Source organism: Heterocephalus glaber, unplaced genomic scaffold (genome assembly GCF_053883595.1).
Source record: "Heterocephalus glaber isolate CG9 unplaced genomic scaffold, H.glaber_assembly_v1.0 deba00001755, whole genome shotgun sequence".
In the NCBI taxonomy this organism is placed as follows: Eukaryota; Metazoa; Chordata; class Mammalia; order Rodentia; family Bathyergidae; genus Heterocephalus; species Heterocephalus glaber.
In genome coordinates this window covers 6,322,970-6,382,991 of record NW_028258453.1, presented here as the reverse complement: position 1 = coordinate 6,382,991, position 60,022 = coordinate 6,322,970, and the positions used below count along the sequence as shown (strand labels likewise).

Here is a 60,022-nt window from a genome sequence, read left to right as displayed (position 1 = left end):
CCTTTTTGGAATGAGAATGCTTGCCCTGTGCCACTATATGTTGGAAGTGTTTAACTTTTTGTTTTAACTTCTTTTTGACTTTACAAGGATCACAGCTAAAAGTTTAAGTCTCAAAAGAGACTTTGGAGATGGATTTTTCAGCAATATCAAAACTATTAGGACTTTGGCAACTCTTAGAGATGAACTAAAAGGATTTTGCATAAAAGGATACACATGAGTCTTTGGGGATCAGGGGAGAAATGTTGTGGTTTATACCTTGATGCTCCCCAAGAGCCTCAAAGGTGGAGCTTTTGGAAAGTGATTAGATTATGAAGGCTTACAGATGACTTACCATTAAGAAGTGGCATCTTGTCAGAAGACGCAGGCCACTTGGGCTGTGGCCTGGCAGGGTTTATCTGCTTCCCAGGCTCCTCCCTTCACTCTCTGCTTCCCCACAACCACTCTGTGGGCAGGTCTTCTCCGCCATGCCCCTTGGAGCCAGCCAACTATGGACTGAAACCTCTACAGACTTTGAGCCAAAATAAACCTCACCTCCTTTAAGTTGCGGATGTTGGATATTACGTCTCAGCAATGAGAAGGCAATTGAGACAAGGCCCCACCTCCTAACAATACATTCACTTATTGATTCATGAATAGATGAATCCACTGGTGAGTGTAGCACCCGCATGCTCCAATCACCTTCCCCACACACATGAGAATTTTGGAGGACATTTTAAATCTAAACCATAGCAATGAGTGCCCATAAAACTATTCTATTTACACATTCTGTGCAGTATTCAATAAATCACATGAGAAACTCAAGACTTTAGTATCACTGGAGCTTTGTGTTAGATCAGATGATTTTTCTCACTGTGGACAAGTGTAAGTGTTCTGAACATGTTTACAGTAGGCTGGGCTAAGTTATGATGGTGTGCAGGTTAGCTGCATGAAATCCATTTTCAATTTATGATTTTTTTCAATATACAATGGATTTATCAGGCTATAATCCCATCAAAAGTTAAGAAGCATCAGCAGTTCTTCATCCTTATGAATATTAGAAAACTTTATTTCGGTGTAAGGAGAAATCTTTCAAAATGACTACTTCAAGAGGTTTTTAAAAATTGAATTTTTGTGACATCTAGTGGTAACATAAATTGCCACAATTTAAAACATAATCAGAAAAAAGTTTGACTCAATATATTAATATGTGTATTCTTGGTTTCATTTGGTTTTTCTGAAGCTTCTGCTTTTGAAACAATCCTTACCTCTTGTTGTCTGTGTGCTCTAAAACAGAAAAGATTCACACCATGGACTTGGATTTAGAAAAAAGAAAAGAAAGTGAAGTTCTCCCAAGGACCCAGGATGTACCTGAAACATTAAAGAGCCTAAGAGCACAGAACACACGTCTAGTGAGATATTTTCAACCCCTGCCAAGTGTTTGTATCCACTGATTGATGTAGAAGAAATGATGCTGCTCAGCACTCCAAGACTTTATTTGGTTCCCATTCAACTTACTCTATGTGGCCACTCTCTACAACATCCCTGGATGTCATAACCCCAAAGAAAAAGGCAGGACTCGGGTGCCCAGATGGGCAGAGAGGCAAGTTTCCTTATTTGTTCTTGAGTGAGGGTAATTGAGCTAAGCATGAAAAAACTCCCCAGTAGGCAGAAGAGAACACTCCTTCCCCCAATGAAGTCACATCATAGAAGCGCGGATTATAGGTTCCCAGAGAGCGTTACCTCCCAGCAGACTGGAGAAGGTGCTGTGACTATTTCCAGTAGGAATCATTCCTTCTAAGGCAGGTCAGAAGCTCCTAAGCCTGCCACAGTGCTGGGCCCCTTCACCCTAGCAGCCCAAAGAGTCTCCTCTCGGGCCATCTTGTTCTGCCTTGATGCATACATTCTTTGAGCTCATATCTTGCCTCTGTTGGCTGCTTCAGCAAACTCTCTTTCTTCTTTTTCCCCAGTGAAATCACACAAATAATCTTGTACTGGGGCAACCAAACAATATTTTAAAGCTACTTTTAAACCCCATTTTTACAGTTGTCTTTAGAACGGGAAAAAGTAGAGTTTGAGTTTGGAGGAAAACAATACAAATCAGGGGCCATGGTTTGAAATTTGAAACAAGCAGAGAAATTTATTGATCTTAGGCTGGTTGATCCTACAAATCTTGATCAATGTTTAATGCAACCTAAAGGCAAAATAAAAAGTAAATATGGTTTAATATAATGAAAACTGTGAATGAGTAAAAGTTAACAAAAATAAGAGTTCAAGTAATTCCTATGTGACTATGTAAATAAGCTTTTTGAGTTTCAGGTGATGTTAAAGACTATACAAAGAGAATAAAAACATAAATTATGTTTGTCAGGTATTTATTATCCCATCCCTTCTTTCATGTGCTCTTCCCTTCTCATCCTTGTGAGGGTCCTTTTCCTATGGCCACCCCTTAGGTTTGGATTCTGGTGGCTTCTCTTGGAGCCCAGTGACCTTCACATCCTGCTTTCCTAGATGCCTGGCTCCTTCCCCTCACTCAGTAGCACAGATGCCCACAGCTACTGAATTTAAACCTCCTGCCTGGGCCTCCTTCCTGTCCTCCAGATCCACACCATACATCAAGTGGTCTTCTGCCACTTTGTCCTGAACATCTCAGGGTCATCTCTCCACAAGAGAAGCTCTGTGTCCAAAAAAGCTACTTCTTATTCTTATGTTCATCAACTCATCAAATGGTAACACTGTTGGCTCAGTTGCCCACAGAAGGAGTTTGGGCTTCATTTTTCACTCCATCTTTCTCTTTTCCACTAGCCAATCTCAAGCACTAAGGTTTCACCTCCACTGTCTAACCTTGCATCTGATGACTGCAGTGGCCCCTTTTCCACATCTGCGGCACTCTAATCCTATTCCATCTTATAAAAACACAGATCTAAGCCCTAAAGCCGTTCAGTAATCCTCACTGAGTTCAAGTGCAAACTCCCCAACACAACCTGCAAAACTCTGCATGGTCTGGCCTCCCCTCCTCTCCAGCTCTAATCTCACCATCCTCCGAGCTCCATGTAAGTCAGGCACAGTACTATCTTGCTTCAGCCCCTCAGTAGCAGCCTGCTCTCCTCCATCCTCTGGGCTCATCTCAGGCTAAGTCCTTGAACTTCACTTCCGCAGGAAGACTTGTCCAGATGAGTCCAGGTCTCCTTGTCCTTGTCCCTCAGAGCATTTTCTGGCTGGCCCATGGCCCCCCCCAGGAAGGTGTTTTGTTCATGATTACTTACTAGCTCCCTGTAGTATAATTTTCACAGACATTTAATAAAAATGTATCACAGAGTCCTTCCAGGCACTTCCTGAGAAGGTCTTGAAAATATCCTTCTTTGTCAGGTCCCCAGTGTCTCGTCTGTCTAGGTCACTGTAGATTTCTACCAAAGCTCCTAACTGGCCTCCTTATACCTACTTCCCCATTCTTTTCCCCACACTATGCACTGTAATTGAAAAGTATGGTCAATATATAAATTTCTAAAATGTATTACAGTAAAAGACACATAGCCATTAATCCTCTCAAAATATTCCCTCACTCTGAACATACACCTCACTGTTGTTGCCACTTTCTGAAGCAGTTTTGAAAGTCCTCTTTCATGAGTATCTTTACAAGATGTGATCAAAGTATAGTGAATGCAGCTACTGAATGCCACCCAAAGGAGCGATGGCTCACACAAATGTTAAGGCGTGTCCTCACCCACCTATTTTCTAGATCTGGCACTATGCAACCTGTGGGTCCTTCCCAAGGCAAAATGGCCTTGAAAGATAAACACTTTAAATCAGTTCAGGATACTGAGGCAATCACAACACAACTAAGGATACTCATGAAGGGAGACTTCCAGAACTGCTTCAGAAAGTGGCAAGAATGAGGGATAAGTGTTTTGAAGCAAGGGGGAGGATTCTGAGGGGAGAGTCACAGAAATGTGTCTTATGAAATAATGTTTTTAATGAAAACATTCACCATATTTTCTGACCACACTTTATATAGTCAGAAGGTCTCTCTAAAAGCAGTTTTGATCCCATTGACCTCCATTGCCTGGAAGATCAAACTTAAGTGTCTGAGCAGGAATTAAAAGTCCTGTTCCTGTGCTCTTCCTGCCTTATCCCTTATCCCTCATCCATCTTACCCTACTCTGAACTCTCTCCTATCTGAGTCTTCATGCTGCCTGAGGTCTCTGCCTGGTACATTTCCTCAGCCTCCCACCCCACCCCAAGGAACAAGTCACCAACTTCCTTCCAGAGCCTTCCCTGACCAAGGCTTCTCAACTGTGTTCCTGTCCCATCTTGTCAGTGCACAGGGATCAAAGGGAGCCAACTTGCCCTTCTGCCATGATGGTTCATACCTGCTCATCTGTCTTCATTGTTAACAACTCCTCCTCTCTTTCTCAAAACCATACTTGTTTGGACAATAAATTACTTCGTCATTTTACAATGAACACCTAAGGTTGGTCAGATTGTCTGATTCCGCTCTAGACAATAAACTTTACAAGGTCAAACAATCCATCTTATTCATAACCACAGCTGGTGCAGCACCCAGCACCCCAGAGACATGAAGTACTTGGTAAGCAAATGTACTTATATAACGTACAAGCATGCATTCTCACTGGGATATGTGTCATATGTGGTTTCTGGGTTTGCTACTGAGAATCAATATCGTACCCTTCCCTCTAAATGTATAGATTAATATTTCACAAAATTATTTTACATGTATATTTTGAAGACATTTTGATATTTTCAATCTAAGTCCAAAACACACAGATGCAGATGATATAGATGTAGATACAGGTACAGAGACAGAGGTGAAGATACAGATTTGCCAGTGACCCACAAGAGGGTCAGAGTGCACACTAATATTACAGTCAGCACCCAATGGAATTGGTTTTCTCCCTATGAAGCAAAAAGCCTATTTCCCAACCAACTTTGGCCTCATATGCACTAGGCTTTATCAAAGTAAAAAACAATAAAAAAATCTGTTTTTTTCAAAGTATTTTGATACTTACATCAGATAACATTGGTTCATCAACTTCTTCCACTCTGCTCAAGTTCGGCGCCCCATATCGATCACTAATTTCTGCTAGAGTTTTGCCTGACTCTTGTGCTCCTTCCTACAATCACAAAATTCCTTCTTACTTGTATGACTTCAAAATTAATATATTACTTTTCTTTCAATTTTGATATAATAATCTGAATTGAAACAGCAAAATTCAAAACGGTTAATTAATGGAATTAATCAATATTTGTAAAGGGAAAGAGATTTCTAGTAAGTGCTAAAGTTTATTTTAAAAATACATTCAGAAACTTAAAACGTATGATTTATAAATAATTCTGTGGCCAATATCTCAGCATATTCTAGCTTCTAAAAACATATATACACACTGAATCCAATTTTTACTCATTTTGAGATTTTGCCTATCACAATATATATTTGGACTATCGTTCTGACAATACCCTTATTAAAATTTTGGCACTGAAGCATAAAAATTAAGCTTTATAGTCTAGGATCTTCACTTATTTCCCATAATACAGAATATCTTTTTCTTCTCACCTCTGAATGTAAAGCATCTTCACCCTTGGCTATATTTTCCATATTCATTCTCTTCTCCTAGAGCATATAAAAGTTAAGAAAATACTTAACTATGCTTCAATTTGATTCCATGTGTAATTTTCAAGCATTTTATTTTTAAGTAATGCTATGGATAACAGCAAAAATGCTGTCATACTTTAAGGAGTGATCTGAATACACTTAACCCAAAACTGCAGATCATAGTTTAATACTCCATACTAATAGAAGGTAACTGTATTTTACTTATAATTAAATAATTTTTAAAAAGTGAAATGGGGTAAAAATTTTAAATTGAAGTAAAATTATTAGGGAATATGACAAGGGACAAAATAAAAGTTCTAATGCAATCTTAGAATAAGAGATTTTAAAGAGAAGGTGCAGTTAAGTGGACTTTTATATACACAAAGAAGTAAATATTTAAGGAATTAATTTTGTCACAGTTCGCATCCAATGCCACAGCTTTCTCTTAGCAGTGCTCTCAAGGATGCTCTGAATGCTGTCATAGCCCAGCAGGAAGGCTGAATGTGAAATGTTTTCTGAATGTGAAACGCTCTTGAACCCAGCCAACCCTTGCTGTAACATAGGTCATTTCAATCGAAGGTAGTAGGGCAGCCTAGCAGACCCTGAGCAGATTCAGTTGGCCATACATAGGGTCACCCTACTTATGAGGACATGCCTGGTACTATTTTCCAAAGTCAACTCCATTCTCCTGCACTCTCATGGCTCTTCAGGGATGTCTCTGTTCTTATGTGACCATGATTCCCAGCCCTAGAGATAGATATTTGACACAAACTAAGCCAAAATTCTTCCCTTAACTGAAACCAAAATAGAAATCCATTCCTCTAGGATGGTAGGAGCCACAACATGAAACTCAGACCCATTAAGGACTACATTATTCAGTTCTGTGCAGCACAGCAGACCATCACAAGAGAGAATCAAATAAACAACCAGAGAATAGCAGAGACTGGAGCCCTGGCAGCACTGGGTTCTCTTGTTCCCAGTCTGGAAGGTCCCAGTATAACCATGTCCTGTACAGTTTAAGAGTTAAATGCTTTCTTCAATTCAGGGCCCTTCCAACCCATTTCCTTTTGAGAATGATAGTTTAAATTGTGTGTCTGCAGCCACAAAGGCAGCCAGGGCAAAGGACATGAAGGCACTCATCTCTGAGTAATGGGTGAGGATGGAATACTTTTCTGGGAGAGATGAGAAATGACAGCCCAGAGAAGATATGACTTAAAGTTATTGTGATTCTGGTCACACAGGCGCTGATGCCTGAAAAGAATGAAACATCGTGGGTGTGACCCTCTGGAATCACAAAACTAGGACCAGCGACTTTCAAGCACTCAAATAGAGCTGACAAATCACCTCAGCAGAAAAAAAAAATTACATTTTCTTATTTGATCCTTGTCTTTCATTTTTGATCACTAACACAGCTAAATTTATCCTTTAGCATTCCATCTTTTTTACTCAGTTCATTTTTAAACTTAATTTAATTAACTAATAAGAACAATGAACATTCTATAAAACACATTCAATTATGGGCTCAATAAGGAGAGTAGGGTTCCTGGCCATGGCATAATGAGGTCCCAGGAGTGGCTTGGAGGCCCGCCTCCATCCGGCGCTCCTCTCTGCGGGTCAGCTAAGCAGCCTGAAGCTCCTCGGCTTCCTCCCCGTTCCTGGCCACGCCACCCTGAGGTCACAGGAGTGGCTTGGAGCCCCACCTCCATCCGGTGCTCCTCTCCTCGGGTCAGCCAAGCAATGTGCAGCTCCTCTGTGTACCGGTTCCTGCCCACTCCACGGTGAGGTCACAGTAGCGGCTTAGAGGACTGCGTCCACCTGGTGCTCCTCTGCATGGGTCAGCCAAGCAGCATGAAGCTCCTCAGCTTCGTCCCAGTTCCTGGCCACAGCATGCTGAGGTCACAGGAGTGGCTTGGATCCCTGCCGCCCTCCTGCACTCCTCTCTGGGGTCAGCCAAGCATCGGGAAGCTCCCTGGCTGCATCCCAGTTCCTGGCCAAGCCACACTTAGGTCAAAGGAGCAGCTTGGAGCCTGCCTCAATCTGGTGCTCCTCTCCACGGGTCAGCCAAGCAGCGTAAAGCTCCTTGGCTGCATCCGGGTTCCTGCCCATGCCACGGTGAGGTCACAGGAGAGGCTTAGAGCCCCACCTCCATCCAGCGCTCCTCTCTGTGGGTCAGCCAAGCAGCGTGAAGCTCCTTAGCTTCGTCCAGTTTCCTGGCCACACCAGGTGAGGTCCCAGGAGTGGCTTGGAGCCCCGCCTCCATCTTGTGCTCCTCTCCGCGGGTCAGCCAAGCAGCATGAAGGTCCTAGGCTGTGTCCCGGTTCCTGGCCATGCCAAGGTGAGATCACAGGAGTGTCTTGGAACCCTGCCTCCATCTGCTGCATCTCTCCTTGGGTCATCCAAGCAGTGTGAAGCTCCTCGGCTACATCTCAGTTCTTGGCGATGCCCCTGTGAGGTCACAGGAGCGGCTTGGAGCCCTGCCTCCATCTCATGCTCTTCTCTGCGGGTCAGCCAAGCAGTGTGCAGCTCCTCCTCTGTGTCCCGTTCCTGGCCACGGCACGATGAGGTCACAGTAGCAGCTTGAAGGCCCACGTCCTTCTGGCGCTCCTCTGCATGGGTCAGCCAAGCAGCGTGAAGGTCCTCGGCTGCATCCAGGTTCCTGGCCACACCATGGTGAGGTCACAGGAGCGACTTGGAGCCCCCCATTAATCCATCGGGTGCCCCTCTCCCCGGGTCAGCCAATCAGAATGAAGCTCCTAGGCTGCGTCCCAATACCAGGCCACTCATTGGTGAGGTCAAAGTAGCGGCTTGGATCCCCACCTCAACTAAGTAAGCCCTTCTCTCCGCGGGTCAGGCAAGCACCGTGAAGCTCCTTGGTTGCGTCCTATTTCCTGGACATGCAACATTGAGGTCACAGGAGCGGCTTGGAGTCCTGCCTCCATTCAGCGCTCCACTCTTCGGGTCAGCCATGCAATGTGAACTCCTTGTCTGTGACCCTATTCCTGGCCACGCCACGGTGAGGTCACAGGAGCAGCCTGGAGCCCCGCCTCCATTGGGCACTCTTCTCTGCGGGTCAACCAAGCAGCATGAAGCTCCTGGACTGCATCCCGGATCCTGGCCATGCCATGGTGAGGTGACAGGAGTGGTTTGGAGCCCCGCCTCAATCTGGCGCTCCTCTCTGAGGTCAGCCAAGCAGCAGGAAGCTCCCTGGCTGTGTCCGGGTTAGTGGCCAAGCCACTGTGAGGTCAAAGGAGCAGCTTGCAGGCCCGCCTCAATCCGGCGCTCCTCTCCGCAGGTCAGCCAAACAGTGTGAAGCTCCTCGACTGCATCCAGGTTCCTGGCCACGCCCTGGTGAGGTCACAGGAGAGGCTTAGACCCCCACCTCCATCTGGCACTCCTCTCTTCCGGTCAGCCAAGCGGCATGAAGTTCCTCAGCTGCGTCCTGGTTACTGGCCACACCATGATGTTGTCACAGGAGCGGCTTGGAGCCCCGCCTCCATCCCCCGCTCCTCTCCATGGTCAGCCAAGCAGCGTGAAGCTCCTTGGCTGCATCCCGGTGCCTGGCCACACCACGGTGAGGTCCCAGGAGCAGCTTGGAGACCTGCGTTAATCCATCCAGTGCTCCTCTCCACAGGTCAGCCAATCAGCATGAAGCTCCTCGGCTGTGTCCAGGTTCCTGGCCATGCCACACTGAGGTCACAGGAGCACCTTGGAGCCCCGCCTCCATCCTTTGCTCCTCTCCATGTGTCAGCCCAAGAGCATGAAGCACCTCGGCTGCATTTGGGTTCCTGGCCACACCACGGTGAGGTCACAGGAGCGGCTTGGAGCTCCACCTCCATCTGGCACTCCTTTCTGTGTGTCAGCCAAGGAGTGTGAAGCTCCTCACCTGCATCCTGGTTCCTGACCATGCCACGGTGAAGTCACAGGAGTGGCTTCGAGCCCCACTTCCATCTGGCGCTCCTCTCCATGGTTCAGCCAAGCAGCATGAAGCTCCTCGGCTTCATCCTGGTTCCTGGCCATGCCACGTATAGGTCACAGGAGGGACTTGGAGCCCCACCTCCATCTGGCGCTCTGCTTAGGTGTGTGGGTGCCTGCAAGGCCCAGTTCCACTCCCCCGCCACCCCACCTTCCCGCTCTTCTGATACCTGGTCCCACACTACAGAGGAACAGAATATTTTACTTCACATAGTTAAATGTGATAGACTAATAACTACCACAAATTGTCATTTTCTAAGCTGTGCTTGATGCTATGGTATTGCTGACTATGTCATTTGGGCTAACATGTTGCGATTGATCTAATCAGTTTTCCTACCTGGTATAAGGAAAATAAAATAGCCTCAGAGTCATTAGAGCCTCAAAACCTAAACACAAGCTATATCTGGAAGACACCTCTGAAAAGCAATCATTCCACAAGTGTTTTAAATACAAGCAAAAAACATACCTGCATTAAGCAATTTTGAAATATCAACCCAGGAATTAAAACAAGGACAGTACCAAAAACAAATTGAGAAGACATTTAAACAAGGCACAAATGGAGGCTTCCATGCCACAAAAAGGAAATTCTGGGGGAAATGAGGTGGAAAAGTTTGTTAATCAACCACCTGAACACCCTGAACTGATAGCACAGGAAGTAACAAAGCAGATGCATGAGGCTCTAGAAAAATTCAAAGCAGAAATAATCTCCCAGATAAATACTGAGACGATGAGTAGAGTGAAAGACATGATTAGAGGCTCTAGAGCAGAAACAGATAAGAAAATAGATGAGATCAGAATCATGCTGGAAACCATGAATGCCCAGCATAAGAAAGAAATGGAAACCATGATCACCCAACATAAGAAATGGAATCCATGAAACAGATTCAAACAGATATTGAGGAGATTAAACACTGCATTGAAAGCATGCAGAGAAGACTAAGAGAATCTGAAGACAGAATATCAGATATAGAAGACATGATCATGGTTAAGGACCATGAAAACAGAGATTTCTTAAAGATAGTAAGGGACCAAGAGAAATCAATCCAAGAGCTGCTAGATGATGCAAAGAATAACATAAAACTGATAGAAGTTCACGAAAAAAAAAAGGAGAAAGTACAATAGACATGAAAAAAACTGTTCACAGAATAGTAGAAAACTTCCCAGACAGAGGTGGACAATTGGACACACAGATAAGGGAGGCATATAGAACTCCATCCAGCCATGATCAAAAAACATCTACACCTAGACATATAACACTCAAGATCCCAGAAACCCAACAGTAGAACAAAATTCTACAGGCAGCTAGAGGAAAGAAACAAATCACTTACAAAGGAAAGTCCATCAGAATCATCACAGATTTCTCAACACAAACCCTCAAATCAAGGAGAGCCTGGAGTGAAGTATTTCAAGCCCTAAAAGAAAATTACTTCTAACCTAGACTGTTGTATCCAGCAAAATTATCTTTCAAAATTGATGGGGAAATTAGATACTTCCATGACAAAGAACACCTGAGAAATTTTATGAACACCAAACCAGCAATCCAAACAATTTTATGCAATATCCTAGAAAAAGACAATGAAGGTCACAACTCCATGAGGGCCAACAGAGAAGACACCACACAAGGTAAGGCTCTAAAGGGAAAGGGGGAAAAATAAGAAATAAAAGAGCCAACAATAAAACATCATGGCAAGAAAGAGTCAATATCTCTCAACTATAACTATCAATATTAATGGCCTCAATTCACCAATCAAAAGAAATAGACTGACAGAATGGATTCAGAAGCAAAACCCAGCAATATGCTGTATACAAGAAACACACCTAACTTCAAAGGAAATTCATAGACTGAAAGTAAAAGTATGGAAAACAGTTCTCCATGCGACAGGAGCCCAGAAAAAGCAGAGGTAGCAATCTTATTTGCAGACAAAGTAGATTTCAAACCAAAACTAATTAAGAGAGACAAAGATGGTCACTACATCCTTGTGAAGGGAACAATCCAAGAGGAAGAGATGACAATCCTAAATATTTATGCACCAAATATGAATGCCCTCAACTATACAAAACAAATATTAATGGACATGAAAAACCAAGTAAGCACTAACACAATTCTAGTGGGGGACCTCAACACCCCTCTGTCACAAATAGACAGATCATCTAGGAAAAAATTTAACAATGAAATTCTAGAACTGAACCAAGCTATTGAACAAATGGACTTAAGAGATGTTTATAGAGTGTTCCACCCCACAAAATCAGAATACACATTCTTTTCAGCTGCCCATGGATCATTCTCCAAAATAGATCACATGCTAGCTCACAGGGCAAATCTAAGTAAATGTAAAAGAATTGAAGTTATTCCCTGTATATTATCAGACTATAGTGCAATAAAATTGGAGATCAATAACATAAGAAACTGCAAAACACCCACAAACACATGGGCATTGAATAAAACCCTCCTGAACAACCAATGGGTCACGGAGGAAATTAAAGAAGAAATTAGACAGTTTATACAAGTAAATGATAATGCCAGTACAACTATAGGAATCTGTGGGACACAATGAAAGCAGTTCTACGTGGGAAATTCATAGCAGTGAATGCCCATATTAGGACAACAGAGAGAACTCAGTTAAATAACCTAATGCAGAACCTCAAGCTCCTAGAAAAAGAAGAGCATAACAAACCCAAAGCTCATACAAGAAAAGAAATTATAAAGATCTGAGCAGAAATCAATGCAATGGAGACTAAGAGAATGATACAAAAAATCAATGAATCAAAGAGCTGTTTTTTTGAAAGAATAAATAAAATCGATAAACCTTTAGCCAACCTTATCAAAAACAGGAAAGAAAAGGCTCAAATCCATGCAATTAAGAATGAAAAAGGTGAAGTCACAACAGATCCAACAGAAATCCAGAGGATCATCCATACCTACTTCGAGAACTTGTACTCTAATAAAATGGAAAACACAGAAGAAATGGACAGAGTCCTAGATACATACGAATTGCCAAAGTTAAATGAAGAAGATATAGAAATTCTAAACACCCCAATAATAATGAGTGAAATTGAAAATGTAATAAAAAATTTACCAACAAAGAAAAGCCCAGGTCCTGATGCTTCACTGCTGAATTCTACAAGACATTTAAAGAGGAACTAATGCCATTACTCTTTAAACTCATCAAGGAAATTGAAAGGGAAGCAAGGCATCCAAATTCATTCCTGGAAGCAAGTGTTACTTTGATTCCAAAACCAGGGAAAGACCCAACCCAAAAAGAGAACTACAGAACAATCTCCCTGATGAACATAGATGCAAAAATCCTCAACAAGATACTGGTAAACAGAATACAGAGGGTCATCAAGAAGATCATACACCCTGACCTAGTTGGATTTATCCCAGGGATGCAAGGATGTTTCAACATGCATAAATCAATAAATGTAATACACTATATTAACAGAGTCAAGGACAAAAACCACATGATCATCTCAATAGAGGCAGAAAAGGCATTTGACAAAATCCATCACCCATTCATGATAAAAACGCTACAGAAAATTGGAATAGAAGGGTTTTACCTCAACCTGATTAAGGCTATCTATGAAAAACCAACAGCCAATATCATACTAAATGGTCAAAAACTGAAAACTTTCACACTAAAATCAGGAACAAGACAAGGATGCCCACTATCACCACTCCTGTTCAATACTGTTTTGGAAACATTAGCCACAGCAATTAGACAAGAGAAAGAAATAAAAGGAATAAAGACAGGAAAGGAAGAAGTGAAACTGTCATTATTTGCTGATGATATGATACTTTACATAGAGGACCCAAAAAACTCGGTCAAAAGTCTTCTAGAACTAACTGACAGATTCTGTGGAGTAGCTGGATATAAGGTCAACACTCAAAAAACAATAGCCTTCTTATATGCAAATAGCAGTCCCATTGAGAGAGAAATTCAGGAAATAATTCCTTTTACAATAGCATCTAAAAAAATGAAATATCTAGGAATCAACCTAACAAAGGAAGCAAAAGACCTCTACGCTGAAAACTACAGCACCCTGAAAAAGGAGATTGAAGAGGATATCAAAAAAATGGAAAGATATGCCTTGTTCCTGGGTAGGAAGAATCAATATAGTGAAAATGGCCATACTTCCAAAACTACTATATAGATTCAATGCAATACCGATTGAAATTCCAACAATATACTTCACAGAACTAGAGAAAACAATCCAAAAATTCATTTGGAAGCGGAAGAAACCCAGAATAGCAAAAGCAATTCTAGGCAACAAAGACATAGCTGGGGGTATCACAATCCCCAACTTGAAACTGTACTACAAAGCTACTGTGATAAAATCAGCATGGTACTGGCAAAGAAACAGACCCGAAGATTAATGGAATAGATTAGAAGATGCAGAAACAACTCCAGAAATACTCAGCCACCTCATCTTTGACAAAGGGGCCAACCACCCTCATTGGGGAAAAGATAGCCTGTTCAATAAACGGTGTTGGAAAAACTGGATTTCAACCTGCCAAAGATTAAAACTAGACCCATACCTATCACTGTGCACTAAACTAAGATGGAAGTGGATTAAAGAGCTAAGTATCAAGACAGAAACAGTAAACTTGCTGGAAGATAAATTAGGTAGAACTCTCAATGACATTGGCATTGGAAAAGACTTTATGAACAAATCTTCAGTAGCATGGGAGCTAACACAAAGAATCAACAACTGGGATCTCGTCTTATTAAAAAGCTTCTGCACTGCAAGAGAAACTACCAACAGAGCTAAGAGACAACCTACAATATAGGAAGAAATTTTTAGCAGCTGTACCTCAGACAAAGGTCTACTATCTAGAATATATAAAGAATAGAAAAAATCAGACCCCTCAAATTCAAAGACCCAATTCAAAAATGGGCATCCAAAATGAACAGACATTTCTCAGCCAAAGAAGTAAAAATAGCAAATAAATATATGAAAAAATGTTCAACATCACTGGTCATTCAAGAGATGCAGATGAAAACAACACTGAGATTCCACCTCACCCCACAAAGAATGGCTGCTATCAAGAAATCAACCAATAACAAATGCTGGCAGGAGTGTGGAAAGAAAGGAACTCTTCTCCATTGTTGGTGGGAGTGTAGACTGGTACAACCACTGTGGAAATCAGTATGGAGATACCTCAAAGAACTAGGACTACAGGTCCCATTTGACCCAGCTATTCTCCTACTGGGAATCTTCCCCAAAGAATTAAAAGAATCGTACCACAGAGATATATGTGCACCTACGTTTATAGCAGCACAGTTTGTAATAGCTAAGGTTTGGAAACAGCCCAAGTGCCCATCAACTGGAAACTGGATAAAGAAGATGTGGTTTTTTTATAAAATGGAGTACTACTCAGCCATAAAGAATGAGAAACTAGAGTCATTTATAGCTAAATGGATGCATATTGAGGCCATACTCTTAAGTGAAATAAATAGGACACACATGTGTAAATATCGAATAGTATCTCTAGTATGAGAAACTGAAAGTGTAAATAAGGATGAAAATGATTAAAAGAAATAATTGATAATTTGAAATAAGAAAAGGTCCAAAGGGGTAGGGGTGGTAGGAGGGGAAGGGGAATGGGAAGAAGGGAAAGGAAAAATTATGAGAAAGAAAGAAAAAAAATGGAAACAAAGACTATGTAAATAGGGAATGGTGGTGGGGGAAAAATAACTAAGATACATCATGTTCGGGTACAAACACCCAATGATAAATGTAAATGTATTGTATACCTAAAATGTACCAATTAATACATAAATAAAAAATAATAATAAGGAGAGTAACAGGGCTGGGGATTTAGCTCACTCATTTTGCCACCTGCTGCACAAGCACAAGCACCCAAGTTCAGTCCCCAGTACCAAAAAAAAAAAGGAAAGTAACAGGTGAGTAAGAGATAGCAGCTATAAACTCAGTCACTTAGAAGTTTGGTATGTATTATACATACTTTTCAGCTACAAGGAAATATTGGTCAAATGGAAATGGGACACCACATGGATATAATTGGTGAATATGGGTTTTCTTGTAATGTTATTTTCATAGTTTATTTTAACAAAAGATGTGAAAATATGTTTTGAAAATACAAACTCTTATTAATTCATCTAACATGAAGAGAGGAGACATAGTGATATCTCAGAGATCAAAACATCCTCAGTATCACAAAGAACTTAACCTTGGGCATCAACTACCATAATGAGGAAAAGCTAGCTCTTGACTAAAATGTTGACAGTCACAATTAGAGAACTTTCCTGCTTACAAGGCAGTTTCACATGTGCGATTTGCACCCACACCAATCCAGTGAGATATAGCTCATAATATTACACCACTATTCTTATTTTTGAAACAGGTAATCTGAGACTGAAAAGGTTACAAAACTTCTGTAAGTCACACAGCTAATGTGTGACAGGTCTTTAGACTACGAATCAAGTGGCCTTTCTACTACGACAACCAGATGAAACAGTTTGAGAATTCTAAAAGGTGTTAAACAAACAAACATTTACACAACTTCAAATTACCTTCTCTAATTGTTCCTGCACTTTCCCAAGTTCTTCTATTCTCTGTCTCTCTCTTTCTTGCATTTCCAACTCCAGCTGTAATGCCAGCTGCTGCTGAATATTCAGAAATACATATGCCATATTACAGATAGATTAATCGGGAGGAATTAATTCTGTTGCTCCTAAATGCCCCAGGATCATTTTGTTTATATGCACCTAAATTTCAGAAACTTAAATAAATGGTCACTGCCACATTAACACTTAAGCTTCTACAAATATTTCTCAAAGTATAAAATAAAAAGGGAAGCATCCTTAATTGCTCATTATAGAAGGCACAGTCCGTACCAAATCAAATCAAGTCATTTTCTCTGTTTTCCTTGAAGCTACAAATGAAATTGCAGTGTTTTCAGATAAGCATAGATAGGTCTTCACACACCAATCCTTGGATGCAAAACAGTTGGTGAGAAAAACCTTGAAATGCCAATCTGAAACCATAGATAGATGACAATATATTTGGTCCCAACTCTACAAACCTGTCACACTAGAATAGGGTCAGCAATACATCCTGTGGGGCAAGTCTGATTCCTCTTTGCTTTTGTACAGCTCATGAGCAAAGAATGGTTTTCACATTTTTAAATGATTGAAGAAAATCAAAAGAATAATATTTCACGATGCATGAAATGGTATGAAATTCACATTTGAGCATCTGCCAATAAAGTTTTATTGGAACACAGCCATGTTCATTTACTTAAACATTGTGACTGGTTTTGCCCTGCAACAGCAGTGTGGCAGCTGGAACAGACTGTAGGTGGTGCTCTCACCTAAACCTTTCTCTGCTGACCTCTTTCTCTCTCCTATCTCTTTCTGCCAATTCACTTTCTTAATTGGCCATAAAATAGTCTGCAGAACAGTATTCCATATTCCACCCCTCAATACGATGCTTTCGGTGAAATGCACAAATTAATTGTACTGGTCAACAGGATAAGGCTAGAGAAATGTCCACTATGCCTGACTTTGATTTCTTGTACTGCCAAATTTTATTTAAGTAAAATAAAGTAGATGGGGCCAAGAGAGTTAAGTGTCTGCCCACTGGGATGTAATTGCTCTGGGAAAAGAGAGATGCTGAGAATTCTCTTTTTTTCTGATAGACAGGGGACAGATTCGAGCTGTAGGAGTTGTAAGAAGAGAGACAGATCTTCACTCAAGGTTGCAGCAGGAGATGTCTTGCCTGTCTAGGTGGCAGTTTGACACCCAGTTCTACATGCACCATCTTTCCTGGAGAATATGCCAAATAACTAACTGATAATAAAGACTAAGCACCAGCCAAGTTTTCAACAGCCCTATTCTTCTAGGCACCTTAGTACCTGGAAGTTTCCATCTGAGTCTCAAGGATAGGATATTAGGCAGAGAAACTATTTACTAGGTCTATATTTTTCTTTTTTCCATACCTCCAAATAGTAGGGTTCTTCCCCTCTTTTAAATATGTAGGCTTGAGTGGAGACTCTAAAGTGAATTATCCTTATGGTAGAACTATAAAAATGACCTCCATTTAAGTCAGAAATTCTCTTTAAATTCACTCTCTGAGCCATCCTCTCCTCCATCCTTCAGTTACAACCAAACAAAGTTAGTAAGTCTGTATTAATTAAGTAAATTAAGGACCTGTCTCTTATTCAGTATAAATGGCAGAACCTATCCCTGCAATCATTCCCTTACCACCATCTGCAGCTTCCCAGTCCTGCTGCCCCAGCCCTACTTTGGTCAAAGAGTCAGCCTCATCCACATTTTCTCTCACATACCTAGGTCTATGTAAGGAAAAAAACATATAGACACACAACCAAACCAGACATTGAGTGCTTGATCTCCAGTTGCTACCAAGTAAAAGTTGAGCATCCCTTATCCAAAATGCTTGGGACCAGAAGTATTTCAGATATGGGATTTAGGGGGAGGGGAAATATTTGCATGTACATGAAAAGGCATCCTGGAGATGGAACTCAAATCTAAACATGAAATTTGCCACCACAATAAGAGTAAAGTCTAGTGTGTTTCACATATTCTTTATACACAGCCAGAAGGCAATTTATACAATATTTTTAATAATTTTGTTTATGAAACAAAGTTTAATGATATGGAATTTTCTACTTCTTTTATGCTAACATCTAAAATATTTCAGATTGTGGAGAATTTTGGATTTAGGGTTTTTTCAAGTTATAGATGTTCAACCTAAAATGTTTTGGTCAACTTTCCCTTCCACTCCCCTAAACCACCACTGCAAATCTTCACCACTCTCCTCACTTCTCCTACCTCACCCCCTCACTGTTGCAGATATCAGGGTTCCTGATTCCTAAAGAAACTAGCAACAAGTTTGTGTCATGAAACCTACACATTTAGATCTTCTCCTCTATCACTCAGTTGCAATCAAACAAAGGCCCTGCTACCTCCACCTGCTTAACCTGTGTCTAGACTTCATTTCCTCTGTGTCTGTGAAAATCTGACTGTATGAACCATCTTCTCTATTTCCTAATGTCACCCCCTCCCCATCCAAAGGAGATAAGGTCAGGACCCATGTGTTGATTTCAGAGCCCCACCCTCCTAACTCTTAAAATGCTCCTCCTAAGCCATGAAAGCCATATTTTACAGAACATCTCAATAGTCTACCTCTTCTAAGAAACAGAAACATCTCCTTTTCCCCCCTCAGTCTTCCTTCTGCTCATTCACCATCTCTCCTGCTTTACCCACTGCCCCAACACCCACACCACTGCTCCTGCCAAGATTACCAGCAGCCTTGAATAAGCTCTTCTCAGTTCAGCAGCAGATAAGGTTGAGCACTCAGCCCCACTGAACACCCTCACCCCTGGGCTTCTGTCACAGGACACTGGTTTCCTCTTACCCCATCACAGCTGCTTGTGCAGCAAAGAAGCTGCCTGTGTACATAAAGATGAGGAGAGAACAAAGCTGCACCTAAGTGACCAGAGCTGGGGAGTTTTCAGCCTTTAGGCTGTGCCCACTGAGGCTGACACCACTAATTCCAGGGTTCCCTGAACCCTCCCTCCAATGCCTCACCTGCTGAAACAAGAGCTCCTCAGCTCTGAGCTTCTCCAGCAATTCCTGCTCCACCAGTGCCAATGTTCTTTCATGCTCCAACTGGGCCATTTCCTTCTGTCTCTAGCGTTGTTTAAAAACAATAGCACATGACCCGTCAGCAACCAAACCATCTATGAACACAACCTTAAAAATATCTTAATCACTAGCAATAGGAAAAGCAAATTATAGACTGTAATTTATGCAAATTAGTCTATCCATTTGGAAATTACACAATCATTTGAGGAAATGTGTATTTTATGTGAAGAAAAAGCACAAAATTAAAAATATACTTTCAGGCTGGGGATTTAGCTCAGTGGTTCTGCCACCTGCCTAGCAATCCCAAGGTCTTGAGTTCGATCCTTAGTACCATATACACATATTTTCAGTATGGCTAACAAGCATGTGAAAAGGAACACTATAAATGTGTGGAAAAAACTACACAGAGAGGAAAATTCCTAAACATCTAAATAGAAGTCTTCTTTGACTTCTTTTCATATTTCTACTTTTTATATTGTCTAAGATTTTGTACAACAAACATTTTTATAATAGAAAGAAAGGATATAGAACTTTAAAAAACAAGGCAAATGTGTTAAACTAATATTTTCTTCTGATTTCCTAAAAGGAAATCATACTTACCAGCTCTTCCATAGTCACATTTTCCTTATACTTGTAAATCCACAAAGCTAAATATTCTATTGGATCCACAGGGTGAACTCTTGCCACTTCTGCAAGACCCTGAATTAGACACGTCCCAAGGTGCTTTTGAAGATAGGCTGACTCCATCTCTAGCTCCTAAATAAAATCTTCTAAAAATAACCATTTTGTATTAGTTCAGGAAGTTTTTAAGTAAGGCACAATAAGTAAAGTCCATTGAGGCCAACAAAGCATCACCAGTCATGGCACAAGCAAGCTGGCCCAGGAAACTTCAGTTTCCAAAAGGGTTTCTTGAAAGTGATTACAACTAAAATAGTTTCAAAATCCAGAAGGACTCGTAGGTCCAGTTCAAGAGAGAAAGGGATTATTATTGACTGTAAGATGACTTAGTGCCAACCAGTGCTTATGTCATTTAACGCTCACAACACACTTGAACGACCAGGCGCCATGGTGCCTACTGTCCCAATGAGCAAATTCAGCCACAAAGCGCCTGAGTGAACAGAGCAGAACACATGGCTGGCAGATGAAGCAGATAGGGTTGGGATGCACCTCTTGATTGTAGAGCCCTGTTCTAATGATTCTACTAAGATGTTCCTCCTAAGCCATGTAAACCACGTTTACAAACCACGTCTACAGTCTACCTCTTTTTAAAAATCCATGCATTTCCAAGGTCAGAGAAAAAAAATTCAGCTTCTGCAGAACAACCTATGAGGCTGCTCAGGATCTGGCCCCCAGTTCCTTTTCAGATTCACCTGCAGCCATCTCTCCTGTCCCCAGTACACCCTGGCACTCCCATCCCACTGCACATCTCACCATTCTGCTGATCACACCTTGAACTTGGCCAACTCTGATTCTCACACATCATGATGATCCCACCCCCTCTCTCAAATTGGAAAGTACCCCTCACCTGCAACACACGGACCATTTCTCCTTCCCTGAGTGTCCCCAGGCACCTCAAGGCAGCATCTCCTCCAAGCATCTCACACGGCCCATGTCTCCCTGACTGATAATTGTGTGTGTGTGTGTGTGTGTGTGTGTGTGTGTGTTTGTCCATGCTTGTTCTCCCTCCAAGATACCAGCTCCCCTATGTCCTTGGGGAGTGTTGTAATCACTGGGCTAACACAGCTGTCTCTCCACGGTGGCATGGAATGAGTTTCTACACTTTCGCAGTTAACATCCTTGTCTTTTGCAGTTATAAAGATAAACAGCAATAATCTTAGACCAAACTTTTGGAAAAAAATGTAACAACTTTATCTCATGTTCTTTGAAAAATAAAAAAACAGATCACTTTCAAGTTACCCTTAATATTTTATGAAATCCAGACTCTTCTGAGTTTCTGATACAGTGTTTCAATTTGCAACAGATATACACTGGGTATCTATGTCAGGTACCACAACAGATAGGTACTGGGAACAAAAAATTCTTACTGACTGAATGCCCGTGCAACCCCCATTCATATCTTAAAATCCTAACTCCCACTGTGATGGCATTAGGTCACAGGGTCTTTGGGGGATAATTAGGTCATGAGGGTGGAGGCTTCATGAATGGGATTAGTGCCCTTATAGAAAGAGACAAAGAGCTTCCACCTGTTTTCCTCCACATGAGCTATGTGAAAACTAAAAAGTGAGGTCTTAACAGACACCACACATGCCAATACCTCGGCCTTCCCAGCTCCAGAACTGTGAGAAATAAATCCAGGTGAAGGCCATACAGTCTTTAGTAACTTGTTACAGCAACCTGAACTCAAATAAAAGCAGTCTCTGCCTTCATGGAGCTTCTGGTGAAAAGGGAAGACATATTAATCACATATTCCAATCAATAAATGTAAAATTGGGCCAGGGATTTAGTTCAGTGGTTCTGCCGCCTGCCTCACAAGCACAAGGACCCGAGTTTGATCCCTGGTACCAAAAAATAAATAAATAAATAAATGTAAAATTAAAATTGAAGTGTTATGAAGAGCAGACAACTACAGGATCTAACCAAGTCAGAGAATTCTTGTCCACAGAGTGAAGGAACAAAATTCACAAGGCAAAAAGAAGGAACTTTGGCAGCTACAGGGTACAGAATGCCAGGGTCTCGATGAGTCCTGGGACAAAATGCACCCAGAATTTTGCTTGGAATTTCAGAAAAACCAACATCCTGGGGTTCGTCCCTAGGCCCCCATGCTGCTCTTCACCATGTGATGGTGATGGGATAATAACCCGGTACAACCTCTTTGGAAGGGAGTTTGGCAAAACTGAGAGACTCCCATAACTATTTGCCCTTTGATCCACCAATCTGACTTCTTGAACCTTCTCTCAAAATTACATTTGCAACAATATGAAATGGCATATGTACATGGTAATTTGCACTGTTATTTACCACAGTCAAACTGCAGCAGCAGCTGGAGGTTCATGAAGAGAGAATTAATGAGATACACCACATAGACTGCAGACATAAAGAGAATGCAGACACTCTCTAAAGATGAGAGTGGCCCTTAGGACACAGAGTGCAGGCAGAAAAGCACAGTGCAGAACTCATCTATGCCACCTTCTGTATCAGTGTCAGCACTGGGGAAAGGAAAGTGTATGTGCAAGCACATAAAGATATCCTAAAGATTCCAACAGCTGAGGACAAACTGGCACAAATGAACTAACTTCCTCTCAAGTTGGCATTGGTCCCCTAACCACACAGAGAAAAAAAGCATTCTTGCCACTGGCTTTGGAAGCCTTTTCCTTGGGACATCTTTTAAAGACAGAACTGCTACAAGTACATCTCATTGTTATTTGCAGTGAGTAACATAAAAAAGGAAGCGATTCCTGCTGCTGCTCCAGAGGATGAAACTTGGGAAAGGAACAGTGGTTCCTCAGGGAAAACCTCTGGCCTCAGTCTCCAGCAAATTGATGTCTGTCTCGAATTTGGGGGTACTTGATGTCTGTCTCAGATTATCAGTGGGACCCAAGAGAGGGTACTCAGCCATCTCATTAACATCTGTCCACAAAACGTTGACAATATTCACCCCTCCTGTTGTGGTGGTGGTGGTGGTGGTGGTTGCTTTGAACTGGAGATTGAACTGAGGGCCTTCACACTGAGCTACATCCCCAGCTCTTCTTTTATTTTTTATTTTGAGACAAGGTCTCGCTAAACCTCTAAATCGCCCAGGCTATGCTCACACTTATGATCCTCCTGCCTCAGCCTCCTAGTACTGAGATTAGAGACAAGTACTGTTTTTTATATACACCAGTAGTCATCTTGGCTCCCCACAAGCAAAGCTCCTTCCAGTCCCAGCTGCCTTGCTGACCGAGCTGCCACAAGAGAACCCAGGGAGGGGTACCAGATGTAACAAATAAAAATACAGCATGTCAAGCTAAATTTATACTTCAGAGAAGCAATGAATAACTGTCTTCTATATTTGTACTAAAACGTAACCCCTTTATCTGAAATGCAAATTTATTAGGCATGCAATTTTTGAGGTACTAGCGATCAAGGGCTAGTACCAAGGGCGCTCCAACACTGTGTTACAACCCTAGCGGCAGCCCAGGTGGCCTCAAACTTGGCGATCTCCCACCCTCCGCCTCCTGAGTCGCTAGGGTTACAGGCGCCCAGGGGTTAGCTGTATTTTGTTTGGCTGCCTTGGACCTGGGGCGTTTAGGGATTTCCTATCCGGGTCCGCAGAACAGTCTACCCCGCCCCCTAACCCCTAAGGGTGCGAGGGGCCGAAGTCCTGGAGCTGAAGGAAGGCTCAGGGAAGAGGAGGAGGAGAGCCGGCCAAGGATGGGCCAGCCCACGGAGTTCCCAGGCGCGAACCAACCCTCCCTGGCCTCCCGGGTAGGAGCTACGCGACTCTCAAGGTCCAACCGTGAAAACCGCCTGTACCCGAGGGAACCCAGCGAAACGACTGGCACAGCTCTGAGAAAGCGACCGATTCCTTCAGTGTGCGCACCCGACGCATGCGCAACTCCCCACAGCGAGCTGCGTCCCGGTGCTAGGCAACGAGCGCGCGCTCGAGAGACGGGGTTGGAGCTCGGTGGTGGCAAGGGCGTTCGGAGGGTGAGCTCAGAGCCTGCCTTGGGAGGGGCGCGCGCGAGGGCCAGGGTGCGGCGGGTGATGTGTGGGATTCGCAGCACAGAAGCTGCGAGGGAGACGCGGAAACTAACAATGGAGCCTGGCGGGCCGGTCGGCTTGCCCTGGGAGAGGTGGAGGGATGGCTTCTTGCTGCTGACCTCTGCCTCATTCTTTTCAGAGCCAACTCTGGCGCCCCCACCCTCCTTCGCGGGGCCCTAGCGATTGCTTGGCCAACTCTTGTGTGCATTTTACCCCTGTAGTTGTTCCAGCTTACAAATACAGCATTGCCCAGCAGGAGAAGCCTCAATAAATGCTGGTGGAGTACTAAGCCCCAGAGAGGGCACCGCTGGATTCGCAGAAACACAAAGAAGTATGGACTGAGGATTAAAAAAAAAAAAAAAATTGTTTATTGAGGTCCTTGTATTCCACAGGGCCACATGGGCAGAGTCTCTGCTCAACCAAATCCCTACCCTCCACCGCTACCCTGAATTTAGTGCTTTAAACACTAGTAAACTACACTGTAGATCTTGAGGTCAGAAATCCAAAATGCATCTTACAAAGACAGGGCCAGTTCCTTCTAAAGACCACTTCCTTGCCCTTTTCTACTTTTAGAAGCGGCTGGTGGCTTTGAGTCACATACCAATTCTCCCTCTGATCTGACACCACTTTGCCTTCCCTGTCTGACCTTAATGTGTCCCTCTTATAAAGACCCTTGTGATTGCACTGTATCTGCTTGAATATTCCACATCTCATCTCAGCATCCTTAATTTAATCACATCTTCTCAGTCCCTTTTGCTATATAGGACAGTAACATATCCATAGGTCTCAGGTATTAGGATATGGACATCTTTGGGAGCTGTTATTCAGCCTTAGAACAAGGTCATTCTCTTACTCAGATTTCACTTATTCAAAATCAAGAAAGTTAATCTTGATCATAAACCACAATATGCATTTAATGTATCCAATTTTACCAACAATATACTCTATAAAATTCTTTTTTTCTAGCCCAGATGCAATCTAGGATTGTGTACTAAATGTATTTTTATGGCTGTGTCTCACTTACTTTTCTTGTTGCTGAGACAAAATACTCAACAGTCAAAGTTAAAGGAGGAAAGGTTTATTTTGGCTCACAGTTTGTAGAGGTTCAATTCATAGTCAGCTAGCTCCAAGGCAGAGTGGCATGGCAGAGGAGCATGTCAGAGGAGAAATAGTCCATGGCGTATCAGGCAGAAGGCAGTAAGCAGCAGCAGTAGCAATCAGCCCACCTTTCCCTTTTATCCCATCCAGGCCACAACACCTACACCCAGGGTGGACCTTCCTTACCCACACCCTTAATCCCAGCATCACACACCCTAAATCCAGCTGCCTCCCAAAAGCCCCACCTATGACCACATGAGGCTTTTGGCAGGGAGACATCTAGATACACAAGCCATAACAGGCTGCTTAGTCAAGAAGACTAAGAAAAAAATCATCTTTCTTCTTATTTTTTTTCATAAGTCAGTTGCAGACTTTCTCAGCTTGACTTTGTATGGTGTTTCAATTAGACCCAATTTTGCATTTGAACAGAAAGATATTATCTTCCATAAAGAGGAGATTCCATCAGGAGGCAAGTGATGTCACTTTGTTCCTTTATTGGTAATGTCTAGTTTGATCACTTGGCTAAGGTTGTGTTTGCCTGATCTTGCCACTGTCAAATTTTTGTATTTCCCTTTGTAACTAGGGATGTGAACTATATCTTTCCCTCTGTTTATCTACTTATTTGTTCCCATATGTATTCATGGATATGTATTGTGTTCTATAAGTTATAATCTGTGAAAGTTGTCATAATCAAAATGGGGCCACTCATGCCAAGTCCTAACAATCCATCCATCAATAAAGCTGTGAGATTATGATGGTGGGGATCTCCTTCATGTATACCTGGTAACAAGAACTTTCACAAGATTCTGGCAGAACCACAGCCTCACACAAAGGCCACCACAAGTGTTATGGTTTAGATCTAAAATGTTCCTCAAAAGTCTCATGTGTTTGGAAGAGGATTGGATCATGCTATACTAATCAGCAGATTCATCCATTGATGAGTTAAGTAGCTAAATGTGCTTTTAGGAGATGGGGCCTGGTTGGAGGTGGGTCCCTGGGGGTGTGGCCTGGAAGGTTCTATCCCCATACCTTGTTTTTCCCTTCTTGTTCTGCTTCCTGCCTGCCATGGGTTGAGCAACTTTTCCTCTACCATGTCCTGTTGTCATCCTGTTTCTGCCTTGAAGCCAGTGACCTACAGACTGAAACCATGAGCCAAAATAAACCTCTTTTTCTTTAGTCATGGGTATTGTGTATTTTGTCCCAGTGACAGGAGCATGACTAAGAAAACAACCTTCACAGTACAAACTTCTGTGAGGACATCTGCCCAACAACTCCCTATTTAAGCATGGGCTGATGCACCATCATGATAGCCAAAGAATGTTACTTCAAAGTATCTGACGTAATCTTCCTCTTGTTTCCCTTAATACCTTCCCATTGCCTCAGCCTACTTGAGTGCACACATAGTTTACTATGACATGCATTTTTCCATTGTGATGCTACTCTCAAATGAACTTAATTGCTGAAGAATTTTTGTTATTCAGATTGACAGTTCTTTTATAGTCATTCATTTTAATGGCCAAAGTAACCTACTTTCAGCTAGCTTTTAAGAAGGCTTCTATGTCCCTAACCATTTTATTTTTTAGAACTCTCCTACTTTCTGGCACAACAAAATAATCCAGGAGAATTAGACTTTTTCTGCCCCAGCTTTGGAATCAGTCATTTCTTTAAGGAACTCTGATTGCTTTTAGGTGATGAAGGCTTTTTAGTGTAAGTTTTGTAGGTTCAGAGTGCTACTACTGCTGAAGCATCAGGGCCTCTGAGGCCTTGCAGTGGTGATAGCCAGGAAATACATGCTTTTTTTTTCTATTGATGTCTACCTGTCTTTTCTTCCTTAAGTGAAAAAATAAAGGACAGAAGTCCAGAGAGGGAACAAACTGAAAAATGCCTCCAGAAAATATTAAGGCTACATCTGTACCTCTGTTAGTTACTAAAATTGCTTGGAGCTAAAGATATGTAAACTTCAGGAATTTGGAGTTGGTCGGGAATAGCCCACATGCTAAGCCATTTCATGGAAAAATCTTTCACCATAATAGTTAACATTTATTAAAATTTTACTGTGGGCCAGGCTAAGAGCCTTTCAGTTGTTTACAATTTCTACTAATCATCTAATTATTATGAGGCACATAATCTAGTTTTTCCTCATCTAATGAGTTTTTCTCACATGTTTAACCAAGTCTCAGAGAGACCAAGCAACTTGCTGAAGATCACACAGCTATAAGTGGCAGCCTCCGGTACTGGAACTTGGTCTGTTTGAACTTGGAATCTGTGTTCTGAGTACTCTGCATTCCTGTCACTCCTAAATTAACATCCTAATTTGGGCTACATTACCTCCCTCTCTTGAAATTTGATTAGTAGTTAATCTGGGGGTACCAACATATTCTAAGTAGCTTCTTGCTTAAGCACTAGAGTGAAATACTGTGTTAGCAGTGGCTAAAGGGCCCAACATTTTCCTCTCTCTCTTCCCCAGAGCATTTCCATGGATGCTAGTAAACTTTTATCTATGTCATAGACTATAGTTTCCAACCTCACAATAGCACAACTTGCTGGATGTTTAGGGCCACACCTGCTCAGTCATTTTCTGTCTACTCAAGATTAGAAATGTGTGGGGAAAGGTAAAAGCCTTAGCCACCCCTAACCACCTGTTCATCAAGCTCCTCTCACACCTGATGACCCCTGAAATCTATTGTCTGACCTAATCCAACTGGAGAGCTTTAGAAAAAAGTTCGCTTGAATATGGGCATTATTGGCAAGTATATATTCATTGGTTCTTTTGACAAGGGTAGTATTATGGTTTGGAGCTCAAATATCCCACAAAAGCCATGTGGTAAAAGGCTTGCTCACCAGCCTGTGGCAGTATTGGGAGATAGTGAGACCTTTAAGAGGTGATTTCTAGTGGAAGGACATTAAATCATTGGGGATGTATTCTTGAAGGGGACTGTGGGACCCTGGCCCCTTCCTATTTCTCTCTTTGCTTCTTAGCTACCATGTGATGAGCAACTTTGCTCCACATTTGCCACCATGCTGGAGGCTTCATCACAGGTCCAAAGCAATGAAACCAAGCATGGACTGAAACCTCTGAAGCCATGAACCAAAAACAAATCTTTCCACTTATAAGTTGATTTGTCACAGTGATAGAAAGCTTGCTAAGAAAGAAAATTGATACCAAGAAGTATGGTCATTGTTGTGATTATCCTTGATGATATGGTTCAGAAGCCTTTGGAAATGGTTTGGAGGAGGAATTTATAAATGCTTGGAGAAGGAGACTAGAAAAGCTTGGGATGATGTAAGCACAAATTGATGAACAATTCTGATAAGGGCTCAGAAGACCAAAATGCTGATAGGAATGCTAGGTGTAAATCCCAAGCTCATGAGATATTATGTGGGAATGAAACTTTATTGAAAATTGGATTAGAGGCCAGGCATGTTACATTCTAGGAAAGAACTGGTCATTTTGTCTATTCCCTGAGATTTTGTGTAAGTCAGAGTTTAAAGGTGATGAACTCGTTTATCTGTCAGAGGTAACTTCCAACCAGCAGAGCATTGAGGTAGTGGCCTGTATCCTGCTGGCTGATGTTAGCCAGATTTATACTAAGAATCAGGAGCAAAAAGAAAAGCAGAAATATTTGAAAAACTTGAAGCTTTACCATAAAAGGAGCCTGAATAAAGTTGTGCCCAAGGAGAACATGGTCACTAAAGAGTTTAATGCCACTTAAAAAAAAAAAAAAAGCCAAGTACTTTGCACAAAGAGAATAAGAAAGATGCTTTGAGGGCATCTCAGGACTCAGCAAGACTGCCCCCTTCTGTAGCAGGCTCAAACCCTGAGGTGATCTACTATTACAAGACTACCCAGGGAATTATTGTTCAGGTATTTGTTTCCCTGTGTTCATCCATTCAGACATTCAGAGGCCACTGACTTTAGTACCATCCACAGGATATGAGTTTTACAGACATGCAGATTGCAAGAGTTGTAGGATCATGAACATTTTCATTCAGATTTAAAAGGAATCCATGGGAAGCCAAAATGTGTGGCAGAATTGGAGACCCTGTAAGCAGCCCCTATAGGGCAATGTGTGAAGCTGAGAGTGAAGCTGAAGCTACAGTGGAGGCCCAAGAAAGTTAGAAATGCTAGAGATGTGGAATGCAGTGAGCAGAGCTAGCCCACAAGAGAGGCCATATAGGCCATGTTGACTGCAGCCAGCAAAACCATAGAGTTGCCCAAGCCCTTTGGAGTTCACATCAACCATTATGTGGCCCAGACTTTGGGAAAAGAGCTACAGGATTTAATGTTTCCCTGCTAGGTTTCAGTCTTGCTTTGGCCTGATCTCTCCTTATTATCTTATTTCGCCTTTTTAGAATGGGAATTGTTACCCTGTACCATTGTATTTTAGAAGTATGTAACATAGTGTCTTAGTCACTTTGCTGTTACTGAAACATGATACCCAAAACCCACATTTTAAAGGAGGGAAAGTTTATTTTGGTTCACATTTTCAGTCTGTGGTCAGCAGGCTCCAAGGCAGAAACAGGATGTCAGAGGGGCATGGGAAAGGAAAAGGTGCCCTTGGTACCCAGGAAGCAGAGAGAGAAAAAAGAGGAGCTAGGGGTAAGAATATATCCCTCAAGGTGAGGTTCCCCGCGATCCACCTCCAACCAGGCCCCACCTCCTCATAGCACATTCAATTATAAACTCATCGATGGATAAATCCACTGATGAGTTTAGTGTCCCATGATCCAGTCACCTTCCAAGCACATGAGACTTTTGAGGTATACTTTAGATTTAAACTTACTTGGTCTTTTGATTTTTGTAGGAGCTCACAGCTAAAGTTTACCCTGATTCCTAGAGAACACTTAGAACTTTGACTTTTGAGCAGTGCTAACACTGTTTGGGAGCTCTTGAACATGGAGGAAATGCATGTTACACTGTAAGATGGACATGAGCCTTTGGGAGCTGGGGTAGAATGTTATGGTTTGGGTCTTGAATATTTCCTGAAGGTCATATGCTAAACACTTAGTCCCCAGCCTGTGACAATATTGGGAGTTTGTTGAACCTTTAAAAAGTCAGGCTTAGTGAATGAAAGCTAAGTCATTGTGGGTGTCCCCTTGAAGTCATTGTTAGACCCTGGCACCTTCCTCTCTCTCTGCTTCCCAGACACCTGAGGTAAGCGTCTCTGCCCTCAATATGCTCCCCACCATGATTTCATACTTTACAGCAGGCCAAAGGAACAGGCCCAAGCAACCATGGACTGAAACCTCTGAAACCATGAGCCAAGTAAATGTTTCCTCCTTATCAGTTGATTATCTCTGGTATTGTCATAGTGACAGAATGCTAACTAAAGTAGATGGAATCCAGACACATTTGTATTTGTCCTGAAATAAATCAAAGTTAGTTACAATGCATCTATTTTAAAATTTAGATTACATGGAGGGGATGAAGGATTCACAGGTAATGGGGAAAAAAATAAGAACCAAGATATATCACGTACAGGTACAAACACCCAATGATAAATGTAAATGAATTGCATACCTAAAATGTACCAAAAAAGAACTAAAAAAATAAAAAATAAATAAATAAAATAAAATTTAGATTACATTTGTAAAATACTGTCTCTATTTTACTATTTCCTAGGTCCCCAAGATGGAAACTGATTATTTGAAAAAGTGCTTTGGAAATAGCCTGTCCCAGGCACTGGCAGAGGTGGCAAAGGTTCAGCCCAGTGACCCAATAGAGTACCTGGCTCACTGGCTTTATCATTACAGAAAAATTGCTACAGAAAAAGAAGAGGTATGTTTTTGTGGTGGGTCTTCTTGGCAAGGGCTCAGCTTTCTTGGAATAATTTGAAGTCCAAGGCAGAACACTGGAGCTGGCTTGTATCTCTAGAGTGTGGATAGTCTGAGGACTAAAAAGGGGACCAAGTAGGATAGGTTGTGGAGTTGGTGGGTTTGGAGCTCCCATTTGGCTAAATCTAGCTACAGGAGAAAGTTCAATAGGCTTAATTATCCCAGGTTTGTCCCCAGTGTGCGAGGGACTGTTTATAAGGCTTTTCGTATGCTGACTGGATTCCACTTTTGCTTCACTCCAGAATAGGCAAGAGAAGATCCAGTTGCAGGAGGAATATGACTGTAGCCTGAAGGAAAAGGAAATGATGGAAATGCTGAAACAGGAAGAGTATCAGATCCAACAGAAATGTGCACAGCGTCACCAGGTAAGAGGTAGGAGTAATTAGGGCCTAGTAATAGACCCAGGAAATCCACAGGGCAGTCTGGACAGAGCACATTGAGGCTTCTTTAGTCCCTTTTTCCCTCCATAGTTACACGTTTATATCAAAACCAATCTTATTGACAATGAAAAAAGGACACATTAGAAGGCAGATTCATTTTAGATTTCAGGAAATACCATTGATGATACTGGCTTAAAAATTCAGATTTTTTTTCAGTACTGGGGATTGAACTCAGAGACATACAACTTAGCTACATCCCCAGCAAACTTTTGTTTGTTTCGTTGGTTGGTTGGTTGGTTGGTTTTCTATTGTTTTTGAGACAAGGTCATGCTAAATTGCCCAGGCTGGCCTCTAACTTTCAATTCTCCTGCCTCAGCCTCCCAAGTAGCTAGGATTAAGGTGTGTATCACCACACCTGGACCAGATTTTTTTTTTATTTTTTTTTATTTTTTTTACCTGGAATAATTTTTTTATATAAGCTTCTTTGAGCCTTTTTCAAAAATTATTCAGTATTTTTCAGAAACCAAGTATGGTTGTTATTAGTACAACTTCAAATATATTTTATTTAGTATTTATTATTTTATTTATTTATGTATCAAGTGTCAGATGCCTCCTGTATGCTGTTGTAATAATGGACATAAATTATTAACTCAGAATAGTTAGAAACAACTCTACATTCATCAGCCTGACAAGCGTATCTTTTATCTCCCGCAATCTTTTCTACAATCTCCTAAAAAAAAGGTCTTTTGCCATTTTACACTTTCTACAAAGTACATGATTGGTGTCTTAGTTACTTTTCTCTTGTTACTAAGACAAAAATACCCAACACCCAAAGTTAAAGGGGGAAAGATTGATTTGGCTTACAGTTCATAGAGGTTTCAGTCCATAATCAGCTGGCTCCAAGGCAGGATGGCAGAGGGGCAACAGTTCATAGGCAGAAGACAGTAAAAACAACAAGGTACCTTAACAGCATCTACCCCCCCCCCCCCCGCCCCTTTTATCTTATTCAGACTACCTAGGGTGATTAGCACTCATGTCCTTAATCCTTATGCCCTCAGGCCTAGCCCCACCATGAATCAATCACACACTATAGATTCATCCACCTCTGAGAAAGCATGAGTCTTTGAGGGAACATCTAAATCACTTAATTAGAGTGTTGGGCTTGGCATCTGATATCTTCTTCACTGTTACTATATTCTGTGCATTAACAGTCAATTCATTAAGTTTTGCTAGTTTAGGTTGATTAAAACAAACTTTTCTCACACCAGTATTTTACATTGTTCTTTTGTGTTGCACTGAAGAGGTACTGTACCCTGTAGCAATATTCCTTAGCAAGACTTAGATGAACTTGTCATGGTAGCACATGCACTTCTGTAATCCTAACAGCTGGAGGGAACTGTGGGGTTAAGGGCTGGGGATGTAGGTCAGTGAGAAGGTCCTGGGTTCAATCCTCAGTAATGCCAACAAAAAAAAAAAAGGAAAGAACACAAGGAAATTTTAGTTAAATAAAAGGTAAATCACTTTTTCTTTCTTTTTTAATATTCTGAGGATTAAAACCAAGGCTTTCACTACATTTCAGCCCACTTTTTATTTTTTATTTTGAGACAGGGTCTCACTAAGTTACCCAGGCTGGGATCCAATTTGTGATCCTTCTACCCTAGCCTCCCAAAATCCTAAGATTATTGGCAGGTCCCACCATGCCCACCCACCTCAGGTATGTCATTCTTTTGCCAGTGTGACACAAGACCATTGTAAAGAACCTGGGAAATGAAAGCCTGTATTTTGCCTAAAATATGCATAAGTTCTCAGTTTTACACAAGAGTCACATGCAAGCTGTGGTTATGGAAACTGATTCCCTGTGTTAGAAGGAAATAAAGAGAACCTAAGAGTGAGCTAAAACAAAGCTGAATAGATGGCTTACCGGGAAAGGGATAGCTACATCACTAGGGTGTGGGTTGATTTCCAAGAGAAATGGCAAAGAGGTGGAGGTACATCAAATCATACAAGATTCTTGGTTCTAATTTCTGATTTATGCAAGATGAATTATAAACTATTCCTTGCTATTGATCACTTTCAAATTTCATCTCTAGAACTCAAAGACCTGGTTTCAAACAGGCCCAGGCTGGCTGTTTCAACACATTGGTTTATTTGCAAATACTCAATGCTTTGCAAGGTTTTTTTTTTATTTTGTCCTGGCAAGTCTATGAGCACCCCAGATTGAATACTACTCGTCTAGTCACCGTGTCTAAAGAAGAACAGAAATAGAGTGCCAGGCTTGGTTGGAATCATGTTCAACTATGAAGCTCAAGAAGAGCTTCATAGAGGGGGTAGCATTTGAGTCAGGCCTAGAAGAAAGCTGGCAAAGGTTTTCTTGGATTGATTTCTATTCATTAAGTAGAGGAGCTTTGAGTAAGTAAATCATAATTTTATTTCTAAGGCAGAGAGCAATTCCTTACTGTTTATGGGGATCTGAATCACACAAATGTTTTAGAATATATTTTCTTTTTCTTTTTCTTTTTCTTTTGGTACCAGGGATTGAACTCGGGACCTTACGCTTGCGAGGCAGGCGGCGGAACCACTGGAGCTAAAACCCTGGCCCTTTAGAATATATTTTCAGAGCATCAGTACAAGTATTGGCAGCACAGACTCAACACTGAAGTTAGCACAGTCGTCTCCATAACATGGGTGCTGCTTTGCCGAACAGAGCTCCCTACCATACCCCTGCAGGGGCCACTGTGGAATGGTCCTCTGGGACTCCTGGGCAATGATGCAATAGATGTGGTCAATGGTGCTTAATTTCCAAGGATTCCTACTTTAGCCAAGGACTATAATGGCATGCACATTAGACTACTAGACATTCTCCCATAGGTCACTGAAGCTTTGATCCTTTTTTCAATCTTTTTTTCCCCTCAGTGCTTCATTTTAGATAATTGCTACTGATCTGCATTCAAGTTTATTGAACCTTTTCGTTCGTAGTAGCCAATATCCTATGTAGGATGTCCATGAATTTTTTTATCTAAGATATTTTCCCCTTCAGTTTTATAATTTTTATCTAGTTCTTTTTTATATTTTTCATTTTCTCTCCTGATATACCTTAACTTTCAATTATTATGCCCATTTTGCCCTCTTTTTTTTTTTTTTTTTGGTACCAGGGATCAAACTCAGGACCTTGCGCTTGTGAGGCAGGTGGCAGAACCACTGAGCTAAATCCCTGGACCTATTTTGCCCTCTTAAATTTCTGAAAATATTTTATGGTTATTTTAAGTCCTTGTCTCCTAATCCTGCCTGTGTCATTCCCAGGGCTCTTTCTGTTGAATACTTTTTCTCTAGCTTATGACACATTTTCATACTTTCTCACATATCCAGTAATTTTTGCTTGTATACTGAATATTATAGATGATACTTTGCTGGGGATCTGGATTATGCTGTTTTCCTTTAAAAGATGTTGAGTTTTGTTCAGGCAGAAAGTTCAATTGGTGGTGAATCACTTTGATCCTAGCATGTTTGGCTTTATGCTTTATGAGCAGGTCTGTTTGAGTTTTGTTCTTGGCATGAAACTATCAATATTGTCTTCTATCCATTCCTTAATAACTACTAGTAATTTCCTTGCTTCTTTCTTTTCTTTTTAGGAACAGATTTCCACAAAGAAGGCCATATTCATGCAGGAAGACACAGGAACTTTTGAGAAGGAGGCCTTGAAGCAAGAATCCTTGCCAGGTACTTCCGATATGACTCCAGCAATGCCTCAACAGAGTCCTGCTTCAGAGTCAGCTGACCAGACTGAGCAGAACTTTGATACTGCACAAGAAATAAACTTAGAGAAGATGCTTCCTCCTGAAGTTGCTCATGAAATGCTTCCTAGTTCCAAATCCCCTCCTTAGATTATCAGAATGGAGAGAATTCTACTGACCTTTCTCTTAACACTTCAAGCCGAGGAAAATGACCATGAGGATGCACTCTCACCTAAACTAAGATTTAAGGGACTATGAAAGGAGGTGTCTAAAAGTTCTCTCCCATCTAAGGACTGGTCTGTTAGCCATGAAACCCCTAAATCATGAGAGAATTTGAACTAGTTATAGGATAAAATCAACTCACAATAAGGATTAAAACAAGTAACTAAACTGATGAGACTCTTGTTTTTTCCTGTTTTATTATTATTATTATTATTTTTACATTATACAGTGAAACACATACATGAGCTCATATTTTCAGCTGCTTTTTGTAATCAGGTCTCTTGGGATATTTGCACATATCCTGGAGACTTCCTTTGTCACTAATAATAGCTGATATTTTCACTGTATGTTACCACTATTTTTATGTTTTTCTATTTTTTTATTGTTACAAAACATTGTGATAAAATATACTCTGTCTACCATTCCTGAGTATACAGTTCAGTGTATTAAGTATAATCATAGAGTTGTCAACAATCACCATCACTACCAAAACTTTCATTTTGCAAAGCTAAAATTTCATGCCCATTAAGTAATAACTCCCCATTTTACCCTATGCCTATGCCCTAGAAACCACCATTCTGCTTTTCTCTTTCTATGATACTATTCTAAATACCTCATATTAGTGGAATCATGCAGTATTTGTCTTTTTGTGAATTATTTCATTTAGTATATAATGTCCTCAAGGTTCATCCATATTGTATTATGTGCCAGGATTTCCTTCCTTTTTAAGGCTGAATCATATTCCATGCTATGTATGAACCACATAGAATGCCAGAGTCTGCATTTAACCACTGTGCTGCCTTGTGTGATGTGTGAAATAAATAAGAAGGGAAATTAGTCACTGATAAGGTGAGGATACTATGGGTATGGGAAATTTAAGATGGCAGCCAGGTACCATGGGGTAGGGTGGCTTTTCCTTCAATAAAAGACAAAGGAGGAAGAGCATGGGTGGATATGCTGATTATGTGGCACCTATGAATTGAACCGCACACACTCAGGAGGAAGGCACTATACAGGATGTACAAGAATATGTGAGAGCTTCAAGAGCCATCTTAGAACTCTTTACACTATACATACAACTTCAAAAAGTAGAAAGCTACATCAGAGAAATAATGCAAAGAAATACACAAGGAATTCAGAGGCATTCAGTGGCCAGAGTTGATGAGAACCATACAGTGGAGGAGAAAGCCCCTCTGAAAGAGGATGAGGAAAGACTCTAGTAGGGAACCACCTATGGAATGATGCCAATTGATATATACACTGGGGGAGACTGCCATTCACCATGCCAGGCCAGTTGAGCCAGAACATGGAACTAAAGAGAGCAATGAGAAAGGATTTCCAGAGAAAAATCCTAATAAGAAGTGCAAGGACAGTTTCATTGCAAAACTTCCCCACCTTAAGAGCTTTTAGAACAAATACAATCTTCACAAACCTATGCCACTCCTTTTTAATTGAGTGCTCAAATTAAGATCACCTTTAGATTCACAGATCAGTAAAAGTCTCAAGACAATCCAATCTCCTCTTTTGTAACATCAAAGAAAGATAAGATCCCTTGGCTGGTATGTGTGCTCCGTCTTTCTGCATGTCTCTGCTCACTCATGACTAAGGCTGAGCTTCTTGGAACAGCACACAAAACCCTTCCTGATGGGAATCCTGCCAACCTTTTCAGTGCATTTGCCCACCTCCTGCCCTGACCCTGCATGTCAGCCTCAGAGTAACTTGCACATTTATCATGCTTTTGCCCCTCACACTTCCTCTTCCCACATCTCACCTTCTTTCCATGTGCTGATGTGCCACTTAAATAGGCATCAGCTCAAAGGCCCTGGCAGGCCTCTGCTTGCCAGGGTCTCTGGCTGGCCTACCCTGGCTCACATTCCCCACCTTGACAGAGGGAGAAGGTGGAGTGGGGACCTTACAGCAGCTTCTCTGACAGCTCAGTCACCCCAAAGGTCAGGCCTGCTGTAGCATCTCCCCTCTGTTCTCATGGCTGCTATTGAAAACATCACTGATCCAAGCAACTCTATACCTCTGATGATTCTTAAGAAAGTTGTTTCTACTTACATATTTCATTGACTCTGTAATTCTAGATTATACATTATTGAATTATCACGTAGTGGTCCATAAACTTTTAAAAAACTGGAGTTAAAAACTAAACTGAGAATAAGTGACATGGGTGTTCACAAAAATAAAGAAATAAGAGTGTTAAGCCGCACACAGTGATGATGCCTATAGTCCGAGCTACTTCGGACACTAAGGCAGGTGGGTCACTTGAACAAAGGTTCGCCTGGTGTGGGGGGAGACTGAGAGAGGAATGATAGTTGGGTGTGGTGATGCACTCCTCTAATCCCAGCACTCTGGAAGGCTGAGGCAGGAGGATCACAAGTTTGTGCCCTTCCTAGGCAATTTGGGGACTTATATTTTATATTCAAAAATATAAAAGAGACTGGAGATATAGCAATATAACTCAGTGAAGGCCTTAGGGTCAATCATCAGTATGGCAAAAAAAAAAAAAAAGAGTGTTAGGCTAAAATGCAAGAATCTATGTTTTTCTCAATTATTTCTTTCATTGTTTTTCATCCTTGACTGTGTAGGATTCTGTTAGAGAGCCTATGGTTATGGTTACTTGTGTGTATGTATATGTGTGTCTTCATGTGTGTGTTTTAGGGAGAGAAACATTTCCTTGACCTCTTACCTAGTGTCCCATTTCTCCTTCCCAAGTGCTCAGCTGTATAGCCTCACTGCCTACTGTAGGTCTCACAAGCTTATTCTCCTCTCAATGAACCAGGACCCTTTAGGAAGATGAAAATTCCTCCCAGAGTCCAGGAGAGCAAAAGATGACCCTGAGACATTGTGTGGTCCTTGTCAGAGATCAAAGGTGTATTCAGACCTTTGGGTAGAATGATCAGCCTGGGAAGAGAGGCCACTGGTGACCAAGTGGTGACACTGTCTCAATGAGAAACTGGTGTCTGTAATTAGCTGGAGCCATTTGAGCCTATGGAATCCCCTAAGTGTGCACTGCCCCTTACAGAGAGTGAACAGCAAGGGCCCCAGAACAGTGGTTCTCAAGCTGTTGTGTGTGTTCAACTGTCCTGGGGAATTGGGCAGGGGCTGGCCTATTCTCACTCACTGGATCTGGGATGGGGCCTGAAGCTCTGCATTTCTACCAGTGTTCTTGATGATGCCCACACAGCTAGTCCAAAGACCTTGCTTAAGTAGCAAAGAGCTAGAGCAGTGTTTCTCAACCTTGGCCCTACTGACATGTTGGACCTTCTTCATTGTGATGGGCTTTCTCATCTATCATAAGATGTTTAACAGCATCCAGAGTCTCCGCTCCCTAAATGCCAGTAAAACACACACACACACATACACACACACACACACACACGCCTGAGTAGTAACAACCAGAAATGTTTCCTAACATTATCAAATGTCCCCTGGATGACCAATATTCTAGTTTACCTAGAACTCAGGAGTTCTCCAGGAAAGCCATTCAGTATTAAAACCAGTGAAGTCTTGGGCAAACCAGGACAATTGGTCATCTTACTTGGGGCCAAAATTGCCTCCCTTTGAAAGACACTGTGCTAGCCACTATGCTACACTTTCTAACATGGGTTAATTGGTAGCTTCTTTTACAAGTGATCATTTTCTTTTTGTAAAAAATATGGTCAGGTCTTGAGGAAAACATTTGTTGGGTGCGATAATGAAGTGCTATAATTTGCACAACCAGTTCCTCTCTTCAGGTAGTTACTATGGCAATGGAAAGGCAAGTTGCTTTATTTTCTGCCTGAGTTTCAAGAATATTTTCCTTTAAGAAATTACACTTAATGGGTTATTAGTAGAAATGATTAAATCTTAGGTCAGAGATGTGTTAGAGGAATAGATATAAATGGCTTTAGACATGGACTTTACTAGGGAGGGTGTTATGTCCACATTTGTCTTAGTTACTTTTCTCTCATTGCTGAGACTAAATACCCAACACCCAAAGTTAAAGGAGGAAAGGTTTATTTAGCTCACAGTTTGAAGAAGTTTCAGTCCATAATTGGCTGGCTCCATGGCAGGGTGCCATGGCAGACAGGCATCACAGAGGAGACACAGTTCATGGTGGGCAGAAGGTAGCAAAGCAACAAGGAATGACCACAGCTCTTTCTATCCCTTGTGTCTTATCCAGACTACATAGGGTGTATAGCACTCACACCCTTAATCCTAGTGCCCTTGAGCCTAGCATTGCACCATGAATCAATCCCAGTGTCACACACTCTAGATCCAGCCACCTCTGAAAAGGCCCCACTTATCCCTGCATGAGGCTTTAGGGGTACATCTAGACACAGACCATAACAACAAACCAGAAGGGTATGAAGCTTATTACTTATATAACAGGCTTTGGGGGAAGAGAAAGACAGCCATCCCAAGCTGGCCAGAAAATGGCTTGAGATTAGTCACAGAAAGGAGACTAGCTTTGGGTTGTATTTGGTAGGAGGTGGACCCAGGTAGGAGGTCCTGCTCACAAGAAGGAGCTTTATGGCTGAGGGTAAACCCATGACACTGACTCTGATCCACTGAAGCCTTTAGTAAAGTTCTCACAGGATGTGCTAAGTCATCACTTACAAGTTATACTACATAGGGTGGTATACAGCCAGACTTTCCAGAGTTGCTGGCAAAGATGAAGGATTTTAAAATCACAAAAAGAACTACACATCAAAAGGGATTGATCTTTGGTATGAAACGCTGGTTCAACATTTGAAAACCAATTAGTAGTTTCCATCAAATCAACAGGCTAAAAAAGAAAAATTACACGATCATATCATTTGAAGCAAAAAGATTTGACAAATCTAATACCACTTCACCTATGATAAAAACTTTCAGTAAACTCGTAATTTCCTCAAGTTGATAAGGAATATTTATGAAAAACCTACAGCTAACATTATTCTTAATGATAAAAAACTAGCACCTTCTCCACTAAAATCATGAACAAAGCAAGAACATCCCCTTTCATCACTCTTTCAACAGCATAGTGGAAATCACAGCTAGTAAAATAAGGCAAAAATGAATATAAAAAGTATACACATTGGAGAGGAAAAAGTAAAATTGTCTTTGCTTAAAATATTGTAGGGCTGGGGCCCTCCCCGCGGCCGCCCTCCGCAAAGTTGTCGTCTACCCCGGGCCGGCCGGTCTTATGATCCGGCTGAGTCTCCCGGGGAGGCCGGGCCGCGGAGAGGGCGCGGGCGCCGGGGACAGGGACCGGCGAGGGGACCCGGGCGGCAGCGACCGAGGCGGAGGCAGCGGCGGATGCTCTCCGAGCCCGTCGCCCCCTGCCCTCCCCTCCGGCAGGGGGCGCCGCTGCATGGGACCGGGGGGACAGCGGCGGCGCCCCCCCCCCCCCCCCCCCAGGCGCGCTGGGGCTGAGCCCGGCCGGCGCGGGGGCGCGCGGGGACCATGCCCGGAGGCCGCCGGCCGCAACATGGCTCACAAGCCCGGCGCGCTGATGCTCAAGTGCGTGGTGGTGGGCGACGGCGCGGTGGGCAAGACGTGCCTGCTCATGAGCTACGCCAACGACGCCTTCCCCGAGGAGTACGTGCCCACCGTCTTCGACCACTACGCCGTCAGCGTCACTGTGGGGGCCAAGCAGTACCTCCTGGGACTCTAAGACACGGCGGGGCAGGAAGACTATGATCATCTGAGGCCTTTATCCTATCCAATGACTGATGTCTTCCTCATATGCTTCTCCGTGGTCAATCCAGCCTCATTTCAAAATGTGAAAGAAGAGTGGGTACCGGAACTTAAGGAATATGCCCCAAATGTACCCTTTTTATTAATAGGAACGCAGATTGATCTCCGGGATGACCCCAAAACTTCAGCGAGACTGAATGATATGAAAGAAAAACCTATATGTGTGGAACAAGGACAGAAACTAGCAAAAGAGATAGGAGCATGCTGCTATGTGGAATGTTCAGCTTTAACCCAGAAGGGATTGAAGATTGTTTTTGATGAGGCTATCATAGCCATTTTAACTCCAAAGAAACATACAGTTAAAAAAAGAATAGGATCAAGATGTATAAACTGTTGTTTGATTACGTGAAAAACTTCAGTGGCCAAGAAAACTGTCAATTTCTCTCAGAAAGCTTATGAAATGCTACAGCGATACCCAGACCTCTGATAATGAAGCAGTTTCAAACTTGAAAGAAAACAAAAACCTGTCCTCAGAATTCTATGAAGTTCATTAAGAATGTTCCTTAAAGGTCTAAGAAGCAGCAAACAGAATCTGAAGCCACAATCTGTTATAAATACTTTATTTCAACTAGAAGGTACAATCTCTCAGGGTTTTCATAGTTCAAAAAGCTACAATCACATCATGTTGAAACTACATTAAAAAAAAAACAACAGTGCTGTAAATGGAACTGCTTGGCTTTGACCATATACACTTCTGCACAGCCCTTACAGAGTCTGCACAAAGAAATATCTTCTCCCTTTGCTCCAGTTAATTGTTCTTGTTTGTAAGTTGCTTTCTATTCCAGTATATCCAGAGTGGTGAAATAACAAGGCCAGCCACGTAGCCAAAGGTTGCTCCAAGTGTACAGGAGATGGGCCATACCTGAAGAGAGAATGTATGAGATCAAAAGCGAAAAGACATTTATTATATTACCTGAGCACAAGTTAAATGTAAACTAAATATTTCTATATTAAAGCTTAATATGCTTTCTTAAAGAATGCCAAAAGTGTAATAAGGTCATAACTGCATTTATCATCAACACTAAAAATGTACACATTTTAGTTAATGTGCATTAAACTGTAACAAGGCTTCTGACAATTGTAGATTTAGTTTGATGCTCCCCAAATTGCATGAGATACATGCTAAATTACAAATTAAAATTTTGGGTCAGACTTCGCCATAATCATGGACTCAGTTTAGCTCTCTGAATTACCTGGTAATTTTTTAAAAATTCCCACACTGGCTGTGTACATCAAATGATGAGAACTGTGTATGCTGACCAAAACACAAGAGAAAGTTGATTTCTGTTAAAGGGGCAAGACCTAGAATCTAAGCATGTTACATGGAATTTAAAACAGAGCAGCTGCTTCTGTAATAAAACTGTTGTCACCTTTCAGATACAGATATTGCAACTATAGCAAAAGTTATAGAACCACAGCTTATGTACACTCTCAGAATGTAAGTTAAACAGAATACTACTGGCTTCCAAATACCTATTCTCTCCAGTTGTATTACATTTCACAATATTCCATTAAGCCAGAAGTAGATAATGTTGATTTAATTAATCCCGGGGCAGTAACTATTTGTCCCAAGGTGAAAGGCTCTGCTTAAAAAAAAAAAAAAAGGAAACATTTTTCATGTTCATCTGTAAAGCTCATGTGGTACTGGAGCCATTTCTTTTTTCTTTTTCTTTTTTTTTTTTTTTGATTCCGGGGATCGAACTCAGGTCCTTGCGCTTAGGAGCCATTTCTCATCATCATCATCTGAGGGACAGGCCTTAGGACTGTGTTGGAGGTGAACATTCTTAATAACTGGTCCTGTTACCTAATCTACCTTCTTTGTTTGGTCTGCTGTGGATCTGCCATGTTCCAGATGCCACACAACAGACAGTAGTGCTAGACAAAGTGGAGCCACCTAATGCAGTTTAGACATGCATAATCTAATCCACAATTTCCCCTAGCCTTCCTTACATTTAACTTGCTGTTGCCTAAATTATGATTTGGTTTTGGTAGGCTTCTGTTAATTTTTATGATTTGTACTTACAGCTATGTGAATTGCACAGATTGGGTAATGGAACACTAAACATTTATACTTGAAAATGACAGCCTTAAATGCTTATATCAGTCACAAATCTAGGATGTACTGTCTTTGTATGTGAGCTTTGTAGAGATTTTTTAAAATACAAGCATCATCTTCCCCATTGAAGAGTGGAGAGTCTACTGGATAACTAGTCAGAAGCTTTCTCTCAGAACTGGACATTGGATATCTTCCTTCTCTCAAGAAATGGTGGTTCACACTATCATGGCCTTATGTATGGTAAAATGGAATCTTCTGTAACTTTCTCATTTAATTGTGGTCTATTTTTAGGTAGACTTGAAGGAATTGTATAAATCAGTTAACATATTATCTGAGTTGTCCAACACAGGGTATAAGGGAATTAAGACAGTAAAGTATTATACATTTCCTAGTTGCCTTTGGGAATTTGATGGGGATTTTTTTTTTCAAATTTACATCTTTGAAACCCTTCACACTTGGGTTACTAGGCAATGAAAATTAAAATCTAGAATTTGTCCTGCCCTAAGAGATGGATTAGGAATCTGGAAACACAAACTGGTGTCACCTGCTTCTTGACTGGGCCTCAGTTTCCTCACCTTACAGTATGGAAGGTAGAAGAGACGATCTCCAGTGTCTCTCCCATCTATCAGTTCTTAGTGTCTTCTTTCCTGATCACAGTAATCGTTGTTGGATACCACCTTCTCCAGATGGTAAAGATCATGTACACAGACTTTCAGAACTCTAAGGGAAGATGATTGTATTATCTGAACCTGGGGTGCGTTAAGTGCTCTACTGACCTTGATGGGGTTTGGAGTTTGTCATTGCTTATTCAGAGCTTTTTAATTGCTTTAGTTATTTAGTGTTTCTTTTTGCAATCCTTCCTGCTACTTAAACTAAAAACCAAAGATTTGTTTTCTATTCATAAGCAGATTGTAGAAAAATTGCCTTACTTTCAGAGACATGTTTTTTCATTAAAGGCTTAGGTTTTAATAGAAATTCAGATGAATCTCTGGAATCACTCTTTCAAACTAGTAAACTATTTGGGAAATAAAATACACTTCAAAAATACTTTATTGCCATGAATTTTGCTAGTAAATGCAAATATATTGCTTCTAATAAGGTCATGTATGAAAGAACTTAAAAGAGATTTGTAGTTAATCTGTTTTTGCATATAGTGAATTAGTTCTAAAGTTCTTAAAAATGATTTTAGGGACTCCTTAAAATCTTATTTAATACTTTGCTAATTTACACCCTTATTTTATCTCTATAGGTACATTTTAGGTTAGCCATGTTGAAAAATATTTCCAGTAAGTAAGCTTGAATTAATGGTATTTGTCATGAATTATCTTAGTTAGAGACTGCTTCTGTTTGATTTTTAATTATCTTAAATACCAAATTAAATACTGGTTTGTTGATTGTTGCTTTTAAAGTGATTGTTACTTTTAACAGTGTCCCTTAACACACGGGTTTACAAATAAAATGATATGCATAGTTTACTATCTATGTAAAGTACTGAAAAAATAAAAAATAAAAATAAAAATAAATTATTGTAGGGCTGGGGATTTAGCTCAGTGGTTCCGCTGCCTGCCTCGCAAGCGCAAGGACCCAAGTTTGATCCCCGGTACCAAAAAAAAAAAATGTAATTGTCTATGTAGGAAATAGGAACAAACAAGCAGAAAGCCTCCTGGAAGTAAGAAGCAATTATAGCAGAGTTATAGGACAGAAGCGCAAAACAAAAATCAATCATTTTCCTGTGTACAAGGATAATCAAGTGTAAGCTGAAATGAAAAGCAACACCATTCTGTGGGGGAGGGTTTGGAGACAGGGTCTCACTTTGTAGCCCAGGCTGGCCTCGAACTCAAGGTGATCTTCTTCTCTCAGCCTGTCCAGTGCTGAGATCACAGGTGTGTGCCACCACACCCAGCCCAGCAACACTATGTTAACACCTTCAAAAAAGAAATGCTTAGGTATAAGTCTAAAATACATATGTACAATCTAAATGCATATGAATATATTATCTATGAAAATTATAAGATTTGAATGAAATCAAGGAACTAAAGAAATAGAGGGCCAGGGATTTAGCTCAGTGGCACTGTGCCTGCCTTGGAAATGCAAGGTCCTGAGTTCAATCCTTGGTACTGCAAAAAAACAAAAAAAGGAACTAAAGAAATAGAGATACTCCATTTTCATGGATAGGCTCAGTCCAAGATATGAACATAAAATACAGTGAATGCTTTAAAATTTTTTTAGAATTTATTACAGTAGAAGACATATTGCCATTAATCACCTTCAAAATACTCCCACTCACTTTGAGCACACTTATGCATCACTTCTGGAAGTTCTCTTTCTTGAGTGACTTCAGTTGCCCTGTGGTGGCTGTCCTGAAGTCCTGAATTGATTCAAAACACTCACCTTTCCTGGTCATTTTGACTTTGGGAAGAGCCAGAACTGGCACAGCACCAGATCCAGTGACTATGGGGGATGAAGACACACCATAGTGTTTTTATGATCCTGCCTGTCCACTGGCAGGCACTTGGCAGCAGAATTTATGTATTTTTATCACACCTGTAAAGACACTTGATAACAATAAAAATTATAAATATTTATGATGTTCAACATTAGACTGAGGTAAAGCAGAACATCAGGGCAGAAGGTCATGCTAGAGCAAAGCTGCTCATTCCACGGCAACCTAGAAGGAGAGAGAGATGGAAATGGGCTGAGAGGAAGAGGGAAGAGATAAATTATGGCCCAAGTTCACGCCCTCAGGACCCATTCCCTTCAATTAGGCCCCACCTTCTAACCTTCCATTTCTTCCCTGTAATGCCATCAAATTCTGGTCTCATCAGGGGATTCATCCACTGGAGAAGTTAGAACCTTCCTGATCCAATCACCTCTGAAAGCCCCAACTCTGTACACAGAAGAATTTAGAGGGAGGTTTTAGACCTAAACCATAACACATATGAAAAATTCTCAACATTCTTAGTCTGTGTTAGCCAACCTGGCTCCATCTTGTGCCTCAGTGCCATTTTGTACCTGTGCTTGAACAAAGTGCTTGCACATGAACAAAGCACCCAAAAGCCCCACATCCCGCTTGGTGGTAAACTTGCTGCAGTTGCAGGATGTTTTGTAGCTCTACTAGTGTGTGTGAAACTTCCTTGTGCTCCCCCCGCTCCACTAACCTGGTATGGTTCTGCTTCTGTAAGATTCTGCTTGCTCCCCACTGAACCCTCCCCAACTTAAAGCATGATTTGAAAGGAGAAATCAAACTGCTTCCCATTGCCGAGGAAACTTCTGGGCACTAGCCCCTTCTTGGCTGCTGGCTATAATAAACAGACTCGAATCTGCCACAGAGTGTGGCACATCTCTATTGTTTGAACTTACTCATCCACAACAAGACAACAAGGAAATGTGAATCAAAACCACACTAGAATGGCTGTAATCAAAAAAAGCGAACAACAAAAAATATATATATATATGCATATAAAAATATTTTGTAAGCTATACAATGTATGTTTTAAGCTAAGCATTATTACACAAATCAAAAAGTTTTTATAAAGTAAGTCTACAAAGTAACAGAGTTACAGTAAGCAAATATTAATTTATTACTGAAAAAAGGAAAATGTTTTTTTTTCACTTTTCTTTTTTGGTACCAGGAATCGAACCCAGGGCCTCACACTTGCTGGGCAGGCTCTGCGCCACTGAGCTACATCCCCGGCCCAGAAAATACTTTTTGATGAGTGCAGCATAGCCCAGGCATAGAGTCTTTATAAAATCTGCAGGCATGGACCATCGTGCCCTGGCCCTTTGCAACCATTCATGGCTCACTCTCTGGCCCATCCAGAGCAACTCCCCATCCTGCAGCTCCATGTCTTCTAAGTACCTTACACAGGCATACACTTTTTTTTTAATCTTTTATACTTTGTTTTTACTATACCTTTTCCACAGTTAAACACACAAACTCTTACTACTATGATAAATGCCTATGGCATTCAGAAGGGTACCATGCCAGACAGTTCTGTGTCATATCACCCAACTGTGTAGTGAGTTACTTCATCTAGGTTCATTGAGGCCATTCTAAGATGTTCATACAAGGATGCAATTACCTGTTGACACTTTTCTCAGAATGTATCAACTTTGTCTTAGTCACTTTTGTGTTCACTGACACACCCATGAACACAATACCCAATACCCACAATTTAGAGGAAAGGTTTATTTTGGCCATGTTTACAGTCCATGCTCAACTGGCTCTGAGGCAGGGGACAGCATGGCAGAGGGATATGGCAAAGGAGAGCTGCTCATGGCAGGATGGACAGGAAGCAAAGTAGAAAGGAAGGAGGCAAGGAGGGAGATTAATCCTTCCAGGTCACACCCCTGTGACCCCTCTCCTCTGACCAGACTCCTCCTCCAACAGCAAGCCAGCCATAAGCCCCCATAATTCAATCTCTTTCCAAAACCTCTGGCTATGATGGATGAAGTTCTTGGGGGGCATCTAGATATAAACCATAACACACTTCATCAAGTGACACATGACTGATTTTCCATTTAAAGCCTCCAAGAGATGTAATCCTGCTGCTGCAGCCTGCCTACCAACTAAGAGGCAGAAGGTGAATGTTTGGTTTCCTGCTTTCTCATCTAGCACTTCCTTCAGTTCTAGAAGATACCTTCCATTATTTTCCTTCAAACCATTTATGCAGCCCTTTATGGGTACCGGGCAAGACAGCACATACTTTGTAAGGCCCAGAACAGTATGAAAATCCAGAGTCCCTGTGTTCAAAATGTATTAAGAGTTTTAGAATGGGCACTTAGAGCTCCACTGAGGTACAACTTTGTCAAGGAACTGAAAACTGTAAAGTAAAATGGTCAAGCTCCCTGAGCCCTTCAGGGTAGTGCTTAGAGGTCACTGCCAATGCTCATGCTGGCGGACACCTTCTCTCTAAAGGAGCTGGTTGCCTTCACATAGGCTAAGTCTTCTAGCCTCTCTATGTGAGGTGATGTTATGCACCTCAACTTGGGCCAAGCTGGCACAGCTCTTGTGGGTAAACTGAAAAGAGGTGATCTTGTTTTCCTCACCTCCTGCTTCCTGTGGCTGGCAGCTTTCTTCACCATCTGCATCAAGGCACTGGGACAAGCAACAGAGGTGAGGAATTCAGTGCTGAGTGCGAGATGTTCAGTGACTCCAGCAAGTGCAGGGAGAAGTGACAACACAAACAAGGCACGTGAAAGCCCCAGCAAGAACACCTCTGACAGCAGCAGGGCATGTGTCAAGCAGGGCACAGGGCAAGACTGAGCACTCACTAGTCTGTGAGCAGGGTGGGTAGGGAGGAATGGCTGGAAGTGAGGGAGGCTATAGCAGCTGATCCACCGTGAGCAACATGGAGGCATCTAGAGTGGCTCCCGGCTTTGATTCGCTTAGTGACAAATTAAAGGATTGAGTCCTTTTACCTCAAAATAATGCCTGCTTTTGAAGTCACGTTACAAAGAAGTCCATTCTCAAAGAGTCAGGGTTGAGGATGGAACACTTCTCCCCATAAAGGGCACGTGTTCATCAGATGTTCTACATTCCCCTCTTACCCTCAAGTCTCTTCCTTCATGTGTGCTTTTTCTTTTTTTTTTTTTTTTTGGTACCGGGGATAGAACTTGGCTTCATGTGTGTTTTTAAGAAGAGAGAGACACATACAGCTCTCTAAGTGCATAAGCCCAGTTTTCCACAGTAAGCTGCCTTACATGGGAGGTTCAGTGTGCCAGGCATTGTTGTGCTAACTCCTCAATTGCAAGATCTCAAGTAATTCTCATGGCACTCCCTGTGGTCACCTTCATTACTCTCACCCTAAGGATGAGGAAACAGTGAGGTTCAGACACTCTAATAACAGGGCCAAGGTCAGAGAGCCAGGAAGTGACACTCAGTCTGTCTGTGAATGGTCCACACACTTGATGTGAGGCTGTGCAGGGGAACATAGGCTAATAAAAAAGTCTAGTTTCTCTGACCATGGACATTTTGCTTCAAATTGATTATAGTCTTTTCTTACCTTTTAAATGAAACTAAATCTTCACAGAGCTTTCAAATGGCCACTGCTATTCAGAAGCATTAAAGCTCACTCATGCATATTTTGTCTTGATTACCAGCCTAAATTAACAGACTCTCCAAGCATTTATGATCCCAAATAGAATACTTCAGAAATTCATGTTAGTTCCTTTAAAGACAGTGTTATAACAATAAAGATGATAAAGTTCATAAATTAAAGTTCTTCCCAGTGAGAGAATATTATCTTCTAGTAAAAACATTCTTTTAAGTAATTAGTACTGAGTGATATTATTACATTTTTATGTAGATTTATAAATATTTTTAAAGGTTAAATAATATTCCATGAAGAAATAAATGCCCCCTTTCCACCAGTAAAAAGGGAATAAAAAGAATGAGTTTGGGCAACAACTGTAAAAACTGTGATATCACAACCAAGTATTTTTAGAATATGTGAATGAAATGACTTAATTCAACCAAAAATGTGGCTATCAGAAGATGCTAGTCAGCAAAGAAAAGCTGGCAAGTGATTATTCCAGGCAGGATTGAAATACATGATCTATACAAATACAGTCACACTGGAGCCACCAGTCCCTCAAGGATGGCTTGCTCCTGAGTCACCTATGTGACCCATGCGAGGGAAAGCGAGGCGTTCTAGATCTTCCTGTTCATGCTTGAGTTCCATTTGTCCAGATGAAACTTCCTCTGATGTCTTTCCACAGAAGGCAAGTTCCAGTGCCACAGAGGAAGGGAGTCCTGACCATAAGCATCCTCAGAAAGCAGACTCTTAGGAGCCATGGTGAGATGTCTTGCTAGCACTGAATAAGACTTCCCAGATCTGCTGTCCTCTAGAGTCAGGCTCAAAAGATACTGATTAAAAAGAATTATTAGAAAATAAAACTCCTGTTTTCATCATAAAGGGATTTCCAGGAACAAAAGCTACTATTCCAGGATGCAAAGCTACTATTGTCTGAAAAACCCATCCTTGTTCATAGAAATGGAACAACCAAAACTATCAGAGGGCTGAGAGGTGCAGCTCAGTGGTAGAGCAATTGCCTAGTATATGTCAGGCCCTGGGTTTGATTCCCAGCATTGAAAAAAAATCAGAAAAAGTACAGTTCACAAATAAGGTTTGCTCGGGCAAAAGTTGCCTCACAAGAGGCACCAGAAAATGAAGAATCCATGTAAAATGCTAAGAAGAGGTAAGTTGATGAGGAGTCTTTGCCTCTAATGATGAAAACCATGGCTATAATCAACGAAACTGCAAGTATTACAATAATAACAGCAACAAAAAGTCACCACTGAGATTATATTCCAAGGCCATAATGGACTGGGATGAAATATTTCCAAATCATCTGTCTAGGGAAACTAACTGTATGAATGTAACTAGCTAAGGAGAGATAAATTCTATAGATGGGTGGGGCCCAAATTTAAAAGAGAAAAATCAGGAGTAATGGTACCTTAGCCCATTTGTGCTGCTCTAACAAAATTCCTTGGGCCAGGTAATTTGTAAACAGAAACTTGTTGCTCATAGTTTTGAAGGCTGGAGAGTCCAGGATCAAGGTGCTCTATGATCAAGGTGATCAGTGCCTCTAGTAAGGGACCATTCCTCATAGATTGTGCCCTCTGTACGTCCTCATGTGGCAGAAGAGGCAGGCATGGTCCCTCAAGCCTCTTCCAAAGGGCACTAGTTCTGTTTATGAGAGCAGAGCCCTCATGACCTAATCACCTCCCACAGGTCCCATCTCTGAGTGCTATTGCATTGAGGATTGAGTTTCAGCAGTTGATCTTTGAGGAGACACCTTCAGACCATAGGAATAGCCAAGAAAATCAATTTCGCAAGAAAAGTTAGCCAGAGAAAATGTCTCTATATTCATCAGTGTCATAATCACTGCACAAAATCAATGTTGATGAGACCTGTTGAAAGTTAGTTGCAGGGGCAGGCAGTGCAGCTAGTGGTAAACCACTTGCCTAGTATGTGCAAGGTCCTGGGTTCAATCTTCAGAAAAAGAAGAAGAAGGAGAAGGAAAAGGAGAAGGAGAAGGAGAGGAAGAGGGAGGAGGAGGACGAGAAAGAGGAAGAGGGGAGAAATAGCCAAAGAAGATTTCGTGAATAAATTAGCTAAAAATTAGGCCAGAACAATTAGCCAAAACTTAGCCCTTGGAGACTTGAAAATATATATATATACATTTTTTAAGACAATTGGTAGGCTGAGGATATAGCTCAGTGGGGGAGCACTTGCCCTGGGTTCAACCTCTATCACACACACACACACACACACACACACACACACACACACACACTGAAGATTGGGGAACATTTCCTCAAGTGACCTCTATGGAAATGTCATTCATGGAAAATGGAAAAGTGTGACTGGGACTCAAATCTTCAGGTGGCTCCTCTGAGGAAAGATTACCATGCAGAAAGGAGGATGACTAAAGCATGATTCTTCACAAGTGTCTTTGAGAGCATTTAAATCAAAGTGGCAGAGAAATCTAGAAGTAAATTTCTCCAAAATTCTAATCTGGAAGAAACATTTCTGGTGCCATATTTAGTACACAATCACTAAGAAAATAGTGTTAGAAAGAGAAGATTCCACCAAGAGGATTGAGTTGAACAGAAGATGTTGAGAAATTTTATATGGAAAAATAATGCTCAAAAAGCAAGATATTCAGAACAAAACCTATATGGAAGCAGATTCTGAAGTTCTAAAGAATATTAAAACTAAGCTAACCCCGCAATCAGTAGCATAGTTTCTTAGGATTACAGTTCAAGATAGCCAAGTCTACTGAAAAAATTCCACAGGGTAATTGCCTTGAGAACATGACTTCAGTCACATTAGTACCCATCCTCAGATCCTTCAAAACAAAATATCAAAGGAATTATTATTTCTGTGGGTAAAGCTCCTAAATAAAGAATAAATTTCCCAGAAAATGTCATCAAAAATAACAATATTCAAATAATGCTACCTGGAGATTTAAAAGAAGAAAAAGAAAACTTGAAGCATAAGAAGAATCAAGATAAAGATCTCCCAAGCAATTCTTTAGGAGAAGAAAGTACAATGAAGAGTTTGAACCAGGGCAATTCTCCCCAGAAAATGCTGTTAGAAATGCTACAGTGGGCATCCAACTCAATAAATTTCCCTGACAAACACTATCCACAGGGGAAAAGATCTTCAAGATAGATAGTCAACCCAAAATGTCTTGGAACTCGGGAGTAATTTGCAGCAAAGTTGCGCTGCCATAGCGCTAATGATGCCATATGTCTGTAGCCCATGAGGAAGACACTGCATTTTCTCTCCTGCAGAAACTGCCTCTCCTGAAGTATGTCCCATTATCTCAACTAATCTCATTTCAGATAAAACAAATAACCAAGGTAAAACAAATCCAGATCAGAGATCCCCACAGATGTCATCTGGAAGTTCAGACTCTGTTGGTGGTGGTATCCAGCTAACAGCTTTTGAAGAAAGTCTTCTTTCAGTATCCGGTGCCTCATAACTAGATGACTCTGAAGGTATGAAGTTTTTCCTCCCTTTAAGTTGACTTTGTGTTATGGTTTGGCTCTTAAACATCCCCCAAAGTTTTATGTGTTAAAGGCTTGGTCAGCTGCATGTGGCATTACTGGGAGATGGTAGAATCTGTAGGAAGTGGCCCCTAGAGGGAGGATATTAGGTCTCATGAGTTTTATTGTATATAACTGGCAGGATAAACTCCACAGTCTTGCATTACATCTCAGATTTTAACCTGCTGAGCATCTAACTCTTTCTTAAAACAAAGCTCTGAACATGTTGCAGAACAACTTCACAAACCAAAAGCACAAACACAGATTGACAACAATTTGAGTACTTTGATTTGATACTTAATTTCTTCTATATTTTAAATATATAGGTAGACAGAACAAATGAAATCACAGGGATTCATCATGGAAACATTCCACTAGGGTGTTATGTAGCCATTACAAGTGATAATGGAGAGAGTTATGTGTTGACATCGCAAACGTATCAGGCTGAATGTGTGCATATGTGTGTGTGTGTATGTGTGTGTATGCATGTGTGTCTATGAATGGGGAATTATCTGAAAAGATAATCATGGAGTGATAGGGTTACTACTGAATTTATTTCTTGTTATGCTTTTCAAGTTCTTTATAAAGAACTTTTATGAAGTAAAAAAAATGATATACTTTCATTTGGAGAAAATAACTTTTTTTTTTTTTGGTACCGAGGATTGAACTTGGAACCTTGTGCTTGCAAATCAGGAGGTGGAAACACTGAGCTAAATTCCTGGCAAGAGAAAACAACATTTTAAAGTAAAATGTATCAATGTGAGTGTGATGGCTAGTCTTGATTGTCAACTCCATTGGACTGAGAGACACCTAGAGAGGTGATTGGACTGTGAGGGTGCTAATGTCATCAATGGATTAGCCCATTGATGAGTGCATAGCTGAATGACTTGTTAGGAGGTAGAGCCAAATTTGGGGAAACAGGTTACTAAGTGCATGCCTTTGAAGAATACATCATTTCTTTGGCTCTCTTCCACTTTCTACTTCTTGGCTGACATGAGATGGACAGCTTTTTTCCACCACACCTTCCCACCATGATGTTTCTGCCTTGGAGCCTGCCAACCATGGAATGGAACTGCAGAAACTATCAGCCAAAACCCCTTCTTTAACTAGTTTATGTCAGGTATTTTGACATAGCAACTAAGTGCCAATGTACACAATGAGTAAGAATATCTCAATTTTCCCTTTTTCAAAAGTATGAAATGTCCATTTGTTTTCAGCTGTTGTTGGTCCTGTCAGGTGGACTGCTTCATTCCAGTCTAACATCTTTGTGTCTCATCAGGATTCTTCTGCAGCAGCTTCCAGTTATGATACTCATGAATACCTCTGATTAGTTTTCCCAGCTCTCCAGCTGACCTCTCTGGTTGCAGGGATTGTTAGGTGTCTGCTAATCCTGGGGCCACTGTCCTCTGCTGGGAAGAGTGAATGTATTAAATGTCACACTTTTTGTCCCCACTGGTCCCGTGAACCTGCCAGTACTTGTCAGAAGTTCAGTGTCTTTGCATTCTTTCATCTGTGCTTTTCTATCTACAACTTGATGGGAAAGTCAGTCTGGTGGAAAGAGATGATAGAAATCACCACATTCTTCAATTCAGCAAATTATCTATCTATCTAAAAATAATCTCAAGCAGTTACTCTACTGAAATATGGGATAACACATTGAAATAGCTCTCTTGTTAGAAAACTGTCCTGCAGATTATTATGATGATGCCCTATGCCCTTGTATTTCCATCGCATGGCTAGTGTTATGGTCACTGGCTAAATGTTTCTGACATGTGCCTGCTGGGCATGGTCCTTCAGGCATCTCAAATTTCAGACGTCAGTGTGCAGTTACCCTCCCCATGAGCACCCACTCCAACTCCCTCTGCTCTCCCCAACACTTGAATGAATTCACATGGAGTGCATGAAAATGGCACCTGCGCACAAGGACTTCACAGAGGCATCAGCCACTGCTGGGGCTGCTGTCACCATCATGCAGCTGTCGTGCTGGACCCATATAACTTTGAACCAGTGCTAGTTAGTGCTATGGGTCAATCCATTATTTCTTGCCGCCCTCCACTATTTTTCTTTCTACATTGAGAAAAAAACAAAAAAACAGATGTTTTCCCCTCACTGCCACGGGGTGGCAGCAGCACCTCACAAACTTTTGTCAGAAATGGCTAGTTTTTTTGTGTGTGTAATTAACAAACAAAATTGCATATTTCACAATATTTATTATTCTTTTTGGTCCTCATTTTCACTTTCAGTTTGTTATGAAAAATTATTTTTCATAAAACAGCTTTTAAATTCTCTTTATTACTACTTGTAATATATTAAAATAAAAAAATATTAAATTGCTTTAAAAATAGCACTCTAAAAAATTATATAGATTTGTAGTGTATATATAATATAATGTTTTTAAATAGGCATACATCACGGAATGGCTAAATAGATCTAACTAAACCAGGATTTGTGGTTAAAATCTACTTTCTTAAAGATTCTCAAGTATACAATATATTGCCTTTAATTATAACTGCCATGTTGTACAACAGATCTCTTGAGCTTATTCTTCTATTGATTGAAAATGCTGTGAATTTTCATCCACAACTCCCCAGCTCCCCACACTATCCCAGCCCCTAGTGCTTAATTTCAGGAGGTCTTTTAGGGACTCTAAGATCAGATTTGACTACTTCTACAAAGAGTTAAGCTAGACAATCAAACTTTGTATGAACTAAAGAAATGTTACCTTTTTGTGTTTATCTGTGCTTAATTTTGTGTTAAACAAAATAGCCCTGCCTTGACCTCCATATTTCTCAGGAATTATGCAAAAAATAGAAGTAGACCGAAATAATGCTCATGTATTAAGCATCTACCAAGTGCAGCCATGCACCTGAGCTTACAGAATAGCTAAAAAGAGAGATAATAAATAATTGAAAAGTAAAATAAAAATATAAAAGTAAGTCCAGAGTGTGGTGTGTACTATGAAGGAAATAGAGGGCCATACGAGGAGGCTACATTATTTTATACTAAGGCCTGTCGTAGTCCATTTTCTATTCCTATAACAAAATGCCCAAGGCTGGATAACTTATGAAGAAAAGATGTTTATTTGGGCTTATGATTTTGGAGACAGAAGGGAAGTTCAAGAGTCTGGTGCCAGCATCTGCTTGGCTTCTGATGAGGATCTCATGCTGCATCACAACAAAGCAGAGAAGGAGAAGGGAACCAGGTGTGTACTAAGAAGAGGCGGGGGCGGGGGGTGGACGGGAGGACAGGGATTTAGCTCAGTGGTTCCGCCACCTGTCTCACAAGTGCAAGGTCCCGAGTTTGATCCCAATTACAAAAAAAGGAAGAGGCAGGGGTACTATAGAGACTGAACAGAGTGCGTTGACTCACTTTGTAACAACCAGCTCCCTCAATAACCAGTCCAGGAGGTCCTGAGTCACGCGGAAGACACTGAATCACCCCACTGCAGACAGGCAGCCACCTGATTCCACATTACCAAGGCGCAGAGGACACCAGACCACCAGACCAAGGCACTGAGTCCCACTGTTCACGGCCCAGAGGTAGGGGCTTCTGAGCCGTCATCCCACTGCTCCTGGTCCAGAGGAAGGGGCTTCCCGGTCACCATCCCTCCCGCTGCTCCCAGCCCAGAGGAAAGGGCTTTTGGGCCACCTTCTGTCCTGCTGCTCCTGGCCCAGAGGAAGGGGTTTCCCGGCCACCATCCCTCCGGCTGCTCCCAGCCCACAGGATAGGGCTTTTGGGTCACCATCCCTACCGCTGCTCCCAGCCCCTGTCCCACCTCACCCAGCTCAGAGGAGGTAATCCGTGCAGGCGCTAACAGCCCCCTGCCCCAGTCGAAATGAGAAAACACATAAATAAGTCTCAAAACCAGACTTCCAGATCACCTACAGCAACCCCAAAGGGAAATGAGATGGATCACTCTGATACTCAACCACCTGGACCCACTGAACTGGCAACAAAAGGGGATCTGGAAACAATGAAATCAGAAATAATTTCTCAGATAACAGGAGAAATTGTGCCCTTAGTGCAAGACATGATTAATAAATCTAGAGAGGAGCTCAGGAACATGATGGAATCCCAACATAAGAAACAAATGGAATCCATAAAACAGATGCAAATAGATTTCCAGGACATGAAAAACTCCATTGAAAGTCTACACAGCAGAATGAGCCAGTGTGAGGACAGAATTTCAGATATAGAAGATAAGATTGCAATTAGTGACCAGGAAAAGAAAAATTGCTTCAAAATTATAAGGGAACATGAGAAATCAATCCAGCAGCTGCTAGATGATGCAAAGAAGAATAACATAAGACTGATTGGGCTCAATGAAGAAACAGGAGAGAGTGCAGATGACATAAAAAATCTCTTCACAGAAATAATGGCAGAAAACTTCCCAAGGAGGGGAAAAGAGCTTGACATACAGATAAGTGAGGCATATAGGACTCCAAATAGCCTTGATCAAAAAAAAATCTACACATAGGCATATAATTGTTAAGATTCCAGAAACACAACAGAAGAACAAAGTTCTCCAAGCAGTCAGAGAAAAGAAACAAATCACATACAAAGGAAAGCCCATCAGAATCACAGAAGACTTCTCAACACAAACCATCAAGGCAAGAAGAGCTTGGAGTGACATATTCCAAGCCCTAAAAGAAAACAGCCTCCAACCCAGATTGATGTACCCTGCAAAACTATCTTTCAAAATGGATGGAGAAATAAGATACTTTCATGACAAAGAGCACCTTAGGAACTTCGTGAATACAAAACCAGCACTCCAAAGAATTTTATACAATAGCCTAGGAACAGACATTGAGGATCACAACCCCAGGAAGCAAAGCAGAATGAACCCATCTGGCATGACAAGAAATTAAATGGAAAGGGGGAGAACCCAACAAAAAGAAAAAGTCATGCCAATGACAAGTCAATAAGTTTCAGTTATAACCATCGACGTTAATGGTCTCAATTCACCAATCAAAAGAAATAGACTGGCAGAATGGGTCAAGAAGCAAAATCCAACAATATGCTGCATACAAGAAACACACTTAATTCAAAAAGAAACTCATAGATTGAAAGTTAAAGGGTGGAAAACAATACTGCATGCGACAGGAACCCGAAAAAAAACAGGAGTAGCTATCCTCTTGGCAGATCAAGTAGATTTCAAACCAACACTGATGAAGAGAGACGAAGAAGGACACTACATCCTTGTACAGGGAAGAATCCAAGAGGAAGAAATGACAATCATAAATATCTATGCACCAAACACTAGTGCACCCAACTATATAAAACAAATACTAACGGACATGAAAAGCCATATATGCACTAAAACAATTGTAGTGGGGGACTTCAACACCCCACTGTCACAAATAGATAGATCAACTAGACTAAAAATAAGTAATGAAATACTAGAACTCAATCGAACTCTTGAACAAATGAACTTAACAGATGTTTACAGAGTATTCCACCCCACAAAATCAGAATACACATTCTTCTCAGCTGCATATGGGTCATTCTCCAAAATAGACCACATACTCACACATAGAACATGTTTAAGTAAGTGCAAAGGAATTGAAGTTATCCCCTGTATATTATCAGGTCATAGTGCAATGAAATTGGAGATCCATAGCAAAAGAAACTCAAAAAATTTCATAAGCAAGTGGAAATTGAACAACTCACTTCTGAATAACCAATGGGTCACAGAGGAAATTAAAGGAGAAATCAGACAGTTCCTTCAGTTAAATGACAACGACAATACAACATATCGGAATCTATGGGACACAATGAAAGCAGTCTTATGAGGGAAATTCATAGCAGTGAATACGCATATTAGGAAAACAGAACAAGCCCAATTAAACAACCTGATGCTGAACCTCAAGCTTCTAGAAAAAGAAGAGCAAGACAACCCCAAAGCTCATACAAGGGAAGAAATTATAAAGATCAGAGGAGAAATCAATGCAATGGAGACTAAGAGAACAATACAAAAAATCAATGAAGCCAAGAGTTGGTTCTTTGAAAGAATCAACAAAATTGATAAACCTTTAGTCAACCTTGTCAGAAAAAGGAAAGAAAAGGCCCAAATCCATGCAATTAGGAATGAAAAGGGTGAAACTACAACAGACCCAGCAGAAATCCAGAGGATCATCAATACCTACTTCCAGAACCTATACGCCAATGAGATGGACAACACAGAAGAAATGGACAGATTCCTAGATACATATGAATTACCAAAGTTGAATGAAGAAGACCTAAAAATTCTGAACAACCCAGTATCAACCAATGAAACTGAAAATGTAATTAAAAACTTATCAACTAAGAAAAGCCCAGGTCCTGATGGCTTCACTGCTGAATTCTACAAGACATTTAGGGAGGAACTACTGCCACTATTGTTTAAATTCTTCAATGAAATTGAAAGGGAAGCAATATTCCCAAATTCATTCTTGGAAGCAAGCATCACCTTGATCCCCGAAGCAGAGAAAGAACCAACTGAAAAAGAGAACTATAGGCCAATCTCACTAATGAACATAGATGCAAAAATCCTTAATAAGATACTGGCAAACAGAATGCAGAAGATCATCAAGAAGATCATACACCCTGATCAAGTGGGATTCATCCCAGGGATGCAGGGATGGTTCAATATACGAAAATCAATTAATGTAATACACTATACCAATAGAGCCAAGGACAAAAACCATATGATTATCTCCATAGACGCAGAAAAAGCATTTGACAAAATCCAACATGCATTTAGGATAAAAACCCTACAAAAAATTGGAATAGATGGTCTCTACCTCAAACTGATAGAAGCCATCTATGAAAAACCAACAGCCAATATCATACTAAATGGTCAAAAACTGAAATCCTTCACACTAAAATCAGGAACAAGACAAGGATATCCACTATCACCACTCTTGTTCAATATAGTTCTGGAACATTAGCCATGGCAATTAGGCAAGAGAAAGAAATAAAAGGAATAAAGATAGGAAATGAAGAAGTCAAATTGTCATTATTTGCAGATGACATGATACTCTATATAGAGGACCCCAAGAACTCCACCAAAAGTCTTCTAGACTTAATAACCAAATTTAGTCAAGTAGCTGGTTACAAGGTCAACACACAAAAATCAATAGCTTTCCTCTACACCAATGACAAACTCACTGAGAGAGAAATAGGGCAAATAATTCCTTTCACAATAGCATCCAAAAAACTGAAATACCTAGGAATCGTCCTAATGAAAGAAATCCAAGACCTCTTCTCTGAAAACTATGGCACTCTGAAAAGAGAGATTGAAGATGATATCAGAAAATGGACAGACATCCCCTGCTCCTGGGTAGGAAGGATTAATATAGTGAAAATGGCCATACTTCCAAAACTGCTATATAGATTTAATGCAATTCCAATTGAGATCCCAGCAGCATACTTCATAGACCTCGAGAAAACAATCCAAAAATTCATTTGGAATAAGAAGAGACCCAGAAGAGCAAAAGCAATTCTAGGTAACAGAGACCTGGCAGGGGGTATCACAATCTCC

The 60,022-nt window shown here is 41.2% G+C and overlaps 2 protein-coding genes, 1 long non-coding RNA gene and 1 pseudogene across 9 annotated transcripts; 3 read left to right on the top strand and 1 right to left on the bottom strand.

The window, feature by feature from the left end:
- Positions 1–2,070: 2,070 nt before the first annotated feature.
- On the bottom strand, positions 2,071–23,818 carry Dydc1 (DPY30 domain containing 1). 7 transcript variants are annotated; one of them, XM_013066652.3, is made up of 8 exons: positions 23,665–23,744; positions 21,467–21,583; positions 19,792–19,961; positions 19,135–19,236; positions 16,096–16,188; positions 5,549–5,605; positions 5,004–5,108; positions 2,071–2,170 (listed from the first exon to the last, which is right to left on the bottom strand). In XM_013066652.3, exons 3-8 carry the CDS (start codon positions 19,936–19,938, stop codon positions 2,141–2,143), a joined length of 534 nt encoding a protein of 177 aa, XP_012922106.2. In that variant the 5' UTR covers positions 19,939–19,961; positions 21,467–21,583; positions 23,665–23,744; the 3' UTR covers positions 2,071–2,140. The 7 variants fall into 7 exon arrangements, with proteins under 7 accessions (XP_012922106.2, XP_021102419.2, XP_021102422.2 ...); XM_021246760.2 differs by having other exon boundaries at positions 21,467–21,586; positions 23,665–23,743; XM_021246763.2 differs by lacking the exon at positions 21,467–21,583 and having other exon boundaries at positions 16,096–16,185; positions 23,665–23,818.
- Positions 7,794–17,396, top strand: LOC110346294 (uncharacterized). The gene is made up of 2 exons (XR_015447360.1): positions 7,794–9,218; positions 17,223–17,396. It is a non-coding gene; the product is annotated as an uncharacterized LOC110346294 (long non-coding RNA).
- Dydc2 (DPY30 domain containing 2) lies at positions 23,413–35,330 on the top strand. Its single transcript, XM_004867754.4, has 4 exons — positions 23,413–23,838; positions 30,614–30,769; positions 31,068–31,190; positions 34,835–35,330. The coding sequence occupies exons 1-4, from the start codon at positions 23,563–23,565 to the stop codon at positions 35,084–35,086; spliced, it is 807 nt and encodes a 268-aa protein (XP_004867811.1). The 5' UTR covers positions 23,413–23,562; the 3' UTR covers positions 35,087–35,330.
- A 5,271-nt stretch (positions 35,331–40,601) lies between these two features.
- LOC101713449 (rho-related GTP-binding protein RhoQ pseudogene) lies at positions 40,602–42,172 on the top strand (annotated as a pseudogene).
- The last annotated feature ends 17,850 nt before the right edge of the window (positions 42,173–60,022 follow it).

Bases quoted from the DNA above. Each gene is read 5' to 3' on its own strand.
- Dydc1 (XM_004867752.3), bottom strand. From the start codon at position 19,938: ATGGAGTCAGCCTATCTTCAAAAGCACCTTGGGACGTGTCTAATTCAG. The intron at 19,237-19,791 runs GTAAGTATGATT...AAACAACGCTAG, and splicing joins ATGTGACTATGGAAGAGCTG to AGACAGAAGGAAATGGCCCA. The intron at 5,109-5,548 runs GTGAGAAGAAAA...TTGTGATTGTAG, and splicing joins AAGATGCTTTACATTCAGAG to GAAGGAGCACAAGAGTCAGG.
- Dydc2 (XM_004867754.4), top strand. From the start codon at position 23,563: ATGGGCCAGCCCACGGAGTTCCCAGGCGCGAACCAACCCTCCCTGGCC. The intron at 23,839-30,613 runs GTGAGCTCAGAG...ACTATTTCCTAG, and splicing joins GTGGCAAGGGCGTTCGGAGG to GTCCCCAAGATGGAAACTGA. The intron at 30,770-31,067 runs GTATGTTTTTGT...GCTTCACTCCAG, and splicing joins TTGCTACAGAAAAAGAAGAG to AATAGGCAAGAGAAGATCCA.